Raw genomic sequence first — 71,502 nt, forward strand, 5'->3', positions numbered from 1 at the left:
CCGTGAATCGGCCGTGGATGGACTAGGAGGGGCGCCGCGGGAATCTCGCGGCGCCCTTGCCTTGTTTGCCCCTCCGGAGGAGCCGGAGAGGATCGCCCACGCGATCCTCTGTTCCAGCTCCTTCCCCAAATGAATCGGGGCTGAAGTCGGCGAGGGCTGCCGACTTCAGCCCCGTGTCTCACATTCTTCCCCCCTAAAAAAAATTTCGTCCTCGAAATTTAACATACCTTAGCTTGCAAAAAGGTCCGGATATTTATCCTTCATCTCGTCCTCCAGCTCCCACGTGGCCTCTCGTTCTGAGTGATTGCTCCACTGGATCTTAATATAAGGAATCGTGCGCCTCCTCAACACTTGCTCTTTTCTATCAACCACACGTACAGGCTGCTCAGGATATGTCAAATCTTCTCTAAGCTGCAAGGGAGCCACTTCTACCACATGGCTCATATCTGGAATATACTTTCTTAGCATGGAAACATGAAAAACATTGTGAACTCCAGACAGTGAAGGTGGAAGTGCCAATTTGTAAGCCACTGCTCCTACTCTTTCCAGAATCTCAAAGGGGCCGACATAGCGTGGACTAAGTTTTCCGCGTATTCCAAATCGCATCACCCCTTTAGTAGGAGACACTTTCAGAAACACATGATCTTCGACCTGAAATTCTAATTCCCTTCTTCTATTATCTGCATAACTTTTCTGTCTGCTCTGAGCTATCCGGAGGCGTTCCCTGATCAGCTGGATCTTCTCTACTGTTTGTTGCACAATCTCGGGGCCCATAATTTTTCTTTCACCAACATCATCCCAACAGATAGGTGATCTACACTTTCTTCCATATAGAGCCTCATAAGGTGCCATTTGAATACTTGCCTGGTAACTGTTATTATATGCAAACTCAACCAAAGGCAAGCCCCAAATTACAAAATTATTTAAATTATTCAAAAGCAGACTTACAAAATTTCAAAATAGCATATGCCAACATAATTCAAATGTCCAAACTAAACTAACTAAAATGTCAATAACTGAAGAATCATCGGAAACTCTAACGCACTCCCCAATCCCGTGTGATCAAGCCTCTGGATCTGAAAAATGAAGAAAACAGAATAATGAGCTACACTAGCCCAGTAAACAACAAAATACCCCAGAGTGGGGTCAGAGCATATTAGATCAAAATACAGGATAATGTCTGGAATAAATCATAAATAACATCATTTGTTGTTTTCAAAACTTATTATCATTTTTCCAAAAACTCTTATACCAAAATCTCAACATAATAGGCTACGGCCACATAACCCAGTGGCATGGGTTGCACAAGGTGCCAAACACCACTATTATTATGCACCGGTGGTACGGTGTCCAAATACCACTATTCTAATCACCGGTGGTACGGTGTCCAAATACCACTATTCTAATCACCGGTGGTACGGTGTCGAAATCGGTTCCTCACAGATTACAAGTCGACAGGTCCAACGTATAATCCCCATTGGCGGGGCCAGAACAGAACAGAACAGATCATAGCCATGCTGAGAATGCATATATATATATATAAATATATTTCATGGATTTCAGAGCATATAACATGATTTTCAAATAAAATTTAACCTGTCTGACCCATTTTACTGAATGCAAAACATATATCAAAACATAATCAGTTTATTAAATAATTCAGAAAACACACTTGAAGTATTAAGTTACTTACCTCTTCTCGCTTAATTCCTACTTCAGGTAGGCGGATCAGGTTCACCTGTTAACATTTAATTAATTTCTTTGTAAATTTCAGAGCTAAGCAAAACCAAAAGTAATACTACTGGACACGGCTCAACAGGGCTCAGAGTTGGCCCACAGTGGGCATGGCCCGATAGGGCCCTCATCGGATATGGCCCGATGGGCCCTTATAGACTCGGCGTAATAGGGCCCTCCCAAAGTTGGCCTCTAATTTGTTCATTTATGTAATAAAATCCTTTGCAGGGACTAATATTTAATTACAGAATACTATTCTATAAAGCTTGAATGGACTAAATAAATATAGTTCGGGACCTTTATGTAATAAATCTTTCTTAGGGATCAAACATAAATTACAGAAGGCTCTTTTGTGCAATAATATACTATCAAGGGCTTAACTATAAAATTTTATTTATTGGCCAAATGGGTTCGGATTTCGGGTTCTGGGTTTCAAGTTTCGGATTCCGGATTTCGAATTTCGGGTCTGAACTGGGTTTCGGATTTCGGGTTCTGGGTTTCGGGTTCTGGGTTCGGATTTCGGGTTTCGGGTTCAGGTTCGGGTTCGGGCTCCGGGTTCGGGTTCAGAGTTGAACTGGGTTTCGAGTCGGATTTCGAATCTGAACTGGATTTTGAATTTCGGGTTTTGGGTCTGAACTGGGTTTCGGATTTTTTTTTTTTTTAACCGGGCCCAAGTTGGGCCCACAGTGAACCGGGCCCAGGTCGGGCCCACGGTGAACAGGGCCCATGCTTGGCCCTGTTCGGCCCGTAGGGCCTTCTTCCTCCCCAACCCCCCTACGGTAGGCGAAGACCGAGAGGGAGAGCGGAAGAGGAAGGGGGTGGCGGGCTGGCCGGAGGCCACTCCTCGGTCGACGGCCAGCCGACCGCAGTGGCGGCCGGCGGCCGTTGCGGTGGCCGGGGTCAAGATCAATCGAGAACGCTCTCGGTTGATGGGGCCAAAACAGAGGGAGGAAGACATTGCTTTCTATTTGGCATGGAATCAAGGGCAAAAGAGGAGGGCTTACCGGCGGTGGCAGAGGCAGTGGGATCTCGGTCGAGGCTGCTCAATCCGGCGATCAAGCGGTGGCGACGGCGACGCTTTCCGAAAGGGAAGTGGATCCCAAAATAGGGGAGGGCACGGGTGGTGATAGTGGTGGATCCGGCGGCCCGCCAGCCACTTGGGAGGCAAGAGCAGAGGAAGAAGAGGGAGGAGAAGGAGAAGAGAGGGCTCGGTGGTGCTCTAGGGCAAGAAAGGGGGGGGGGGGGGGGGTTTATAACCCTATTTCTACAGCTCGGTGGGGCGAAATCAACGGCCGCTCGTGCTGCCGTGGGGTGGTCGCGGAATGACCGCGGGGCTGCCGCGTAACGCCCGCGGTGCAGCTAAAAGAGAGATTGAATCATATGCCCAATTTCCAGTTCTTCCTTCTAGTTATCTTACATGGGAACAGCAACATAAATATCATCATGTAACGATGCAGAGTCATGAATTATTACATGTTTATTATAATTGAAGATTTTAGTTTCTCTAGGCCAGTTGAACTGTTGATTTGTTGTGTTTGAAGAGTATGGGATTAACATATTTTTTGATGTTATAACAGGTTTCAGATCAGAGTTTATGCGTGCACTGCCTGCAAACTCATCATCTATAGGCATGTTTATAGACTCGTGTTATTCCCACTGCCAATCAGGGGCTCAGGAGACATGGTTAAGAAGTGATTCTCCTGTTATAGATAAGATGGTAAACTCTACTATATTCTACTTAATTCCAAATATTCAGTGGTGGTAGTTGACACGTGTGGATCGCTACTTTCTGATTTTTTTTTTTTACAGAAAAAAAAAGAAGATATCATTGCTCCTTCTGTCATAACTTGCAGTGCTTAGTCTGAAATATGTTGATTAGAAGTATATATTGTTTTAGCGCCATTGCAGGCTACTGATGCATTTAGTTGTTTTTTTTTTTCTTTTTCAACTTTTCACCGTCATTATGATCTATTATATAGTTGCATGTTGTTGGTTGTTATGTTGCATTTGAACCAAGATTTTTGTATCAAAATAAAAATTACTTAATATTAGGCTTGTGCGATGGAATTTATGATCATTCCAAGTGCACAACTTTTATAGGCTGTCTTATCTTTATAGTTTTCTTTTTGCAGCCAATTGCAAAAGCAGTTGGAGACTGGTATTTTGGCCGGACTTCCATGCGGAAGATTGACTGCCCCTACCCATGCAACCCAACATGTCACAACCGCGAAATTGATTAAGTATAAAATTAGCTACCTTGGCTTGTGCATTGATGTGCTATACTGTCACTATATTGTTTATCTTTCATGTAAACCATTCCTAAAATCAAGTGGCACTTCTTTTGTGCTCTCTGTAGGCATGTCTTTGGTCTTCTGTCAGCAGAAGCCAGTTTGATTAATTTAAAGATCAGTTTGTTTTACTTAAATATTATCAAGTGCTAGTTGGGACTTATTCGCCCTATGAATGCTCAAAAATGATATGTCAATTTAGCCATTCAAACTATTGCGAAATTGAATGCGCATTAAATGGAGTTTACTCCTTCCAGCTATTGCTCGCATTTATTTCTGGAACCAAATGCATTTAAAGTGGATCTCGAATTCAAAAAAGTAAAAAATAAAAAAAGAATAATAGTGGATCCTGAACTGAGCATCATACAAAATTAAAATATTTATAATTATTTATTAACTCTCCGCGGCAGCAGAGTCTTAATTGAGACTTTTCAAAAAATTAATTTTGGATCTTACGCTTGTTATATCCAACATGCGTCGGCATCATGTTTGTTCAAGGCAATGCCCCACAAAATTGATGAAGGTAATGAGGTCATGTTTGTTAGATTTGGATGTTTCTACCTGTCATATAGATCAAAATCTTCCTTAAGGCAAGCCCTAATTCAGTGCAAGCCGATGCAGCTTGATCGAGAAAAAAATGCAAATCAAAAGAAAAAAGAAAAAAAAAAGAAAGTGAAATAATCAACGAACATTATTTTGATAATTAACATATTAAGCACTCAAAGAACATTTTTACTATCTCTGAAAAAAAAAATCTGAGTTCAAAGAACACCATTCTAACATTGTCCTACTAAAACATGTCTACTTCCACAACAAAGCTACTCGTTATTTATTAGTTTTTGATGGACCAAACAATATTAGTATCCATCTTGAAATGCTTCTAAATTGGGATGAAGGTTTAAATCAATGTTTCATATCTAAATTACAACCATCAAAAGACTTTATTATCAAACTAGAGAGATCTATGGATAACATGGCCATGATTGTTAGAACATGGAACTTCCAAGCAGATAAAGGAAACCACCGAGCAAGAACCATCAAGGAACAGTTGGTGCAAGCTGTAAAGTATATATATATATATATATATATATATATATATATATATATATATATATATATATATATATATATATATATATATATATATATATATATATATATATATATATATAGGTATAAAGAAATTAATGAAACACGAAAAGGAGTCCATACGTTGATCGAGAGCAACATCCGGCCCATGCTCATCTCGGGAAGGACGTTAACGTCCATTCCTTTTCTCGCACTAACCTACTCCGCGGAGTGTCGTATCCTACGTTTCGCACCAATCGTAAAGGATGGCACAAAAATTTAACAACAGTGATGAAGAAACAGAATGAGATTCTAGTGCAAAATATTACAACTTACGCTGTTCTGGTGGAGTAGCTTAATTCGTCCCTATTCTGAGGTTGGAACGTGGAGAGACTCTCTCTTCCTCTCTCTCTCTCTCTCTCTCTTTTTTTCTTTCTTTATTTATAGACGGATGTTTTAAATTAAATAAGGAAAAATATATTGCGATCAATCGATAATTAGGCCGTTAGATTATGTATGAATATATAAAATTATTTTTTAAAATATATCTTAAATATTTTTTTTTGATGGTGATGTTTGAAACCTGGACTTGAAAGGTCAAAAAGTGTGCGCTCGAGTCATGTGGCGATAATCTTCATGGGCCCACCAACCATTAAAAGCCGTTCGGCTATTCTTTTCAGAGTGCCGTTCTTTGGTCTATCTTTTTGTGTGCTACTTTCGGTTTCTGAGGCACTTTATCTATTTTTTTTTTTTTGAATAACTTTTTAAGTGCAGAGCATGGCAGCCGAAATTATTCTTTTTGACTATGAATTTTAATCTTATCAGCAACAGCATTTTTTTTTTTTTTTGTGGGTCATCTTCATCCTTTTGAAATGCTAGGTTCCTTGTCAAAATCACTTTGTTGGTGTCCTGTTAACTAACTTGGAATGTTGTTTCCATGGATTTGCTCTCCATGTCGCATTCAGTGTGAAGGTGAAATCAAATCCATCCTCATGCAATTTGTACCTCACAGATTAAGCTTGATAACCTTTTGAAATAGCTTTGCATGTTTTGGCATCATCATCACGTCTTCTATCAGCAAAGTTACAAAAGAATAGTTAAAGATACACTTTAAACATTGTTGCAGCTGGGTGTCATGCATTACTGAGTTTACTTTACTTATTTACGTGATGCTGTTCAATTATATGTAAGAGATGAACAAAACAAAACAAAAAAAGCTCCGTGAGAATTGAAATATATTTTTCAAATTATATAAACTTAATTATTGTAGCCTTGCTCTAACCCGATTTTTTCGACCAACTTTATTGCCATTCTTTTTTTTTTTAATGTACGAAGACATACTATATATAATAACTCTCACGTACATTTCATCTTGTTGGGTTGTGGAGCCTGATCCATTCCCTTTTCCTAGACCCCTATGTGCACTATGGTGGTGGAGGATCAAGGGAAGACAAGCTGGAAAGAGTTTCGAGAAGATTCGGAGTTGAATCAGCAAAGAAAGAAATATTCAGCAAGGTCCGGAGTCGACTCCAGCAGACTTGGAGTCGACTCTGGCACGCAGGAAGTCTTGGCACAGCTTTTGGAGTCGACTCCAGCAGAACGGGAGTCGACTCCCCAGTGTTGGAGTCGACTCGAGAACTCTAGGAGTCGACTCCCACAGGCAGACAGAGAGGCATTTTTCTGTGGACTGTTTGCCGAGTCGACTCGCAGAATTGCGGGAGTCGACTCGAGCACGGGTTTCACGCGAGGCTGAGTTATGAACCGGGTCCAAGCCAAGGTTTTTGGTAGCCCTAATCAAAGTAAGAGATTGGGAGGTATATATAGACTTCTTAAGGGACACGAGAATAGAGGTTGCAACCCAGAGAAACCCTAGAACTCATCAACGAGAGGTTCCAAAAGGAAGATCCTTTGTGTGCATCAGCAAGACGTCGTGTTACTCGTCTTGAGAGAGATTGTTTGCTGTGAGAAAGAGAGTTTGTTTCTCTTCTCTTGAATCTCTGTAACTTCCTTTGATCATATAGTGAATTATTGATCTGTGCGGCTGTGGACGTAGGAGCAAGAGACTCCGAACCACATAAACTTGCTTGTCTTGTGCGTTTTGCTATTGTTTTTGCCGTGTTATTCATCTCTCCTACTATCCTTTATATTCCGCATTTGCTGTTTGATTCCTAACAACTGGTATCAGAGCCATCTGGTTCGAAGGAATAAGTGGGAGCAATGGCGGCTGAAGAAGGCAAGGTCAAGATTGACAGATTCGACGGCAAAGACTTTGGTTTCTGGAAGATGCAGATCGAAGATTATTTATATCAGAAGAAACTTCATCTACCTCTTGAAGGTATGAAACCGACAGGTATGTCACAGGCCGACTGGGATTTAATGGATCGTCAGGCTTTGGGAGTTGTTCGCTTGACGTTGGCTCGAAACGTTGCGTTCAACGTTTTGGAAGAGAAGATAACAGCAGGTTTGCTGAGAGCATTGTCTAATATGTATGAAAAACCCTCGGCCTCTAACAAGGTGTACCTGATGCGCCGTTTATTCAATCTGAAGATGAGTGAAGGTTCCTCAGTTACGGATCACATCAATGAGTTCAATCTGATTACGAGCCAGTTGAGTTCGGTGGCAATCAGCTTTGAGGATGAAGTTCGTGCTCTAATACCCCTATCCTCCTTGCCAGAAAGTTGGGGTGCAACGGTGACAGCTGTAAGCAGTTCCTGCGGCTCAAACAAACTGAAGTTTGAGGAGGTCCGAAATCTGATACTCAGTGAAGATATCAGAAGGAGGGAGTCTGGCGTGAAATCCGGTTCGATTCTGAACACATCTGAAGGCAGAGGAAGAACTGTGCAACGCAGCGAAAATCGTGGCAGATCGAAGTCTAAGAGGAGGAGCAAGTCTAGATCGAAAGGCGATGGCTGCTGGCATTGTGGCAAGATGGGCCACACGAGGAAGAATTGTTGGCTCAGAAAGAAAAATCCAAGCAAGGGGCAGAATGAGGAGTCCGTGAATGCAACCACAGATGAAGCCAACGATGCTTTGATCCTCAGCGTGGACAGTCCTATGGAATCATGGATACTAGACTCTGGAGCTTCGTTTCATTCTACCTCACGGAAGGAGTGTATGCTGAATTACACTGCAGGAGACTTCGGAAAGGTTTATCTCGCTGATGATGAGCCTTTAGATATTGTGGGGAAAGGTGAAGTTCATATCAGGATGCTGAATCAGTCAGTGTGGAAACTGAAGAATGTGAGGCATGTCCCAGGCTTGAAGAGAAACTTGATTTCTGTTGGGCAGCTTGACAGTGAAGGGTATGTTACTACCTTCGTAGGTGGTTCATGGAAAATTACCAAAGGAGCTCTAGTGATAGCTCGTGGGAACAAGTTGGGAACTCTTTACATGACCAATGACACCAAGGATACGGTGGCATTAGCAGAAAGAGGTGCAGATAGTTGTCTTTGGCATCGCAGACTCGGACATATGAGCGAGAAAGGTATGAAGATAATGGTGAAAAAGAACAAGCTAGCAGATCTGAAAACTGTTGATGTAGGTCTCTGTGAAGACTGCATATTTGGGAAGCAGAAAAGAGTTAGTTTCTCAAAGGGTGGAAGAACACCGAAGACAGAAAAGCTAGAGCTTGTACACACAGATGTGTGGGGGCCTTCACCGGTTGCATCTCTTGGAGGCTCACACTATTATGTCACGTTCATCGACGACTCTACCAGAAAGGTTTGGATTTACTTCATGAAGCACAAATCAGAGGTATTTGCCATCTTTAAGAAGTGGAAAAGTCTTGTGGAGAATGAATCTGGGGTAAAGATAAAACGACTAAGGTCTGATAATGGCGGTGAGTATGACAGCAGCGAATTCAAGAAATTCTGCGCAGAGAATGGAATCCGAATGGAGAAGACAATACCGAGTACACCGCAGCAAAATGGGGTGGCTGAGCGAATGAACAGAACCCTAAATGAGAGAGCCAACAGTATGAGGATCCATGCTGGTTTGCCCAAGATGTTTTGGGCTGAGGCAGTCAACACCGCAGCGTATCTGATAAACAGAGGCCCATCGGTTCCCCTAGATTGCAAATTGCCTGAAGAAGAGTGGACAGGTAAAATAGTAAATTTGTCACACTTGAGGGTCTTTGGGTGTGTCTCCTTTGTGCACATCAATGCAGAGAAAAGGGACAAGTTAGATGCAAAGTCCAGAAAATGTTTCTTCATTGGATACGGTACAGATGATTTTGGTTACAAGTTCTGGGATGCGCAGAACCAGAAGGTCATCAGAAGCAAGGATGTGGTATTCAATGAGCGAGTTCTCTATAAGGACAAGAATACTTCAGATCTTGAGAATGTAGGGGAGCAAAGCAGGGAAAAACAGCAAGTTGAGTTGCAAGAGATTACAGAAGAAGACGTTGCCAAAAGAGTTCAGAGAAATTCTGAAAATTCAGAAACTGTTGCGGCACAACCTCAACCAATTATACCGCAGCTGAGAAGATCTACAAGAATCTCCAGACAACCGGATAGATATTCATCCTCTTTACATTATCTGCTATTGACAGATGGAGGTGAACCCGAGTGTTATGAAGAAGCCATGGAAAGCAAAGATTCGGTGAAGTGGGAGTTAGCCATGAAGGACGAGATGAAGTCCTTGGATAGAAATCAAACTTGGGAGCTCAGTTCACTACCAGAAGGCAAGAAGGCTTTACAGAACAAGTGGGTCTACAAAGTTAAAGAGGAACATGATGGCAGCAAGAGGTATAAAGCAAGGTTGGTTGTGAAAGGCTTCCAACAGAAGGAAGATATCGACTACACTGAGATTTTCTCTCTGGTAGTCAAATATTCAACAATCAGAGTGATTCTGAGTATTGTGGCAGCAGAAAATCTGTATTTGGAGCAGTTGGATGTTACAACTGCATTTCTCCATGGAGAGATTGATGAAGACATCTACATGCAGCAACCTATCGGCTTTGCAGTCCCTAACAAGGAGAACCTTGTATGCAAACTGAAGAGAAGTTTGTATGGTTTGAAACAGGCCCCGAGGTTGTGGTACAAAAAGTTCGATGGATTCATGATCAACAATGGTTTTGCAAGATGCCAAGAAGATCATTGCTGTTATCATAAGGTACTTGATGGCGGTTTTATCATCTTACTCTTGTAGGTTGACGACATGTTGATAGCCGGACCGAACCTACGAGAGATTGAAAGATGGAAGAAAGAGCTATCAAGAAAGTTTGCAATGAAAGACATGGGTGCAGCAAAACAGATGCTTGGGCTAAGGATTGAAAGGGATAAGGTGGCTGGAACACTGAAGCTTTCTCAAGCTAACTACATTGATAAGGTGCTGAATAGATTCAATATGACAGATGCAGATCCTGTGAAGACACCTTTGGCAAGCCACTTCAAACTTTCAAAAGAGCAATCACCCAAGGATGATGAGGAGCTGAAGAAGATGTCAAGGGTACCATATGCTTCAGCTGTAGGCAGCTTGATGTATGCTATGATATGCACGAGACCCGACATTGCACATGCAGTGGGAGTTGTGAGCAGATACATGGCCAATCCGGGTAGACAACATTGGGAGGCTGTCAAGTGGATCCTAAGATATTTGAAAGGCACCAGAAATGTAGGCTTGTGTTATAGAAAAGGCAGTCAAACACTATAAGGTTTTGTGGATGCAGACCTAGGAGGTGATACTGACACTAGAAGAAGCACCACAGGGTATGTTTATACCGTAGGCGGGACAGCAGTGAGCTGGTTCTCACAACTGCAAAAGATCGTTGCTCTTTCGACAACTGAGGCAGAATATGTTGCCATTACAGAAGCCAGCAAGGAGATGATTTGGCTACAAAACCTTCTGAAAGAGCTGGGCAGAGAACAGAACTGTAGTGTACTATTCTGCGATAGTCAAAGTGCTATTCACTTAGCTAAGAACCCAATGTTTCATGCAAGAACGAAGCACATACAGCTGAGATATCACTTCATCAGAAAGTTGCTAGAAGATGGCACTTTGTTACTTGAGAAGATTCAAGGAGAAAAGAATTCAGCTGATATGTTGACTAAGACAGTCACTACAGAGAAATTGAGGCTATGCATGGCCTCAATTGGCCTCCAAAGATAGTTGAATGGAGGTGCCGCACAGAGAATACATATCAAGATATGGAAGTTTGTTTTATTTTCAAGATAGATGCACAACTGGATGTATCAGTCTCCAAGTGGGAGAGTTGTTGGGTTGTGGAGCCTGATCCATTCCCTTTTCCTAGACCCCTATGTGCACTATGGTGGTGGAGGATCAAGGGAAGACAAGCTGGAAAGAGTTTCGAGAAGATTCGGAGTTGAATCAGCAAAGAAAGAAACATTCAGCAAGGTCCGGAGTCGACTCCAGCAGACTTGGAGTCGACTCTGGCACGCAGGAAGTCTTGGCACAGCTTTTGGAGTCGACTCCAGCAGAACGGGAGTCGACTCCCCAGTGTTGGAGTCGACTCGAGAACTCTAGGAGTCGACTCCCACAGGCAGACAGAGAGGCATTTTTCTGTGGACTGTTTGCCGAGTCGACTCGCAGAATTGCGGGAGTCGACTCGAGCACGGGTTTCACGCGAGGCTGAGTTATGAACCGGGTCCAAGCCAAGGTTTTTGGTAGCCCTAATCAAAGTAAGAGATTGGGAGGTATATATAGACTTCTTAAGGGACACGAGAATAGAGGTTGCATCCCAGAGAAACCCTAGAACTCATCAACGAGAGGTTCCAAAAGGAAGATCCTTTGTGTGCATCAGCAAGACGTCGTGTTGCTCGTCTTGAGAGAGATTGTTTGCTGTGAGAAAGAGAGTTTGTTTCTCTTCTCTTGAATCTCTGTAACTTCCTTTGATCATATAGTGAATTATTGATCTGTGCGGCTGTGGACGTAGGAGCAAGAGACTCCGAACCACATAAACTTGCTTGTCTTGTGCGTTTTGCTATTGTTTTTGCCGTGTTATTCATCTCTCCTACTATCCTTTATATTCCGCATTTGCTGTTTGATTCCTAACACATCTGTCTGGCTTCGATTTCATTTTATGTTAAAAACATACCTTGAAGGTTGCACATGTATATTTTAAGGAACATCATTGCTCTTTGCATGGTGAAAAGCAATATGGAACTTGATAGAATTATAAAAGATTTTTTTTTTCTTAATAAGTGATAAAAAGTTAAAGAATGCAATCTAAGGGAAAACCTCACATCGTAATTATGGACTATGGCTGGTTAATTAACATGTTAGTTAAAATATATGATTGCCATGCGCTCCTTGATTAGTTCTCGATGATTTAATACATAGCTCATCAATGGATAATTTGGATGGACTTGTTTGAACACATACGTATGGTCATCGCAAGGTTTGGACAAGAAAAGCCGGCCAAATTGATTGAGAAGGAACAAGATTAACATAATTCTAGGATGTCTTTATCTTTCAATTATGTTTTTGCAGATGATTATTTCCTTTGCTATTATTTTGTAACGATAGTCATAGAATTATGGAAATATAGTTATTTTTGACACTTTCATCCTTCATCAATATAAGATAACATTTTCATCCTTTGTCAATTAATTTTTACTTTCATTCAGGTAACTACGACTCCATCTAAAAATTAAAAAAAAAAAAGAAAACCATTGTCCATCCATTATTATTTGCCATTTTAATTTATTCCCAACTTAGCCCACCTTTGGGTTGAGCTGGACAAATAATAATTACTGTTCATGTTTCAAGAGAAAATAATAATTTTATGGGGCAGCTTAATTTTTGATGGTAACGGTGTTATTGCATGCAGCCCAAGATCCCATTACGTACCCAATTTAACGGTGCACTGTCGGCTACTGAAAAGGAAACTGAAGCCATCTTTAACTGTAATTCTGGTTTAGCTCATAGATTCTTGTGATTGGTTCAGAACCCACAGCTTTTACCATGTTTGTTGAATCATGCCCGCTTTGACTTTGTTTCAGATGCAAGTCATGAGACATTGTTATGATTTATGATCATAAGATTAGGTAGTGTAGGCCATTTTGTAGAAACTTGCAAGCTAAGCAAGTCCGGTGCTTCAAATCACACGCAAGAAATTATCTAATGCACTGCATGCACCAACATGGCCATGAACAATGCTAATTGTCTCATCTCGTTTGTGCGGACCAATCACCAAGACGAGCATGTCAAAGTATTTACTAAAAAAGAAAAAAAAGGAAGAGAGAGAGAAATGACTTTATATTTCTGCTGTATTGCATTTTGTATATCTCAAAAATTATATATACTCGTATATTGCTCTATATAAAAAAAAATTATAAGCTAATATAAATTGTTACATAATCTTTAAGATTATTCTAATCAGATTATGCTAATAAAAAAATAAAAAAAAATATTATGAAATGATATAGAGTATTATGCCATTTTTAAAATTATATGGGTAGAATCTACGAAGCAAGAGGAGGTGGTTGGTATGGTAGGTTGGTGGGCATGGTGCAGGATATTTAAATAAGCCTTGGCAAAATAGTTTTTAGGACACGTGGCAAGCTTCTATTGTCTTGGTTTCACGTGACAGAGCACCGTGCAGGTCTACCTCGGCCTCGGGTCCTGCATGTCACGGGGCTCAGGAGGCAATGCCGGTTCGGTCAATCAATAGAGATAGTAATATCTCCGCCACCATTAACGCAGTGAATGAGAGAATCCAACCTCCCTGTTCCGTTATACTTACCTCCGCCGTTACTTGAGCGCTGAATAAGGCTCTGTTTGGGGGAGCTTTTCCAAAAGTACTTTTAGATGAAAAATTGTGTTTGGTAAATTTTTCAAAAAGCTGTTTCAGCTTTTGCGGGAAGCTGAAAACAGCTTTTGGGAGGAAGCTCCAATTTGGAGCTTTTGGGAGGAAGCTGTTTCAGCTTTTTTGGAAAGCTGTATTTTTGACAAAAATGTCCATATTAAAATAACATAATTGCATAGTTTGTCCCTTTATAAACCTAAAAATCTGCTGGAGCTAAGAACCCTAGCCGTCAGACTCCCTTTCGTAAGAAAATGTATTTTTTTTTTCAATTTTTGTATGCATCTCTTCAACCACATTTTAGAAGAAAAAAATTTTAATCCTTTTCCATACCTTCCAAAATCAATCTATTGTTTTTTTTTTTATCATCAACCTCGCGGCCCACGCTGAGGTCCTCCTCGAGCGTGGACCACGAAGAAGAGCCTCTGGACCGCAGAAAATTATTTTATGAGAAATTATGGAAAATTATTATGGAAAATTATTTTATACTAATAATTATAATATTTTATACCTTTATTTTTGTGTGATACTATAAATATAATATCATATTATATTATATCATAATACATTAATATGCTATGTTAAATAATTTAATATTATGTTATATTATGAAAAATTAATTTATACTAATAATTATAATATTTTATACCTTTATTTTTGTATTATACTATAAATATAATATCATATTATATTATATCATAATACATTAATATGTTATGTTAAATAATTTAATATTATGTTATATTATGGAAAATTAATTTATACTAATAATTATAATATTTTATAACTTTTATTATTGTATTATACTATAAATATTATATTATATTACATTACATTATAATACATTAATATGTTATTTTAAATAATTTAATATTATGTTATATTATGAAAAATTAATTTATAATAATAATTATAATTTTTTATACCTTTATTATTGTATTATACTATAAATATTGTATTATATTACATTACATTATAATACATTAATATGTTATTTTAAATAATTTAATATTATGTTATATTATGAGAAATTAATTTATACTAACAATTATAATATTTTATACTTTTATTATTGTATTATACTATAAATATAATATATATTACATTATATCATAATACATTAATATGTTATGTTAAATAATTTAATATTATGTTAAATTACCAAATATTAATTTACTCTAATAATTATATTACTATTATGCTATATTAACATAATATTATTTTATATTACAATAATATTATACTATATCGTATATTTATGTATTAATTTATGTTATGTTTTATTATGTTCTGTTGTATAATACTATGCAATGTCCTTTATGGTAATTTTGTCATACAAAAGTACTTTCTCAGTTTGTTTACCAAACACAAAACAAAGTACCACAGCACTTTACGAATGTAGTTACCAAACAGCAAACAGCTTTTTATAACAGCTCTACTTCAGACAGCTCTACTTCCAACAGCTCTACTTCTAACAGCTCTACTTCCAACAGCTCCCCCAAACAGGGCCTAAGGGTCCCGGAGGAAGGTAATGCTTTGTTTGTGCCGAAAAGAAAATTGAAACGGGCCAATTCTGAGTTGGGCCCGGCTGTGGGGAAGCCCAGCGCTGGAGGTGGGCTATGTTCGGGCGGACCGAGCCCGAGTCCGTCGAAACGGGCGAGGAGCCCATCCAAACCGGCGGGCCTAGAGGTGGGAGGCCCGTCCGTGGGAGGGACGGCTCTCTCCGCGGCGAGACCAGGGCGGCCGGGGACTCCATTCCGCCGGAGGTCCAAGAGTTCCCCTCCGCCTCTTGCGGCGGCGCGGGGACGACCTCCCCGGAGGGAAAAGGTACACAGGGCCGGCAGCCATAACCCGCAGGCGTCCGGTGGGGCGGGGTCGGCTGGGAGAAGTTTGGCTCCGGCCCTATCCACGGCGGCAAGATCGCCTGAGGAGGAGGCGACGGGACTGTTTGGTGCCGGCAACGGTCCGATGGTGAAGTGCCAAGGCGGAGCAGCCAGGGGTGATGGCTTGGATGCTGGTGCGGGTGCAGGAGAGGCAACTGGTCCGAGGGACTTCCCAACATTCAGTGGGTGCCATACTATGGCACGGGGGCATAGCTGTGAATCCTCTGAGATGGGAATGGGGAGGAAGGCGGCGGGTGAGTCCAGCTTTCTCAACTCTGGTGGTGGTGCTAACCTTGAGGTAAGAGGGGGGATGACAGAGGGATGTGTGGCGAGGGAGATAGTCACAGGAGATGGTGCGTGCCATTTGGCACAAGCCGGTGATGGAAGGGATCACCAGCGACTTTTTGTTCAGATGATGGAAGCAGCAAAGGGGGTAAAGCCGGTAGGCCCGGGGGGTGGAGGGGCTATTGAAGAAGTGGTGTTTCATGATTGCAGCCCCGGGGTTGGGGGTTGTGAGGTATCATTGGGTGACCAATGAAGGTCACCTTATGGAATTGTCGTGGCGCGGGGAAGCCCTCTTTTGCGCCGGCCTTCCGCAGGATTGTGCAGCTGCACTGTCCGGATATATGTGTGTTGTTTGAGACCCGGCTTTCCGGAAGGAGTCTTCAGAAGGCTAGGAGAGCGGTTCCTCGGTCGTGGGGATTTTATGCAGTTGAGTCCCAGGGGTTGTCGGGTGGTATTATAGTCACCTGGGCGCAGGGCTCTTGCAGGGTGGATGTATTTCATGTATGTACACAGGAGGTGGTTATAGTGATTTCGGAGGGTAGTGGTGTTTCTTGGGTGCTTGCTGCAGTGTATGCCAGTACTGACTTCAGGGAGAGGCGGACATTGTGGGAGGAGGCGTCTCAGCTGATTAGTCAGGGGTGCCCTATGATGGTGGCTGGTGATTTCAACTGCATCGTTGATCCTCAGGAGAAGATGGGGGGAAAACCTTTCTCATATGAGAGGAAGGTTAGGGAATTCCAAGATTTTTTGACATCGAATGGTTTGATAGATCTGGGGTTTTCCGGCTCCAGATTTACATGGTGTAATAATCAGCAGGGCCAGGCTAGAGTATGGGAGCGACTTGACAGGGCCTGTGCGACTGCTGGGTGGGTTCAGTGCTTCCCGGATCACCGTGTGAGCCATTTGCCCAGGATTGCGTCGGATCACTGTCCATTACTGGTGAGTACAGACACTTTTATTCCAGTTCGGCCTCCATTTAGATTTGAGAAAATATGGCTTTGTTATCCGAGATCATGGGAGATGGTGAGGGAGGCTTGGAGTGCTCCGGTTAGAGGAGATGCTATGTATCGGGTGTCTCGTAGACTGGAGCTGACGAGGAGACGATTGAGGAGGTGGAACCGTGAGGAGGTGGGAGATATTTTCAGGAGGATTGAGGAATCTGAGGAGGCAATTGCTAGGTTACAGGCTCAGGAGGACCAGAGGGGAGGTCTAGCAGATGGGGAGATGGGGGAGCTCAGATCACTATTGACACTGCATGATGGCCTTCTTAGACAGCAGGAGATATTTTGGAGACAGAAATCGAGGGTACAGTGGATTGTGGAGGGGGACAGAAATACTAGATTTTTCCACCAGGCGACAATTATCAGAAGGCATCAGAACAGAATCAGAGTTATCAGGGATGAGAGGGGGCAGTTGTCAGAGGATCCGGAGAGGATTCAGAGGGTTATGGAGTATTTCTTCAGGGCTAGGTGGACAGAGCAGCCTACAGGTGGGAGCATAGTGGATATCTATTCGCCTGAGGTTGGGGTGTCAGAGGGGGAGACAGCTGTATTGACCAGACCAGTTTCGGAGGAGGAGATCAGAGAGGCAGTGAGGTCCCTCGCGGGGGACAAGGCCCCAGGGCCGGATGGTTTCCCACCCTTATTTTTTCAGAGATATTGGATGATAGTGGGTCGAGATGTGATGGCGGCTATACAGCAGTTTTTCAGTACAGCAGTGATGGCGGCAGATTGGCAGAGGACTTTTATCACCCTGATACCGAGGCGGCAGGATGCCACGGAGCCGAGTCATTTTCGGCCGATTAGCCTTTGTACGACCCTGTACAAGGTGACGGCGAAGATTCTCGCCGCCCGTTTGCGGTGTGTCCTTCCTAGGCTTATTAGCCCAGAGCAGGGAGCTTTCTTGGAGGGGCGGAGTATATCTGATAATGTACTTATTGCCCAGGAGTTTATGTTTGATCTCGGCAGGGCCCCGGTGAGGAGGAGCTTGATGGGGATCAAGCTAGATATGGAGAGGGCCTACGATAGGGTGAGATGGGACTTCTTGCAGCAGTCTTTGCAGGGGTTTGGATTTCCTGAGACTTGGATCAGATGGGTGATGGGCTGTGTACGTGCCCCTTCCTTTGCTATCTTGATGAACGGGACACCATCCCGTTTCTTTGTGTCGACAGGGGGGTTGCGTCAGGGGTGCCCCCTTTCTCCCCTATTATTCATTATGTGCTCAGATGCATTGTCTAGAGCTCTACGACGAGCAGTGACTTCTCAGGAGCTGGAGGTTTATAGACCGGTGGTGAGGGCCCCTCCGATTTCCCACTTGTTGTTTGCTGATGACTGTCTGCTCTTGGCCAGGTCGTCGGTGCAGTCGGCTCGGATCATCTGTGGGATTATTCGGGACTACTGTGCAGCATCAGGACAGCGGGTCAATCAGTCCAAGTCATCTATTATTTTCATCCCAAAGACCAAAGTTGCTGTGAGGCGTTCGATAGTGGAGATCCTGGGGGTGGGAGAGCAGGAGGGCATGATGACATATCTAGGGGTCCCACTCTCTGGTCAGCGGTTGCGGCCGAGGGATTGTGCAGCTCTGGAGCTCAGTATCAGACGGAGACTCGAGGGGTGGCAGATGCATACACTTTCGATGATGGGTAGGATCACTTTGGTTCGCTCAGTTCTTACCTCGGTCCCTATCTATCTACTTTCCAATACTATCATTCCAGTTACAGTCCTGAGATCCCTTGAGCAGCTGTTTAGGGACTTTATTTGGGGGAGGTGCAGTGGCAGAGGGGGAGTCCACTTGGTGGCTTGGGATGTTGTGTGCCAGCCGGCTAGCTATGGAGGATTGGGGGTGCAGTCTCTGGTGGCCACGCGGGAGGCACTAGTTGCTAGACATGCAGTTAGATTTATGCTTGAGCCTGAGGGTATGTGGTCTTCACTGATGAGGGCCAAATATGGAGCTCTGGTTCCTGGGGTGCGAGCTGACCGTCACCATTATCCGATTTGGAGGGAGATTTGCACTAGAGCTGGGGTGGTGCTTCCAGAGATTAGATGGATCATAAGCGATGGACGGTCTATTGATGTGCTGGAGGACAGTTGGGTGACCGAGATACCGATCTGCCGTATGCCGACCATGGTTGATGCGACGAGATTAGCTGGCTGCAGGGTTAGTGAGCTGATGACACTAGAGGGGGCTCGATGGAGGGAGGAGATGGTCCGGGAGGTCTTTGGAGAGCGATTGGCGGAGTCGGTTCTGTCTATTCCGATTCCCACTGGTGGGGGGGGGGGGCGACAGGCTAATATGGGTTCCGACGGGACGGACGCGGGTACGGGTCAGAGATCTCCGAGCATTGATTGGTAGGGAGCCAGATCGTCAGATTGAGGGTGGCTGGATATAGAGGTTGCGGATTCATCCGCGAGTGGCTTTATTCATCTGGAAGGTGGCCTGGGGCTGCCTTCCTACGAGGAGCTTGTTAGCCCGGCATGGCATGGCGGTCTCTCAGTGCTGTGAGGAGTGTGCAGATAGCGAGGAGACGATCGAGCATGTCCTCCTGCAGTGCCCCAGAGCCAGAGAGATATGGAGGAGATCACCGGTCCTACTACCCGACTCGATAGTCTCTGCACAGGATATGATTCAGATGTTGAGAGCCTCCACGCTGAGTCCCCGATCTGTGGAGGTAGGGATTCTGGTGGCATACCTGTCCTATCACATCTGGTTGGATAGGAATGCCGGCCTGTTTGAGGGGAGGAGGTCGCCCCCGAGGAGGGTGGTGGATAGAGCGACGCTATCTGCGAGGGAGGTTCTTGTGGCTACTATGCGATTTTCTTCTGGGATAGCCAGGGACATCTGGGGTACTCTCCACGCTACTTCAGCGCCCCGGTTTGCCCTTGTTTCTTGGGTACCCCCACCCCTTGGCTATCTTAAAGTAAATTTCGATGGCAGTCGGTCAGTGGATGGTGTGGTTGGAGGGGTTGGATTTGTGGTTAGGGACCACCATGGCAGGATGATAGCGGCAGGAGGGCGGCGTACGCTTGGACTCTCTGTGGTCGGAGCAGAGCTGCGGGCGGCTTGGGAGGGTATATCCTATGTGTGGCAGGTTCTTGGTGTGGAGCGGGTCTGCCTTGAGGGGGATTCATCTGTGGTTGTCGAGTGGCTCCGAGGGGCGGATCGGTTTGGGGATGGCCATCCCCTCATTAGAGAGGTACGTAGGATGGTATGGTTGATGGGCGACGTTCAGATAGGACATGTGTTCAGAGAGGCGAACAGGGCTGCAGACTGGGTCGCCTCCCATGCTGCCCGGCATTCCGGAGATTTTACTTGGACGTCTGATGATGATGTTCATCCTTACTTGTATCTTTTACTTTCCCACGATTTAGCAGGTTGTACTCACGTTAGAGTTATATGAAATGAATAGCCGTTTTACCAAAAAAAAAAAAAAAAAAAAAAAAAAAAAAAGAAAAAAAAAAAAAAAAAAAAAAAAAAAAAAAAAAAAAAAGAAGAAGAAGAAGAAGAAGAGAACATGGCCACCGTCTTTTTTTTTTTATATTTTTTATATACGGGAGAACCTTTTCCTTCGGACAAGGTATTGTTTTATATATGTGAACAGGGGTCTTTTGTCTCTTTGCCGTCATATACCAAGGGAAATTGTTTCAGATTTCCGGCGGGAAAGAGTTCATTGCCGGACTTGGCGGGGAACCTTCGAGTTTCGGGTAGGATCTCCAGACTCCCTCAGTTTCAATCCTTTGCTCTCTCCTTTCTTCTTGAAAGGCGCTCTTATAGAAAAAAATGTGTTTTTTTCTTAAAAAACAGATCTGTTTGGGCAAGATACTGGTAGAGATCATTTTTGTCTCACTCTTTTTTTTTTTTTTTGAAGTGTTAGAAATCGATGAATTTAGTATTAAAATTGTATGTTATGAACTCACAATGGATCTTTTCCCTTCGTTTTTGTTTTTTTTTGGATGTATGGGATCAGACGAGGTCGTTTTTTAATTTCTTTCTAGGAAAAATCGTGGGGCAAGTCAACGCGATTTGGTTTTGAGTCATTTGGAAGTGTCAAAAATCAAAGAGTTTAGTAATACGAGCTCAAAGATGGACCTTTTGCTATATCTTTTCTTGAATTGTTGGATTGGAAGAGTTTTTCTTTTATTTTTTAAAGCTTCCTCTTTTGCCTTCTTTTTATATAATTTCTTGTTTGGATTTTTTTTTTTTTTTTTGGCCAGTGAATGATCTTGGTTTTCCCCTATTAGAGGTTTTTTGGGTGTATTCTTTTCAGTGAGCCTGTAATGAGATCTGGGAATTTTGATGGGAAACTCTGTTTTCGAAGTTTTGAGAAAACGAAGCATGGCTTTGGTCATGATTATTTAAACATGAAAAGGCATGGATTTTCCCAGGGTAGGTGAATTATATGGTGAAAGTTGGTCGAACTTTTTTTAATAACTTTATCTGATAATTCTTTAACGAATGAATGAGGAATGTACTAGATTTCTGAAAGAAAGATGGTATGAATATTTTTAATACTTCATCCTTCACAGGCACACACATATATCAATCAGACAAGGTCCTGCAAACATATCGAATTTGTCTTACTTTTATCATTGCATTTAATCTCGCCAATACAATTCACTGCTAGATTTTCATTTTAGCAATTTAAGTGTTTTAGTTCCATTGAATCTTCAGTAGTTTCTCTGTCAGCCTTCTTCTTTTTTTTTTCAAGGATTCTTTTCCTTCTAGGTAGAAGATTCTTTTTCTGCTTGGTGTTTTACATTAGAAGGCTTTTGTTTTCCAATTTGCGCTTCAGGGCTCATTTCTAGCAAACAATCTAAAGACGGCTGCATTTTTTAAGTATCTTCTGAAAGGTGACCTGATATTTAAATTTTTAGCCAAGGAAAGCTAGGCAATGGGATCCAAAGGGAAAAAAAAATAAGAGGAAAAAAAAAAGAATTGTTTTGGCTTTTGGATCATGAACATCGAATGACTTAAGTTAATAAAATTTTGTGGCTTTGAGCCTATGCAAAATTCGATCACCTGGTAAAATTTCGTTGGGTAAATTTTTTTAAGCATTTAGAGAGGAAGAAGAATTTCTTAATAAGGTTGGAATATATTTCTCCCACAATCTAGAGCTGTATACTGAAAGTTAGATCCATTGTGTTTTCCCTCCCCTTTTCTCAAGAAAAGAAAGTTAGATCAATTCTTGCTTCTGACTATTCTGGATCTACTTATGCAATTCCATGATTAAAAATTCTTAAATTAAAACTGCTAAATTCTGAATTTACTGCTTCCAATTTCAAAATAATAGTGTAGCTCATGATTAGTACTTTAAAGCTTTTTTTATAACTTTTTTTATTCATAAAAGTCTTGGAGTACTAACTATGGGTAAACTAAATCAACCGAATGTTGAAGAATTATTCGAGGCATCCAACTTGTTTCTGTATACAAGAGTTATTGGAGCTAGAGCATCTAATCTCCACTATACTTCTAGTGTCAATACATCAATTCATACTGCACCAATTTTAAAGAGTCTACAGACTTTGTCTTATTATAAATATATATTTCTTTGATTCTGCAGAATGGTAGATGCTAAATTGCGTACATGGATTTATGCTCTGATTTGTTTGCTGATATTTCTGAAAGCAGAAGGGTACTTTGTGGACATCACGTATGTTGAAAGTGCCGTGGCCAAAGGAGCAGGTGAGAATAAGTCATCATTACTCAGGATTCTCCTCCCATCTTGATTGGCTTCATTGATTTAAACAAAATAGTCAAGCACCAAACAAGCATCCTTGAGTATTTTCTGAAATAATCTTCCTTTTCTAATTTGTCTCCTCTTTTAGTGGTTGGATTTTAACATGGAGCCACTGATCTCTTACCTACGTGATGCATCATGCAGTTTGTTTGGATGGAAGCCCCCCAGCTTATCATCTGTCTCCAGGTTTTGGATCAGGGGTGAACAATTGGTTGGTACATATCGAGGTCAGACTATATTTGAACTGTTGATCAAATATACTAGCCAATGTCTATTCCCCTTTCATGCCTGTTCATAGCATCCGTTCTTCGTCAAAAGAGCGATTGGTTGTTGCTATCTCATGCAAATGTTCAGTTCCCACTATTGAGATTTATCTTCATCCGTTTCTGAATTCATTGTACTCAAGATTTTTTTTCTAATATAACAAGAATGGCTGTCACTTCAGTATTTTCATTTGAATATCAGGGAGGTGGATGGTGCAACAATGTAACAACTTGTTTAGCCCGCAAAAGCACCCGTTTAGGCTCTTCCAGACAAATGGTGAAACAGATTGCCTTTTCTGGGATTTTAAACAACAGGCAAACATTTAATCCAGGTATGGCATTTAACAACTCTCTGTTGTTTGTTAAATCGGCCATTGCATCGCTTTAATTTCTTTTGATTTTTCTAAACCAGTCTCAGATTGGGATATATTGCAAGACTTTAGTATTTGTGGTGATAAAATATTTGCAACCTATATTTCAACTAAAAATTCAAAAGTTAGAAACTTTACCTGCATCAGATGATATTGCTTCATGTTAGTTCCAAAATAGTATTGATTCAACTATACCATTAAGTAAAAAAAAAACTTTATCCAATCTGTCTCTTTCTTCATGTACACTGCACCTAAGATAGATTGATAATTCTTTTGTTTCAAGCTATGTAGATCTACAAGCCAAGCTTCATGTCAGTAAATTTGGATGCTGTGGGAAATTATAATGATTGAACACCTTAATGGCCCATGCTTTCATTTCAATTTGCTTAAAAAATCTGCACCATGATCCCTGTTCTCCACTCCTAAGTCAAATCAGTCGGTGACAACAATGAACATCTTTGTCTGCATTAGGCCAAAGCAAAAATCCATTAGCTGTTTTGTCCATGGATCTTCATAAAAGGCCAGTCAGTTAGTGTTAGTGAAAGGTACAACAATGAGGAATATCTACAATTGGTCCTTACCTTGAAAGTTGCTGAATTGAATTGCAATGAATTCTTCTTGTTGTAACACACTGGGATATACACCAAGTTGTCTTCAACTATATAGAAATGTGATATTGGTAAAAACTGACATTTCAAGGCCATAAGATTGTTTTTTTCTTAAGCAAAACAATGTTGAGACAGGCAAAGAAAATATTCTTATATTTCTAGCACACATTATTGTCTTCTCCAAGCACATCAACATAAAGAGCACTCCCCTATTCTGGTATTAATGCTACAAAACCAATATGCATTCGGTGAGTAGTTTTTGGTCTCAAATTATTTCCTGGCAACTTCAGTTGATTGGAATGTGATTTCCAGACTTCTACAATTGGAACAAGGTCAAGGTTCGCTACTGTGATGGTTCATCATTTACGGGAGATGTAAAGAGAGTAAATCCTGTAAGTTCAATCTAGTGTGCTCTCTCTTGCTGCAATATTATCTATATTGTTAAATGTGAGAATAGAGAGGTTTGCTCATGAAATAGGCTTAAGATCATGTACAGAATTTGGAACATATGTAAATTAACTTTGTTTCCATGCATGCATCTGATTAGACCACCAACCTTCATTATAGAGGAGCAAGGGTATGGCTTGCTGTTATGGAAGATCTACTTGCAAGGGGAATGAGCAAGGCTGAAAATGTAAGCTTCTCTCAAGGCCTAGTTTGTTGTGTTCACTATGAATTTCCTTTATGACACTAATAGTGATTACAGGCTTTTCTCTCAGGCTGTTCCGCCGGTGGATTGACATCCATTCTACACTGTGACAACTTCCGTGCCCTTTTACCATTGGGTACCAGAGTTAAATGTCTTTCAGATGCTGGTTATTTTATCAATTTGTAAGTTATTCGTCCTTTGCGTACTTGATATTTTAATCGGAGTGTTTGACTCACACCTCTAATCAGCTCCAAAAATACATTAATAAAAGACCAGCTTCAAAAATATGGATAAAGATTGCTAATCATGGTTACAATATGATGTCAAGTTTTTACTTACCATTCTATTTGATGACATCTTGCAAATAACAGGAAGGATATTACTGGAACAGAACACATTAAGGCCTTCTTCAATGATGTGGTGACGACACATGTATGCCCCTAATAGTTTCATAACATACAATAAGTGTTTACTTAATATATTTTCGAGGCTTCTACAGTTTCTCCTTAGAGATAAACATTTAGGAAGTGAAATTGTCATAATTGATGCAACCTATCTTCTCTGGTGTTCATTGTAACTATTATTTACCCCAGTTGACTGGTTTATGCATGTCTTTTAGGGATCAGCCCAGAATTTGCCATCTTCATGCACTTCGAGACTGACACCAAGCATGGTTTGTATGTCTAACATCAACAAATATTCCACCAACCCTATTGTGCTATCTTACCAACACTTTCAATGAAAATGCAGTGTTTTTTCCCTCAAAACATGGTGCAGAAGATACGCACACCACTTTTCATATTAAATGCTGCATATGATTCATGGCAGGTATGAAATTAGTCTTGCACCAAGTGTGTTTTATTGCGCAGTTTGATTTGTAAGTCAATTTACTAAACCAGGAAAAGATTTTGAAGAACAAGCAACTATATGCATGTGCCAGACAGAATATAGTCAATGTAAATATTCCCTGAATGACATATTAAATTCCTTTTCTTACACTCAAATTATGTATGTTCATATAATGTTCACGTAGATAGCTTTTAGATGATATTTTGATCTAAAATGATAATAAAAAAATCTCTGATCTTTCTTTCTTTATTCATCTTCCCTTCAGGGTGAATGAGCCACTGCTTGATGATGCAAACTACATGTCACTGAAATCTAGGCCTCCCCATTGCAGATAAAAAATATTTTGGTACCAGGTGTTGCTGATCCTCATGGTACGTGGCATGACTGCAAGCTTGATATACAGCAGTGCTCTTCATCTCAACTTCAAATCATGCAGGGTTAGTACTTAACACTCAACTTAGTGAAAAATCTAGTCCCTTTTTGCAGTGAAAAAAAAAAAATCTAGTGAATAGCTCAAGTTTAAGCATCTGAGAAAGGCATATATCTGCTTTTAGCAATTAAACTTTTGGATAGAATGTGTTCCAATCTACAAAAGATGTCTGTTCTGATTTGATTCATTGATTGCATTCAGTCATTTGCAACCAGTTGTGAACCAGCTTTGTTTAAGTATATCATATTGCAGTGAGATAGAGTTGTAAAGTGTCAGACAACTGTTCTGAAGTTTATGCAATCAGTTGCTCAGTTGAATGATGTTATTGACAAAATCATTTGCTATAATAGGTTTCAGGACACAATTTCTAAATGCACTGGCTGGATTTGGGAGCTCTTCTTCTACAGGCATGTTCATAAATTCTTGTTATGCCCACTGCCAGTCAGAAATGCAAGAGACATGGCTAAGTTCTAATTCTCCTGTGCTTGAGAAGATTGTAAGATCCATTACCATATGCTATAGATTGTTAGATAACAGTACAAATTAGTGCCTGCATGGCACTCACCCTCATGTCTCTTTTAATTTTAGCATTACCCTCTTTCTCTGATTGACCAAATATATCATGTTAGATTTGAACTTTGGGTTCTTGAGGTAGTTGATATCCCTCTAGGTGGAGTATACAAAGTTCTGGTTAGGTTATTTATTCTCCGAGTGCTAAAAGTTATAGAAATTAGTTGTCCTCCAAATTTCCTAGTTTACTATATATGTTAATGTTCGATAACCTTTTTTTTTTTTTTGCAGCCAATTGCAAAGGCAGTTGGAGACTGGTTTTATGATAGGATTGCCTTCCAAAAGATCGACTGTCCTTACCCTTGTGACTCAACATGTCACAACCGCATCTTTGAGGACAATTCGGAAGCATAGCAATTACAGTATTCTCCATTATTATTCTCATTCATCATAGTACATTTTTTGCAATAATTAAAAGCTCAAAATTAGAGGAAATAACAAACAATTATGTTTCCTAGAATAAGGCAAGGCACATCAGCACCAAATTTTCGCTTGTGTCTTGCTTCATGACTCATGCATTTGACATTATTCTTTTAAGGAGAATGGAGGGGCCAGATCCCAACTGGTGTTTTCATTAAGGGAATGTATGGAACAATATATCTAAATATCAATCAAGTTCTTTATTGCAAAGTATCGTATTGGCAAAAGAATCAGCAGATTATGCAATTGTTTTCCTGGCTCCTAACTTCTTCAAAATTCAAGCTAGATATTTTGTCAACTTCTCGAGAAGAGATGTTGCTTCCAGAACTTTGAGCTTACCAAGCATCATAATTTTATGTTTTATTTTCCAGATCAGGTGAAAAGTGCTAAAGTACCTTAATTAAGTTTGTGCTGGTCTTAAATTTTGATATTCTGGAGCATCTAGGAGACTAGAAAAAAATCACTTTAAATTTTGAGTCATGGATTTAATTGAATTTTGTTATTTTATGCAGAGAACAATGAGCGTTAAGATAATTCTTGTTAGTCTTTGATATCCATGATAACACTATATGCTGGAAGATATCATGGACTCAAGTTCCTCTTATTACCATAATTCTCCTATCACAATAATAATTCTCTTCTAAATTATCATAATTGTTGGGTTTTTCTTTTGATCTGGTAAATTACCATGAACATCATAGAAGGAATGTGTCTTGCTCATTCAGAGGTTATTTTACATCCTGTATCATAGAGTTTGATCCATAGGAATCGATTGTCAGACTGCAAAACTTGCTGGTAATGCTGTCAAATCTTTCAAAAGCTGCTTGTTTCTTCATCTGTTGCTTTGCGAATTATCTAGTTGATGCTTCTTAAAGATTCAATATACCTTTTGCGATGCAAGTATTCTAACTTGCGCCGTGTAACTGACAAGTGACTTGAGTCAGAGTTGGTTTTGATTACAGCGAGCTTTTACATGAAGAATCACTCACATATCGATAACCAAACCTTGTAATTGTTCCTATTTGTGCGGTTTCCTCAATGGAAATACTGAAACAAATTTTTCTTTTATTTTCCACAAAAATAATCTTTTGATATATTCTTTCCTGCAATTCTAAGGATTCCTAACCCTTAAATTCTCTTTATTAATGCAGATTCTTTACTTAAATCAACTCAACCTTTCAAATACTGAGGTTCTTCAAAATTTGTTCTTAAAACTCATCCTTTCAAGGTATATTAGCATTCTTTTGGGTATTCAGTGTTGCCCCACTCTAAGAAAGCTTATCTAATGATACCTCCCTTTGCTTAGTTTGGCATGGACGGTTACAAAGGATCCATGTGGCACCCACGTTACTGGATCAACTATAAATCTTTTATTGCTACCACAGTCATGTATAAATATAGCAGTAAAACATGAGACACCCACTTAGCATGACTTTGCAAAAGAAAATCAGTGAAGCAAATGCATCAAAGGAAAGCAAAATCCGGATCCTATATAGAGTGACACATCTTTAGCTAAAAATTGACGAATCGATTAAATGATACAATCTGTAATAAGTGGTGCTGCTGATCTACTTCTTGGTCTGCACAACATCATCTTAACTTCTTGGACTTCATTCTTTTTGTTTTTAGAGATTCCGTAGGGAATAAAATAACAGATATAAGGTTGTTGGGCTATTTTCAGCCTTTCCTCACACACACCAAAAAAAAAAAAACACAGAGGGATTGAAGTGGAACCAAAATCCAATAACTTGCTACATATCCTTCTTCTTATTATTTTTTAGCATTGAGTCCAGATTTTCTGCCCATGTGGTGGGGATAATGCATGAGGCAAACCCAGTCACCAAAGTTATGAGATCATGTTTGGTAGTAGTAAATACTTGTGATATTGGTACTTGCCTTTTTTCTAGCCAAAATACTTATGCTTCTCCCATTGTTGATTCTTGTCTAGCAGCACAAAAGATAGCAAGAAGAGAGGAGTTATAGCGCCCGATCATTGGTAGGGAGGACCTAGGAAAGAAGCCTATCTAGCCTAAACTTATGAGGGCTTTCATGATAGTTCTTTGGGCCCCATTCTTTTGTGTCACAAATAGGTCATACCCTTGAAACCCTTTGTGGGCACAGTAACCACCTGGGTCTTTGCAGCCTATAGTCCTGTGGATTTCAAGGGCAGGCTTTGCCTTTCTGCGCAAACTTTTTGGCAAGATCATTCCATCGTCTCAAGTCGCAATGGTACCCTACTATTTTATGGATTAAGCCACCATGTTCTTGAACCAAATTGGATCACAATTTGTGAGATCATTCATCCCCTACTGTTTTAGGGCAGAATTGCGCAAAGATCTCCGAATATATATCATTCTGAAATTTTTTAAGAAAATAACTTGTTTTAGAGATATCTTAGTACCTTCCGCCAACCCCTTTATGCCAAACGCTGTTCTAGGCCTTCCATGTGTGCAGGTCACATTCTAGACTTCTAGTCACACACCTCCATGAGCGCGGCCGGTGCTCGATCTTAGCATGTCTCTCTCGATGGTCCATTGAGTTCATCACATCTCCTACCATCAGGTTCTACGTGAAATGAACCAACGGCTAATGTTCTTTCGAATTACACCCGAGCCAGCCTGTATCCGATCCAGGGGCGGCCCAATACATTTGGAGGTCTAAAGCGAATCCAATGAATAAGGCCTCTTTTTTTTAATAATATTTGTTTTGATAAGTATAAAATATTTTAAAAAATGATATGGAAATAGATAGCTATCCTTTTCAGTTTAATATAATTTTTGAATGGAAGCACAGAAAAATAATTGAAAGCCCGTGAAACTGATTAAATAACTGAGATAATGCTCGGCAATACTGTTTACCATGTCAAGCAAGAGCAGAATAGGACAATGTCATCAAGGTAAAGAAAAGAATTTGTACAGAAAAGATCTCTCTATAAGAGAAAGTAGGGGCATTATGGAAAATTCACTTCATCTAATTGATAAAAGTCTCATCCCACCATCTCATCTCCCGTTCAAGTGAGTACCCCTAAGCAGCAACTGCAACATCACATATTCACAGCACGGCAGCCATTCAATCCCCCTGGCCCCCTCCCTCCTTTTCTCTCTCTACCAACCAAGGGGGGAGAAGAAGCCGAGAGGAGAAAATTGAAAGAATCTCCACCCTCCAAGAAGTCGATCTCCAATCCCCCTATCTTTCTTCCTGATGGCCCAGCTGGATCAGGAGTAATGTGAGGGAAGGAAAAGCAAGACCCAAACCAAAAAAGAGAAGGGATGAAATATAAGAGTGGCTTCAGACGTGCATCAAGCCAACCAAATCCCTCCTCTCTCTCCTTCTCTCCACCCAAAACAAAACTACTGTCCCCAGCCTGCCACTTTTCCAACGGCTAGTCGGCCCATCAGACCCGACGGCGACGCCCTGCCTTTTCTTTTTGAAATCAAGTGACCGTTGTGAATGGAGCGCAGCCAAGTATTTAAACAAAAACCCAGTCTACAGTTGGGATTTCCCTCTAGCTCTAGCTCTATCCGTGCGGCCCATCAGACCCCACGCCCTGCCTTTCCTTTTTGAAATCAAGTGACCGTTGTGAATGGAGCGCAGCCAAGTATTTAAACAAAAACAGTTGGGATTTCCCTCTAGCTCTAGCTCTATCCGTGCGGCCCCCGGCCCCAAAGAAGGCCCCCGCTGCCGCCGCGCCGTTCTACGTCGCTGCCCAAAGAAGGCCCCGCTACGTCCCGAGCGGCCGCAGCGGCGGCGATCGAATCCACCCTTCGCCCCTTCGGAGAGAAGCCGATTGATCAACGATTCAACAGATCAAGTACTCCTCTCCTCGGCTTCTCCGCTCTAATCAATCCTCCATTCCTCCTCTCGATCAGTCGATCTTGTCGCTTGTCTCCGGCTCTAAGAAGGCAAGAACCTGCCGTCCCACCCGCGGAAGAGTGAAGACCTTCACCTTCAGTTCGTTCTGGTTCTGCCGTTTTAATTCTGGACCTTGACGGCGGCCACCTCCGGGCTCCCGGTCGACCGGACCACAACCACAGGACCACTAAGCCGGTAAGCCCTAACTCCTAAATCCTAAGGCCCCCTTCTCCCCGGAAGCCGGAAGAGTGAACTCAGTGAAGACCTTCTTGACTTCTTCGGTTCTTCCCCGGTTGATTTAGTCCTGCATTTTGAACCAATTTTTTTTAAATCAACTGATCTTTTTTAATTACATATGAAAGGGTACATGTAACTAGAGATATTAATTTTACCTGAATAGGGAACTTGGTAATTATCATTTTTTTGAGGGTATTTTGGGTAAAAATTGGAATAGATGGAATCCTACTGAGAATACTTCAATGTTCAAATCATATGTTGTAGATTTGTGAGAGCAATTCTTTTGTGAACTTGCCAACACCATACACTGATTACTGATACACATGATGTCATCCACAAAACAGCCAGTTTGAAGCTTGAACATAAACCTGTAAGCCTTCTCCTCCCAGCCATTTGTACCCCTTTTTTTGGAACATAAATTCTTCTATTTCATCCCGCAATGGCAAACAGCCAACAATTCCCACAGCATCTCTTTTTTTTCTTTATTGAAACAATTCCCACAGGCCACAGCATCTCAAAATTCAAGATATCAGTCACACCAGGTTTTCTGTGATTGTAGATAACTGTCCAAATTCAAGAAGACAAATATTGGCGATACAGCACCGTTGTCTGCCCTCTGGAACAGTAAGATTGTAGAATTAGAACCACAGGTATGAGCCCTTCATTGGTTTCTCTTTCTTTTTATGTGCTTAACTCTGCTTTCACTAATTATATGCTCATACTCAAAATAAGCAGCTAGAGAAAATTTCTAACACCTAGGAAAAAAAAAACTTCACGCAAGGGAAAAAGAGCAGTGAGACTAGACTTCTTCAAGAAGCAATATCCTAGACACAAGCTTTAGAGTAGGGCAAAAAGCCTTTGAAAAGATGGCTGATTTTATCAGTGAAAAGAACTGCTTGGTTCATAACGTAAAGATAGCTGTTGATATTTAAATCATGTACATCATGGTCCGATATTTAATTCAGCTTTAGACAAAGAGTTACTAATTTTATCAGTGAACTGTACATTTATGTGTGGATTTTGATAAACTGAATGATGATTCACAGTGAATCCTTTTCATTGAAACTAAGAAAATTCATAATGAACAGTGCTTCAAAAATTTCTCCAGCTTACCAGCTAATAGATCAATTTGTTGCCATGCTTGCCATTTTTGCTGGTTGCTAGACCCACTAATTGTTGATGTGCCTGACACTTGTTCTATTTGTTGGATGAAGTTATCAACTTTTCTGCTTATTTGCTTTATGATAGTAGAGATTATTGATATAGTTCCCCTGTCATGACATTTCGTTGTTGAGCAACTAAAACTCTTTGGTTCAAAGGGAAGTTGGAGGATGGAGGAACAGGATAAGGGAACCAGCTCATTTCTGGTTTCTTTGGCTCCTCTCCTCTCCTCCCCTCCCTCCTTTTCCACTTATGGTATCAGAGCCAAGTTCGGGCATTGCTTATTTCATATAGGCACAGGATAAGGGGAGGCTACCGGTAGTATTGAGATGCCAACTGTAATCCTATAGGATCATAGGCGAGGTCTAATATATTGAGAGCTCTTGAGCCAACTACAGGGTTATTAGGAACTGGCATAGCCAGAATGTCTGGCTATATGCATTGAGGTATAATACAATACATACTTAATATCCTCCTGGACACGGTTACTAGAATATGTAAATACTTAATATAACACTGTACATATTTAATATGCCATGGTACATAGTTAGTATACCATAATACACTTAATGTACCATAATACATAATATATCATGATATACACTAAATATACTATGGTACATATTTTTTTTAATAAAAAAAATCCTCACACGAAAATAATATCCTTGCCATTGGTCAAGCAATTTCTCACAAGGAGCAGCACAAGAAAGTTCGGTTTGAATTTTGATTTATGATGTAAAACATAAATAGGTTTCTTATTCCATCTTCTCAAGTCGCATTGATGATTGCTTGGTATGGATTCCACACAGAATATAAGTCCGTCTGACCTCTACCCACAGACAAAGACAGAATATTAAGGTTATATTCTTGTCTGTTGGTGATTGAGTTTTCAAAGGAGGAGAAAAGATACTCAAATTATGAAAAAAAGAAAAAGAAAATTCATTTTGACTGGTAAAGCCTCATTCTACTAAACTGGCCCCCCAATTTAACTTATAGAGCACTCATACCTGTTAAAATAGTAAATTGAGCACTCATCCTTGCTAAGACCAACTCTTTTCTTTTTTCCATAGTTATATAGGGGTAAGCTTTGAGTTTTTCAATATTTCTCATCAAATAATTATACTGTTAGGGTTTCATTGCCTGCTCAATTGCACATTTCTTTTTTTATCTTTAACTTTGTCCATGCATTAGAGCAGCTAGCCACTAAATCTATTAACATTGATTCAGCAGTCTTCTTAGAAGCTTAAAGGAAAGTGGCTGCTCGAATATGGTGCAACTGGGGGTTGCTTTGGATAACATAGCTATGCCTAGAGGCTAGTGTTATATGTTTTTATTTATGATTTATTTAGTCTGATGCTAACTGCTGGAAGTACTCCTAGCTAACGCATGTCGGTTTATATCTTTGCCATGTTGGTCCACTTCTCTGTGTGGGATCTGTGTGATAACCTTGTCATAAACTTGGTGATTGCTAGAGTTGTGCATCCGCCAAGTCGGGCCAGGTTCAACCCAGCCCAGCCCTAATTAATCTGATCTAATCCTTAAAGAGATCAAATAAAGCATTTATTTTTCTTTCTTTTGGGTCTTTTGCATATATATTCTTGTAAATATATAGTATATTTACCTTCTGAAAAATTCTATTTGCGTACATACTTGAAAATTATTCTGTCTTTACAATAATATCCATTCTGCGAGATTTTTAATCAAGGGTGTTGATATAAAAACTTTCATTTTAAGCGTAAAATGCCAATATTATTTTTTTACATTAAGATCTGTAAAATTTTTAACATTCAATTACATTGTAAGGAGGTATTATTTTTGCGTATTGTTTTCAAGAATCTGAATGCAAGAAGGAAAATTAAATCCATTTTATACTGAAAATAATTATTTATCGGTACCATCAACAAAAAAAATTTAACTAGAAGGTACCGTCATAAAAGCAAAATAGTTTAAGGGTTATATATGTAAATAGAAATAAAAATAAATATGCAATAATCTGTATTTTCAAGGGTGTGTGATTTTTTTTTTGTTGGGGGGAGCTGGTATAGGAGGCACACTGAGAGAGTTAGGGAGAAAGGAGAGCAATTCTTGGCTTCAATGTTTGTGCTAGCCGCATGAAGTTGCTTCAATTACACTCATTATATATATGTAGATAGGAAGTGATTCTCAGTAGTAGTGCTCCACCCATTATTCACATACATAAAATGAGGTAGGGTGGCGAGTAGAGCAGAGTCAATGGGCTGCAGCCAATGGAGATTGGAACCTCAGGAATAAGGATGCACCTGATAGAGTTTTCGTTGATAAAGTTTTCGTTGTGATAATTAGAGACCTTGCGTAATTTTTTTAAATGTTATAGAAGTTTGTTGCCATATCGGTCTCATAGAAAAGAAAACTAATAAATATGATCAAATTACAAAGTTCAAAGAATAATCTGATGAACATCTGCTTAGAAAAGTAGAGAGCATCTATAGCGTACAAAATGATGGGGAGTCAAAAGGCCCACAAATATCTGTATGGATAATTTCAAGAAGTTCTTCACTTCTTGTGGCAACTTTTTTTGTGTGTTTGGTATGCTTTTCCTTAATGCAGTCCACACACATACCGAGATCAGTAAAGTCTAAGTTTGACAAAATCCCATCCTTTACTAATCTCCCTAACCTTTCTTTGGATATATGACCCAATCTTTTATGCCACAAGTTAGAAGATCTTTCATTTATCAGGTTTCGATTAATTCCAATATTACGATGCAAGGTTATAAGAGTTTCAGCAAAGTGATTATCAAGATTTACTTTATATAAGCCATCACATAAGACACCAGAACCAAGAAAGACATTGTCTTTGAAAAGACGCAAACTACCATTCCCAATTTTAAAGAAATATCCTTCAACATCAAGTTAAGAAACAGAAATTAAATTTCTAGAAATAGAAGGAACATAAAGAGTCTAAAGCAAATCTGAATGACAACCAGTGTTTAAAAACAAACGGTAGGTTCCAACAGTTGTTACAGGAACTCTAACTCCATTCCCCAAAACGATAAAACTCTCATTTGGATCTTGCATCTGGGTTGTAAGAAATTCCTACATCGTATTGAAAACATGAACATTAGAACCTGAGTCAAACCACCAAGTATTAGAAGGAACTTCAGTAAGGTTTGATTCAAAACATACATAAGCCAAAGGCTCACCTTTCTTTTCAAACCATGCCTTGCGTTTATGGCAGTCCTTCTGATAGTGTCTCAATTTCTTGCAAAAATGACATCTATCTTTGTTTTTTTCTTCTTATGAACCTCGGTATCATGATGAGGCTCTTTACCCTTGGATGGTGGTCTCTTCATGCCCTTTCTTGGCTTCTTCCATTTCTTCTTGGCTCCATGACTTATAAGATTGACAGAATGATGTCCTTGTTGCTTAAGTCTTGTCTCCTCTTGAACAAGCATACTGGTCAATTCATTCACATTCCACTTATCCTTAATAGTGTTGTAGTGAATTTGAAATGATCCAAATTGAAGAGGCAAGGAGTTCAAAATAAATTGAACTAAAGAGGATTTATTCACATCCATCCCAAGAGCCTTCAGCTTAGCAGCTATATTTATCATTTCAAGGATATACTCATGCATCCCACAAGTACCATCAAATTTCATGGTGGTAAGCTTAGCCATTAATGTTCCAGCCAAAGACTTATCAGCAGATCGAAAACGTTCTTCCACAGTTTTCAATAATACTTAAGCACTGTCACATTCAGAAAGCGTTGACTTGATATTGTTCACTATACTCATCCGCATAAACATAATGCTCAGTCTGTTCGATCTTTTCCAAGTCTTATAAAAAGACCTTTCTTCCGAGCTGCTCAAATCAGTAATATCAGTCGGTTTCTCAAATCGAAGTGCTAAATCAAGATCCAGAACACCTAGATGGAATTGAAATTGTTCATTCCACTTTGAGAAATTAGTTCTATTAAAGATGGTAACAGATGAAGCTTGCGAATGAAGCGAAACAGGAATAGATACTGCAATAAGAAAATCGACAATAAAAAAAATGCTTACAACATTAACACTTTGAGTTAGCAATAATGACGAATAACATAAACAGTGTTACCATAATACACCTTTGGGTAGTAATTATGAAACACTAAATTACTATTATGGTGATTCCCAATACACCTAGGAATAATTAATGATATAGGTCCAAAATTCAAATAGGTTTGTTGTCTTTGAGCATCCAATACCTATTAAATCAAGGATACTCATTAATTATCCTAACTCAGCAAATCAATCATTTGAAAGTGATGCACCTTTGGGCCAATCCATAATATCTCATGATTGAAAACAGTAAGTCATAATTTGCAAAGTCACTATCTTAATACCTGGGATTAGAGTATTTGATGACTTGATGTCTATTAAACATTCTAGTTGGTTTACTTTGGCAACTACCAAACTATTTCATAATATAGACATCAAATTAAAATAATGACATTGCACATAATTGACAATTCATAATATGACAAATTAAAATAAAACTTGTATCTAATATTTTACTAATCTACACAATCAGTATATGTGTCATATCATGCTATCAAGTATACAAAAATATAGAATAAATGACAGAAAATTTTATCACATCACCCTACAAGGACCTATGCATAAATAATATATTCTACAGGGACTAATTTAAAATATTTTGAGGATCTCTGCATAAATAATATGTTTTACAAGGACTAAATCAAAATAATTTTGATTTTTATAGCTATGGAAGTGAAAGTGGATCCTAGGTTCTTCGGTAAAGCATGCTGAATTTTTTTTTTTGAAAAACCATGGCTGAACCTGATCGAGTTGCCTACGTACCCCTTCATAAGGAGGATCAAGCCACACGTAGTTCTTTTTAAGTTTCAAAAATGCAGCGAAAAAATGAATCAAACAATTTAATTCATGCATGCTTACAAGATCAAATCTAGAAATCAGCACATTAAGAAAACATAGGATTATGCCGGAATCATTGAAACAATTATGCTAAAACTTTTATGCATGATTAGCTATCAGATCTGAAACTTAAGAACCCTATTCCAATTAATCTCCGAATATCCAACGAATGGATTCTGGAGATGTCTCCGTGAGGAGCCCCAAAAGAGGGTAAAACCTCGAGGAATCGGACCTAAATCTTGACACCATAATAAATGATTAATACTAAATTAATACCTTTTATGATAGATGAAAGTTGAGGATCTGATCCTTGACTTTGCAGCCACGCACACAAATAGCCTCTACGAGAAGTACATGCAAAGTCCTGAATGATCTTCTTTTGCAACAGTGCTAGCAGCTGTAGAACACTTGAAGGCTGAAATCTGCTCGCCGGGATTCAATCAACTCTTGATCAATCGTCTTGAAGCAGATGGAGATGAGATTTGTAAGGAATGTAGAGGACTCAGATCTGATCTTGAATCTTCGAGATATCCATCCTGAAAAACCTAACTAAAATGGAGAAGAAGAGGAAGGAGGCGTGTGAGAAAGAAGGCTGCAATGGATGCTTTGCCGGCGCCCATGTTTGACCCATTTTAATGGCCTCCGAATTTCATTCAAAATTCAAAAATTATCTTCAGAAAACCTCTTTTAGTTGGCGCATGCAATGGAATAGGAACAACCCAAATCAGATATCAGCCAAATCTGATTTAAATTCAAATTTTAAACACATGCGCAAGAGGGGAGGAATTTGAAATCCATGCGGCAGAATTTTCCTTCCTCTTGTTGCATATATTTCATTTGAAATTCGAATTTAAATGATTCAGAGGTTCACACGCCAGCTTGGAAAGTTATTTGATGTATGAAATTATTTAATATATTGCTTAATATTTGAATTCAAATTCAAACAACAAACAATGTTGCCATGTGTCAAGCAATGGGTCCATGCGCCATGCAATAATTTTGATTTATTTAAAATTCATGAAATCCAATTCCATGTCACCACTAATTGCCACATCATCTGAGCCTAATCCCCTTGGGTTGCACCTAATCAAATTTGATCAAACCCGGATTAAAACAAAGCATTTTGGTTGAACCCAATCTAATCAGGTCAGATCCTAATTAAGCCCAAATTGAATCCAATTCAATTTTTGGCTCATCCAAACTCAATCAAATTGAATTAATTACTTTGTGTTGGACCTAATCCAATTAGGTCAATCCCCAATCGCAAATTAATTTAAAATTAATTTGATCAGCTTAAGTCCTTTTTGGTTCTAACCTAATCCAATCAGGTCAAAACCCTGATTGAGCCCAAAGTTGAATCCAATTCAATTTGGCTCATCCTTAGCTCAATTACTCAATCAAATTGAGTTCATTAGCAATCTAATTATTAAATAATCCTCCAATAATTACTTTAATTATTTTATAAGATAATTTGCCAATCGAATTTACCAAATTACCTCTGAATGATTCTTAATCATTCATCAGCCTTCTTGATCAATCAGAAATCTTGTATGCGTGTGACCTCATAGGTTCGAACCTAAGCCGGTAGTATAGGAACGACTTTCTATACTAATCGATGTAACCATCTAGCAATGGTACCCGATGTCCGGATAGGCCGAATATATGTGAAGCAAATATTCTGAAACCCTAGACTATGGTTACTGTATAATTCAATCCCTTTGACTCCTAATGCCAGAATGACTTAAAGCTCACTGTCAACCCTAAAATTAGTACATCCATTATGTGATTAACTTTAGATATCCCGTGACTCCTCACTGAAATTACCCTGGCCAAAGTTTTGCTAAATTAATCACAAGGCATTATCTCCTGTTTTTCAGGAGGGGTCAATTCCATCTTGACTCACAACTGACTACGCAAGTACTTGACTGCACCCAGTGACCTTCCGTCACTGAATTAAAAATCTAGGTAGTCTGGTACCAAAGTACAGTGAGTTGCTTTCTAGTTACAGGTTGCGGTCTTAGGTCAGAGGGCCAAACTTATACCCATATCCACTCGGAACATCTCTCAACAGTAGAGCGTTCCGGAATTGGTCACGTTCAGTGAAATGTACTCCTACACTTCACCTATGTAGCATACCAGTGTCTCCACACTTCTTGGTTAAGAGGACAACCAACGTATATGTCACACAACGACCTAATCTCGATAATGTTGTCGTCCTTATAACATATCATTTGGTCGCGAACTAGTTTAAGGATTCAAAGATAAATCCTCGTTTATCATTAATAAATCCTAAGGAATTCATTATATAAGAGTTCATTTGAAGATGTAAAATGATAAATAATGCCAATAAATACTTTATTGATTTGTCAATTCATTTATAAAATTCAATCAACATGCTGACGATTGACATTTAGGATACAATTTCCAACAGGAAGGATGTCAACATAATAAAACGTTTCACAAGGGCTTAACAGAAACATTTTCTTCTTTTAACAGCCCTGGAAGGACTGATGCATAAGTGTACCATTTAACAGGGACTGAATTAAAATAATTTCTTCTTCTAACATCCCTGAAAGGACTATCTGCACAAATAAAATGTTTCAGAGGGGCTTAACTAAAAGTTCCCCTTTTATTGGCCAAACGAATTCAGGTTTCGGATCGAAACCCAAAAACCCAAACCCATTATGCCCCTTTTTTTTAAATGCAGACGGGTTAACGATTATGGGTTCGGGTCGAAACCCAAAATCCGGATCCGTTATGCCATAAATTAGTTTTTTTTAAAAAAAAGAACCGAAGACGGGTCGGGCCCCCGACCCGTCTTCCGACCCAGCCCGCCTGCCTCCGATCTCCGGGCGGCGAGCACCTGCCTCCGGTGGACTCGCCGCCAGATGGCGAGCCCTCCGGCGATCGCACGCCACCAGGGGCAACGCCGGCGGGCTGAGATTCTGCCGGCGAGCGCGTTCATGTCGTTTGCTGCCGGATGCAATGCCGCCCGACGGCGACTACTCGGGCAGAAATCCGCCGCCCGACAGCGATCATCCTGTAAGTTTTTTTTTTATAATCTACGAAGTGTGTGATGGCGGCCATGGCCAGCAGCTACGCCGGATCCTTTGATGGCTCTTGGCGCCATATGCCGGCCAGATCCGACATTGGGATGGGATGAAAGCCATGGCCGAGAGTCGATGCCGGACCCGTGTCGGCTCTCAGTGCCATATGCCGGCCAGATCCGGCATTGTGATGGTCCAACCCTGTGATGGCCGGCCAAGCAACCATTGCCTTGTCCCTGCTGTCGTGGAGGACTGTCCATGGCTTGATGGACTATCAAATAATAGGCCTTTTACCGTGATCTAGTTCTACCCTTTTACTATGATCTAGTTCTAGAATGAATCTGGCTCTGATACCACATGTAAACATGTGTAAATAGGATCATAAATAGAACCATGAAGGGTAGCGTACCTGGATCCATGGATTTGCTGAACGATCAACGGTTCTTTTCTCCCTCATGACCCCTGTTTAAACACCCGGTGATGGAGACCAATTTTGTGTTCTCGTTATAGGCAGAGGGTGAGACCCCTTTGTATATCCTACCATCAAGGATATTATGCTTCCACTTCTCTAGAAGTCAGTTACGATAATCGTTGTGGTCATATGGGTCAAAACTAACAGTAATTATCAGTCTAGTTTGATCTAGGTTGCCCTAAACCCTATGTGGTGGTCGTGGTTCTTGCTCGGCTTCCGCTATAATTAGTGGTTCATGTGGTGGTGGTGGTACTGGTTCTTTTATGACTGCTACTATATATTATTAGAACAGAGGTGTTTTTTTATGCTTTGTTATTTTTATTAGAGTAAAAAAGCAAATTTCATAGCTTATCAACATGAGAGGTTATCGAAAAACTTCTTAATGAGCACGATAAACGATATAGTTAAACAAAAGATTACCAATAATCTTGTAGTAATTTCTCGAAGAAAACACACAATATATATCTACTTTTGCCCACAAATGGGAAAAAAGAAAGATCACTCCCTATATTGATTTGAGTATGTGGTGCTTCACAACATATACAGATGCCGGTCCGTTCTTCGGACTGCAAGATTTTCCTTTTATGTACAGATGATTCTTATATGCAGGTTCTCAAGAACAATGTTTCGATCCCATCGGACAACCTCCTGTCAACAGCGCAGAGGGATATTGGTGCTTCACACGTCTCTTTTATTATAGAAAAGGAAAGCCGATACGGAAAGTGCCGGTGGGCAAAGGCAGCTGGAATCTGCGCCTCACAGATTCCATGAAGAAAGGAGATGGAAAAAAATGGTGCAAGCGAAAATTGAAGTATGACAATAATGAAGTTGACACACTCAAGTTCAAGATAACACAATATTCGCTTGGAGAAAAAGATGATAAGGTGAGAAATAAGAAAAGCTCAGAGGGAAGTTTAGCTCTCGACCATTTTCTGCTTTTTCTGGTAAAATCTTTAAGTTTGGCTTGAAAGTAATTGCCAGTTTGCCCAGACTTACTCATTGATCCCAAGTGACGCATCTAATAAGATTGATGGTCTCTCTTGCCATCGCTATTGCAGCCCAACTATGCTATCTGTCAGATTTCTCGGATCACTAACATGGCGGCTGGATTTCAGGACGCCGCAGGGGACTCTCGTCCTCCAGGCACAGGTTAGAGAGATCTCCCCCAAAACGACGTTGTACCACCAGGTATAGGGAGAAAAAAAAATAGATTGGTCAAGGTTTTTAATTTGATAAGTAAAGTACCACATGCATGCAAGTAAGAGAGAAAATTTAATATTACCTAGAAATAACAGTCACTTGAGCAAGATATATTCCACTCGAGAATAAATCAAAATGCTTGCATTCTATGTGCCTTACTTTTTTCCAATTCATGCATCTGAATTTTCTTTTCCAGTTCGTTGTTGCTATAAGCAAGCTAATTTGTTTCATTAATTGTGCGGCATACTATGGAACACATGTTTCATGCATACAAAAAGATATTAAGATATATATATATAGTTTATTAGGAAGTTTGTTGAGAAATATGTATATAACATTTTATATTTTTAATACATAAATTTAAAAATAATATTTAAAAGTATAAATTAGTTAAAATTAAATTTATCCTATAGTCTTTGTATCTCTTTCTTTGCACCAGGGCCGGCCCGAGCCCTAGGCGACCGAGGCAGTCGCTTAAGGCCTCGGGCCAATGGAAGGGCTCCGGGAGGCTGACCAGAAGGAAGCAAAGCCCCCATATAAAACGGGAACAGGAGCTGGCTACGAGTCTTCTCTCTTGATGGAAGGGCCCATAAAACTGATTAAATAACTGAGATAATGCTTGGCAGTACTGTTTACCATGTCAAGCAAGAGAAGAGTAGGAAAAGGTTATCCCATGGCACTTCATGGTCAAGGTAAAGGAAAGAATTTGTCTAGAAAGGAACCTCTCTGTGAGAGAAAGTAGGGGCATTATGGGAAATTCACTCCATCTAATTAATAAAAGTCCCATCCCACCATCTCCCCTTCAAGTGAGTACCCAAGCAGCCAACTCTCTTTCAAGTTTTGAAAATGGCAACTAAAAATATTTCAAACATCCAAGCATCTCAATAATTAGAAACATATTAATCAAAGGAGCGACAAATCATGAAACTAGCGATCCTCCTAAAACTTAAAACATAATTAATTAAAGAAAAATTTTTGGGGGTGCCTTTTAGTGCAAGCTCACAAAGTTCACCGGGTGTATGAGATGCGGGCCTGGCAACTCATCATCGAACCACGCTTATTAAAAAACAAGTCATCACCTAAACGTCCATTTATTCCACTAATTTTCACAAGTCACAGAAAATGCTCACATTACGAGAACTTTTTGTATGCATGAAACATGTGTTCCATAGTATGCCGCACAATTAATGAAACAAATTAGCTTGCTTATAGCAACAACGAACTGGAAAAGAAAATTCAGATGCATGAATTGGAAAAAAGTAAGGCACATAGAATGCAAGCATTTTGATTTATTCTCGAGTGGAATATATCTTGCTCAAGTGACTGTTATTTCTAGGTAATATTAAATTTTCTCTCTTACTTGCATGCATGTGGTATTTTACTTATCAAATTAAAAATCTTGACCAATCTATTTTTTTTTCTCCCTATACCTGGTGGTACAATGTCGTTTTGGGGGAGATCTCTCTAACCTGTGCCTGGAGGACGAGAGTCCCCTGCGGCGCCCTGAAATCCAGCCGCCGTGTTAGTGATCCGAGAAATCTGACAGATAGCATAGTTGGGCTGCAATAGCGATGGCAAGAGAGACCATCAATCTTATTAGATGCGTCACTTGGGATCAATGAGTAAGTCTGGGCAAACTGGCAATTACTTTCAAGCCAAACTTAAAGATTTTACCAGAAAAAGCAGAAAATGGTCGAGAGCTAAACTTCCCTCTGAGCTTTTCTTAGTTCTCACCTTATCATCTTTTCCTCCAAGCGAATATTGTGTCATCTTGAACTTGAGTGTGTCAACTTCATTCTTGTCATACTTCAATTTTTGCTTGCACCATTTTTGTCCATCTCCTTTCTTCATGGACTCTGTGAGGCGCAGATTCCAGCTGCCTTTGCCCACCGGCACTTTCCGTATCGGCTTTCCTTTTCTATAATAAAAGAGACGTGTGAAGCACCAATATCCCTCTGCGCTGTTGACAGGAGGCTGTCCGATGGGATCGAAACATTGTTCTTGAGAACCTGCATATAAGAATCATCTGTACATAAAAGGAAAATCTTGCAGTCCGAAGAACGGACCGGCATCTGTATATGTTGTGAAGCACCACATACTCAAATCAATATAGGGAGTGATCTTTCTTTTTTCCCATTTGTGGGCAAAAGTAGATATATATTGTGTGTTTTCTTCGAGAAATTACTACAAGATTATTGGTAATCTCTTGTTTAACTATATCGTTTATCGTGCTCATTAAGAAGTTTTCCGATAACCTCTCATGTTGATAAGCTATGAAATTTGCTTTTTTACTCTAATAAAAATAAAAAAGCACAAAAAAACACCTCTGTTCTAATAATATATAGTAGCAGTCATAAAAGAACTAGTACCACCACCACCACATGAACCGCTAATTATAGCGGAAGCCGAGCAAGAACCACGACCACCACATAGGGTTTAGGGCAACCTAGATCAAACTAGACTGATAATTACTGTTAGTTTTGACCCATATGACCACAACGATTATCGTAACTGACTTCTAGAGAAGTGGAAGCATAATATCCTTGATGGTAGGATATACAAAGGGGTCTCACCCTCTGCCTATAACGAGAACACAAAATCGGTCTCCATCATCGGGTGTTTAAACAAATGTTGATCGTTCAGCAAATCCATGGATCCAGGTATGCTACCCTTCATAGTTCTGTTTATGATCCTATTTACACATGTTTACATGTGGTATCAGAGCCAGATTCATTCTAGAACTAGATCATAGTAAAAGGGTAGAACTAGATCATGGTAAAAGGCCTATTATTTGATAGTCCATCAAGCCATGGACAGTCCTCCACGACAGCAGGGACAAGGCAATGGCTTGGCCGGCCATCACAGGGTTGGACCATCACAATGCCGGATCTGGCCGGCATATGGCATTGAGAACCGACACGGGATCCGGCATCGTCTCTCGGCCATGGCTTTCATCCCATCCCAATGTCGGATCTGGCCGGCATATGGCGCCAAGAGCCATCAAAGGATCCGACGTAGCTGCTGGCCATGGCCTCCATCACACACTTCGTAGATTATAAAAAAAAACTTACAGGATGATTGCTGTCGGGCGGCGGATTTCTGTGGATGATTGCTGTCGGGCGTCGGGCGGCGTTGCATCCGGCAGCAGACGACATGAACGCCGATCGCCGCTCCTAAGGGCCGACGGGCTGGGTTCGGCGAAATCTCAGCCCGCCGGCGTTGCCCCTGGTGGCGTGCGATCGCCGGAGGGCTCGCCATCGGGCGGCGAGTCCACCGGAGGCAGGTGCTCGCTGCCCGGAGATCGGAGGCAGGCGGGCTGGGTTCGGCGGAACCCTAACCCGCCGCTGAAAGAGGAGGAAGATGGGTCGGGCTCCCGACCCGTCTTCGGTTCTTTTTTTAAAAAAAAACTAATTTATGGCATAACGGGTCCGGGTTTTGGGTTTCGACCCGAACTCGTAATCGTTAACCCGTCTGCATTTAAAAAAAAGGGGCATAACGGGTTTGGGTTTTTGGGTTTCGACCCGAAACCTAAATTCGTTTGGCCAATAAAAGGGGAACTTTTAGTTAAGCCCCTCTGAAACATTTTATTTGTGCAGATAGTCCTTTTAGGGATGTTAGAAGAAGGAATTATTTTAATTCAGTCCCTGTTAAATGGTACACTTATGCATCAGTCCTTCCAGGGCTGTTAAAAGAAGAAAATGTTTCTGTAAATGGGATCGAATAATTCTTCCTGAGAATCTGCATATAGGAATCATCTTTAAATGTGGGCTCACTAAAAGCAAAATCTTGCAGTCCAAAGAACGGGCAGGCACCTGGCTGTATATATATGTTGTGAAGCACTACATAATCAAACTAATGTGGGCAAAAGTAGATAATGTGTGTTTTTTTTTCCGCATCGAGAAATCACTACGAGATGATTGGTAATCTCTTGTTTAACTAAATCATTTATCCTGCTAAGAATATTTCCTATTACTTTTTAATGTAAGTACAAGTGGCCAATAATTTTAGTTGGGTGGATTGTGAGGCATCTTAATTACATTAGTCTCTCTGACATACAAAAATAAATTCCTATTTGTAAAGTATACCTGGTAGAAAATTTTAAAATAATATTCAATAAAAAAGATATAGTGTAAGGCCGGGCCCATTGCTAAAATAGGTCCAACAAAAAAAGTAGGGGGGAGCCTCCATTGCCTATAAGCCGAGGGGTCAGTGGTTCGTCGTTGTCAGAAAGAAGAAAAAAAAAGATTCGCTCTCGCTCAACCATCATTTTTCCTCGCTGTCATTCTTCTCAGGGCCTCGCCGGAGTTGTGCTACCACACCCCTACCTCTCCTGACCTCATCTTTCATCGAGCCATCGTTGCCAGCCGAGATCTCATCGTGAGATCATCGAACTTGGAAATGGGAGCAAATCCCCTATTTTTGTGATCTACCCCTTCTTACTTTGATATTTTTTATGATGGCCAGTCGGACCTTCGGCCAAGTCTTCATGGGACTCTCCTTGACCCGCATGGTGGAACTTCGACCGCTCAAAAGGAGTAAGGATCACCGAAGTAATGTCTAAACCCAATGATTTCACAAAGCAAAGATAAAGGATTCCGGAACAAGTAAACACTATTTTCAATTGTCTCAACAATTGAATCAGAATGAGGAATAAAAATAGATTCGAGATGAGACAAACAAAAGAGGTTAGAGACGGCTCAATAAATGTCTAAGGGTTTCCCTTCGAACTCTGTCAGAATTACCCAACTTGAGTTATGAGTACGAATGAGATTTCTTTTTTTCTGTAAGGAAGAATAGGCGAGTGATTCGAGCTGAGTGAGGCTCTGGTTCATGTTTTAGGCTGACCATTGTATTATTTTTCTATTCTCTTTCTTCCACCTTGTCATTACCGCTGTCTCTGCCGCCATCGCAGCCTCACTGGAGGCTGAGCCTGTGGCAGGGGCTAGTTGCCACTGATGCCGGCTCTCCTCCACCCTAGTTCAAGATACCAAACCTTCCCTATTTAGACTTCATTCACTGCTGACCAACACAGTCGTTGATGTTGTTGTGGTTGTCACCAGTGGCCAGACATTAGGCCAACGATGATGCAGCCGATCGCCAGTGTCGCCTCCATCTAGATCAACCTCTAACCTCCCTATTTTGAGAAAGAAGGAAAGAGTTTCCACTTTTCTTTCTCTTTTCTATCTCTTCCTTTCTCTCTTGTCTTCCTCTCTCTTTTGTTTGCTTCTAAGCGGATCCAGTAGAGAAGCCTTCTCCCTCTTTTGTTCCTCTCCATGTTCTTTGGTCAACCTCGTAGACGGTCTTAGAGCACCATTGTTGTGATTGCCTTGAGTAGCTATGCAGCATGGCAGCCCCCACCGCAGCACTTGCCAAGCACAGTTTAATTTCATCATCATTAATCTTTCTTGAGCTATCTATACTATAGTCTGACTCTAGGTTTATAATTGGACTAGTGAGATTACCTAGATCAGATCAACCGGCGCCGTCTGATGTTACTACCTAACTGGCCATGTCTTTCCTCCACTCCGACCTTCGTCGGTTATCTAAAAATATGACATGTTACATTTGCTTTGATCAGAGACCGATTTCTTGATACATTATGCTGACCGAATCTGACTACTCGCCACCGCCACCCGACCGGCCTCATTTTTCTTCATATGCATATCTACTTTATGGTCAGCCTTGGTGTATGGGGGTGCAGTCATTCAAACAAGAAGAAGAACAAAAGAATTTTATACTCTAGTTCTTCAATCAAGGTAGAACCCTAATTTCTTATTTATTTATTTAATCTCAAATTAGGTAGGAAAGAAAAATTAGATTTAAGAGTAATTTAGATATTAGAGCTCCGAAATAGGAAACTAACAATGATTGATTTATTTCTTATACTAATGTTTGGTCAAGGATGGGTTGGATTTATACTGATTGATTGGTTTGTATCGCTGGGTTTATATCGTGAGATTTGCATCAATAGATTTAGTTTTGTATGAGATATGTTTTATTTGATTTTCAGATATGAACATATTTATGTGTTATTATATATGGATATCAGCTATTGAAGTTATAACTATATAAATTCTAATTCATATTATTTTGAAATTATGAGAAATACATTATTTAATTAGAGTTGATTTGACAAGAATAACATATAAAATCAGATAGATAAGAAGCGGTTTGGATTAACTCGTCATGTGGATAGCCTTCACGGGGTTATGTGTGGGACGGCCTCAATGAGCTTATGCATGAGATGGCCTCCATAAGCTTATACGTAGAACAGCTTCCACAAGCTTATACGTGGGGTAGCCTCCACGAGCTTATGCATAAAAACTTTGTTTATCAGTCATGGACTCAGACATGATCTTGGTTAGTCCAAAGCTGAAAAGTAAATTATTATAGAACCTAGAATTGAGATAATAAGAAATGGATGATAAGACATATGAAACCAATGCTAAATAAAATGTTTTGGTTGTTGGTATTTGTAATATATATATCCTGATAAGCCAAATATTTGATGTATGTTTATGCAGATATTTGTCAGTTTAATTGAGTGATACTGAATGTTTGAAAAGAGGTACCATAATTTATGTTTTCATTTTGATATCGTTTATTACTATTCTCAAATTATAATATTATATTGGTACAGATGGGCAGAGAATCTTACTAGGCTGTAAAGCTCACACTAACTTTTTTCTTTTCTTTTTAGAGCTGCAGAATTCTTAGTACTTGGTTATGGTTAGGATCATGGTGAAATGATAAATAGGTTGATACCAGTTAGATGATTGAATTTTGAAATTGTACAAGTTTATTACTTGTTATGAATCGAGATCATTATTATTTACTAAGATTGAGGTTGCAATGAATCTTCAAGCTTTACATGTTCTGAAGAGCCTTGTCCTAAGGAGTATGCAAGTTGTGTCATGTGGTCGACCTGGATGATAGGTTTGGAGCATGATAGAAGTGGTGTCAGAGCATAGATTTAAGATCACTAGGGACTGTGACAAAAGTTGTATTAGAGCTTAAGGTTATGATCACTAGGGATATGACAAAAGTAACAGAATAGATTCAGAGCCTAGGTTTAAGATCGCTAGGTATTGTGATAACATTTATGCATGGGGTTTGGCAAACGATGAGTACTGAAGGGCTAGATGATATATGTTTCTAATTTCGATAAGTGGGTTGACCTAAGATGAGTGCAAGAGTATGCAAGTTGTGTCATGTGGTCGACCTGGATGATAGGTTTGGAGCATGATAGAAGTGGTGTCAGAGCATAGATTTAAGATCACTAGGGACTGTGACAAAAGTTGTATTAGAGCTTAAGGTTATGATCACTAGGGATATGACAAAAGTAACAGAATAGATTCAGAGCCTAGGTTTAAGATCGCTAGGTATTGTGTTAACATTTATGCATGGGTTTTGGCAAACGATGAGTACTGAAGGGCTAGATGATATATGTTTCTAATTTCAATAAGTGGGTTGACCTAAGATGAGTGCAAGAGGTTTTGGCTATGGATTATAGTGTTACATTAGTAGGTTAATTATGCCATATGTACTTATTCAATCGTCATTTAAGTGATTTGGAATCCCAAACTTGATGCGGGTGCAAACCATGATAACGTTCTTGTTCTATTATTAATTGTTTGGTTGCAAATTTTGGATTTATTAGCAAGAAGTTGTGAGGCAATAACCTCTAATGAAACTATATGTAGATCATGTATTCTAGTTTATCGCCTAAGAAAGAGTTTCATAGTATTAAAATGGAATTTGTATGTGGATCTTTCATAGTACTAAAGTGAACTAAGAAAGATTTTCAAAAAGGAGTGTACTTCTTGGTTGAATCTATATGTGGATTATATAGGTAATTGGCATTTTTGGATACTATAAATAGGTATATTTCTATTAATAGATTTTATTTTATTTTATTTTTAAGGTTATAGAGCATTCATATTTGTGGAAAACACTAGTAATTTGAATTTTTATGTTTGGATTGGGCTACTAAATCTTTTTCATAATTATTGGAGACAATTGAATGTGCTAAAGCAAACTCAAATCTAGGTTTATAATTCGATCAAGAATTTGTCATTGTTGATGAAGCCACTAGTAAAATATAATAATGAGTATAGACTTTGGTTATAAGCCGCTTAGATAAGTTATTACATATATCATTGCTACATTAATACTATTATAACTGTTGATGGTTCTGCTATTTGATGAATGGTTAGGAGGTTTCAAAGAAACATGATTTTTGGTTTCTTAATGTATATCATGATCAATGTTATGTATTCTTAATTTAGAATGTCCATTATCGACTTTGAGTTGGTAAAATAAAAGATCTTGATCCTTTCAAAAGGAGAGTAGACAAACACTCAATCTACAATTCTTCTTCTTCTTCTTCCATCTCTATCATCATGGTCTACAGTTCCATTGATTCTTTATAAATGTTCATTCTTCAAAGCATTCATTAGTTATAATAGTTCTGACATGTCTTGCTTCAAGCTAAAATAGGCTTGTTTTATGTACAAGTCATGATTAGACAAAATTGTTTAGACTCAATAAAATAATGAACTCATACTTTTGATTACAATATCTAACCAATTGAACTAAACCTACCAATAAAGAAGGATTCTAAATTTTGAATTTTTTTTATGAGTGGAATGACTTGATAAAGATGAGCTCTGTAGACATAATAAGTGGTCAGCAAATTCACTACATGTGGGGCTCTATCTAAATATGCATTATGTTTTGCCTTATAATCCAAGTTGATCAACCCAAGCCCAAGCATACATTTGAGGCTCGATAAACTATTTTTCGAGTTTAAAATGGTGAAGGAGATTTCTTCTTCGTTTTTTTGTTGGTTGGGGGGGGGGGTTGTGATGGTGTGAGGCAACATGCTTTTGTGGTAAGTTTTTATAATACATAGCAAAGCATGTTGAGAAACATGTATAATTCATTTGTTTTTGTTGTTGTGCCATCCACATTTAGTCATGCACAACATGCATAATTCATATGACTCGGTGTGCATGGATCTTAGAAAGCATCAAAAGAGCAATTATTTTATGTATGGGAAATGCCTCATTCACCCACCAAGTCATTACAATAATCCGATGTCGTGCTTTACTAATCCAACCATGGAATGTCGTACCGGCCCGTATCGGTCTGGTCCTAGACCGGTACCGGATTTCTTGTGCGAACCGGCCGGTACGGAGCCCGTACCGGTCGGTACCGGCCCGTACCGCCACCGGTACGCCGACCGGTACCGGTACGGCGGACCTTGAATCCAACACTTTTGACTTGCATGAAACTAGTACTCTTGCAATACCAAAGCATGCAATGTTGTCATGCCAATATACATGACCTTGATGTTCACAACTTTTTGCCAAACTTGGTGTCGCAGATAATAGTCATTGGCTTTACAACCTAATGCAATTCAATAACACAACTACAAATACTTACAATCCAATAGAACATAATGGATTGCCAAACCAAGTGACAACATGAGTCCTCTATTCCTTCTTCTAATCTAAAGTTGAAACCCTAATCATCTCAGAGTCCCATCTAAACTCCTGCAAGACTCAGCCCAAATGGAAAAGGACAAGGAGGCCTGCATCTCCATTCCAGTGGCCTGCATCTACCGTTTTGCTCTGGGCTCCACCTCTTTGGTAAAGTAAGGATTTTTTTTTTGGTGAAAAATTAAGGTAAGCCTGCCACCGGGATGCTCTATAAAGGAAACCGGATTCCCTCTTTCCGCTCCCCACCTCTTCATCTCCGAGCGCTGGAGAAATAGAGGGGGAGGATCGGGGAGGATCCGATTCCACCCCTTAAATCTGTCCATCGCTTTGAGTTCTCTACGGATCTTTCCTCGGTTGATCCATCCAGGTCCCTCTGCTGTTCGATTTGGGGTTCTCTCGATCGTAGAAGCCGTCGTTTCTTCGTTCTCTTCTCGATTTTCCCGATTGGAGTGGTTGTTCGGGGGATCCTCGGATGCGCCGCGGCTTCGGGCGATTCTGCTCTGGCGATAACGGTCTAGTGAGCTCGGATCCAATCTCTCCTCCTCCGGCTGAATCCCTTTGATCGAAGGGGTTTTTCTTTTCACGGAAGCCTCTCTCCTCTTGTAGCGGCCGGGGGCGTTCGGCGATCTTGGGGATTTATCTGCGGATCGTGGCTCTTTGCTGTTGGGATCGCTGTTCTATTCGTTCGGAATGTAAAGGGGTCGGCGGAGAACCCATCTCGAGCTCTTCCTCTTTTCCCTTTCGGAAAGATTGTTTCTTGATGGGATAATTGAGCGTTATCGACATCAAGGATTGCTTGTATCAGGCCTTAATATCAGGCCTGCTTTTTAATTTTCGGCCTTTTAAATTCAGTTTGCTGCTTTTTTCCGGGCAATTTGTTCATTGTGGTCGAGCTGGTCTGCAATTAGATCAGAGGAAGGCTGGAAAGGGAAAAAAATAATGGCTGTGTATTATAAGTTTAAAAGTGCAAAAGATTACGAATCTATTCTAATTGAGGGTCAATTCATATCTGTTGCCAATTTGAAAGAACGAATTTTTGAATCCAAGCATTTGGGAAGGGGTACCGATTTTGACCTCATGGTCTCCAATGCGCAGACTAATGAAGGTTGGTTCTTCTTCTAGATTAGGTTCTCTTGATTGGTTTATTCATGCAGTTTACTTGTAGGAGGATAGTTCAGTTCATTCAGAATTAATTGTCATTAGACTAAAAACTAATAAAAAAAGGGATTGATTGGAGTATTTTTAGATAATTGTGCTTGAAAAATTAAGAGATAAGGGGTAATGGAGTTGGGGTGAGATTGTGGCTACTGTTCGATTGATAGTGTGTCTGTTGAGTTACTTTGCTGGGAGCACTGTGGGTTGCTCTAATCTCACTTTGAATTTTTATGGACTCTGTGTTCTTCCATTTTCGATTTCAGAATATGCAGACGAAGCTGCTATGATACCCAAAAATACTTCAGTATTGATTTGTCGCATCCCAGGACGGCCATGGAAGCCTATTGTTACAGAACGAGATGAGTACTATCTCACACTCTGAATCTTGAGCATTTGATGAGCTCTTCTATTTGCATTTACATTATGCTTTTGCTAATGATTTTTAGATTTGGTTATGTGGGAGGGATGTAGTGTTACTGAAATATTTTGAAACTTTATTAGGATCAAATTTTGTAAGATAAAATTGAGACAATGTTGATGACTTTCCTGACTGGATTTTGATTTTGAAAGTTTGCATTCCATCTGCAGGACAAAAGTTGTAGAGGATAAGATAGAAGATCTTCCACCAGCAAGTAACACTTTGGTTGGCGACCCATCTACCATGAAATATGTAAGACTAATAATTTTTGAATATGATTCTCTAGGTGCTTAAATTTTTTTTTTTTCATTCTGAATTGGTGCCAGCCACCATTATCTTAATTCTTGAGTGGATAATGGGTGTATCTTTCCTGACCGTTCTCATCTTTGATTGATGGCAAGGATATTGATAATACACATTCAATCACATTTTGCAGCCTGAAGAATCTGAATGGGATGAGTTTGGTAATGATTTGTATGCTATTCCAGAAGTCCTTCCTGCTCAGTCAAGCAGTTCAGTGGTAGATGTTTCTCCTGCAAATAAGGTTGATGAGGATAGCAAGATTAAGGCTTTAATTGACACACCTGCCCTTGACTGGAATCAGTGAGACATTTAATTGGATCATTGATATTTCTTATATTTCAGTGGTTTTATTTTTTAGAAATTAAAAAGTTTAGAGAAGTTCGAGAGAATGGAGTAGCAATAGCAGTCACATTTTGTTTACCAATGAGGAATCATTTATAACATAATGTTTTTCACTGGGTCAAATGTAACTTTGCAGTCAAACACAAGAAGGTTATGGTGCTGGAAGAGGCTTTGGTAGGGGAATGGGTGGGAGGATGATGGCTGGTCGTGGTTTTGGTAAGCCCTTGAACACTTGTAGAACTCTTCATGCTTGTCTCTTTTCCCGTCTTTGTATAGCTTTTTATTCTTGTGTCATTTTCCTTCTTTGACTGTCTTACACTCAGAGCCTCACAATAACATTAACTTTTTAAATTGAACTAGGATTTGGTTAATTGCATCTTTATATATGTATATTCCTCTAAAAGTAGCATATACTCTCTTGGTTCCTGTATATGTTTGTGATGATAGGGATTCCACAAATGCATTTTAGGATTAAAACATTTGCTATCCATTCTTTTGTAGACTTTTTGTTGCAAGAGCAGTCAAATTCTTAGTTTTATGATATATGTTGCATGTATCACTTTATTTTATCTTCCCATTTTCCTGGATACTGACATTTTCATTTTTCTCATTAAATTAAGGCCGAGGTGGGCTGGAGCGAAGGACACCTCCAGCAGGCTATGTTTGTCATAGATGCAAAGTGCCAGGTACGTTTATAATATGTTGACTAATGAGGTCATTGTAATTAATTGTTTTCAGCATTTGCGAGCGCCAGTTAATGTATGTTAAGAGTTTTTTTTAATTTTATTCAGGTAATTTTATCCAGCACTGCCCCACAAATGGTGATCCAAATTATGACGTTAAAAGGGTGAGACCCCCAACTGGCATTCCTAAATCAATGTTAATGGCAACTCCTGATGGTTCCTATGCATTGCCTGGTGGTGCTGTTGCTGTTCTTAAGCCAAATGAGTAAGTTGATGACTTCATGCAATGTTCCTTGTTATTACAGAATTGTGATAGATATGACAGCTGATGACCAACTCTTTTTTTTTGTCATAGTTCTCTTGATTTTATATGCATAGTTCACTTATAGCATATGGGAAAGCTGCATAAATTGAAAAAAATATACATTTTGCAGGGATCTGTCCGATTTAGGCATCGTGGGTATGAACCAGGGGCATGGATATTTGACCAGGTAAGAATTTGAGGCTAAGAAAGCTGATCTAAGATGGAAGCGTGACAAGGTAGAAGGGTTTTTGCCCTCTTCCTTCTGAAGGTCCTTCATCGGTTGAAGAAACCCGGGTCCGGCTGCTGGCAATGGAAAACGGAGAAGACAGAGACAAGTTATTAGAGCTTTACGAGATCCTTCACCTTCATCTGGCGAATGTCCGGCTGGTAGATGCTGACAAAATCTATGAGGCGTTCCTCTACAAGAAAAATAGAGCAGAAACAGTAATTATCTGTTTCTGCTCTGTTTTTCTTGTAGAGGAATGCCTCATAGATTTTGTCAGCATCTATCAGCCGGACATTCGCCAGATGAAGGTGAAGGATCTCGTAAAGCTCTAATAATTTGTCTCTATCTTCTCCGTTTTTCATTGTCAGCAGTCGGATCCGGATTTCTTCAACCGATAAAGGATCTTCATGTTCAAAGAGCAAAAGTACAATTGAAGCGAACGCGAGACGAGGGGCGGAGACGCGTGATGGCTCGGATCACACGCGGACGAAGGATGGAGAGCCAGAGGGGCTTCGGAGTGGTCGTGGGGAAATGGGAGCGATGTGTGATGGCCCGTAGTCCGCGTCGACGTGGGGGAAAAGGGCACTGATGGATTCCGAAGCAGAGGGGGGACGTGATAGGGTGTGATGGACGATGGCTCGCCTTGTACGGGAGTAATTAAGTGGAAGGGGGAGTGAGGGGAGTTTTTGTCTTTGTTCTGTTGGTTAACTTGTATTGGGTTTCTCTCACCCGAAGAGGGAACTGTATCTTTGCTATTTTGCATGGCTTCTCCTCTTTGGGAAGAGCCACTGAATATCATTTCCTTTCCCCTATCTTTGTTGGTTTCTTCTCTGGTTGGGACCTACCACCCTTTTCTTGACATTTTTAATAATGAGTTAAAACTGCAAGAGCTTCAGAGTTCAGTGATGTCCAGATTCAGAATGGGCAAATGGCCTTGGTACATACATCATGTATTTGCCTCCCATACATCATGTATTTGCCTCCCATACTGAAGTAGCCAGGTATTTGTATTTATTGCCAGGAAAATATGAGAGCACGTCACGAATAGCTCATGAGTAAGAAAACTTAACTAGAGTAAGAAAAAGGAATAACTTTACCATTAAGCTCATGAGTGCCAGCCAAAACTAAACATTTTTATTATATTGTGCATACCATTGTCACTGGGTTCATTCTTTGACTTTAATTCAATAACTTAACGGTAGAATTTTATTTGTACTAGCTTGTCACTGGGTTTCATTCTTTGACTTTAATTCAATAACTTAACTGTAGAATTTTATTTGTACTAGCTATGCATTCCCACATGCTGTCATCTTTCAATACAATTATGGGAAAGCCCACGTCCACAAAAAGAAATAAGACATCACCTTTCAGCTAATTAAGAATGGAGTTCCATACGGGGTTCATTGCTAGGGCTCAAGAATGGATGAAAAAAGGACTCAGCAAGCCACAATAGCTCTAACTTTGGGGGTTCAAGAAGTGCTATAAAATAGCATAAGCTTTGCAATACATTTATCTGGCTATTGTAATTTTATTTTCTTTTGAAGATCTTTCCATTTTCTTGCCGGTGTCATTATAAGGGTGTCATTTTTTGAAATAATGAAAATTCCTACTGCACTGTTATACAATAGTCATATAATGATTACTATGAATTGAAATCCCAGAGAAATTGTAAAGGTATTATGATGACATTTATGTATCTTAGAGATTATAATCATATGAAACAGAGGTTAGTACTTCATATATTTAGAAACCAGACTATTTATTTTTTTGGAAAAAACAAAAAATTAGGCTGTTTAAATACTAGCTAAAGAGTCAGAGAGTTTTAACATAAGTCATGAAAAGTTGAGATCAAATTCACAAAGGTCCACTGGATGTACTACTTTCGGGCTAAAGAATCCTCAATATTAATTTTCATTATCTAAGAAGTATATAGGTAGGTCAAACAAAGATAGAAACTATCGGAACTGATTTAAAGACAACTCATTTTTGCCATGCTATAACTTGGACAACCTATGCAAGTCCCATTTTTGTTGCAATATTATTGACTGTTTCAAACAAAAGAACTACACAACCAGGATAACATTAACCTGATTATTACAAAAAAGAACATTGATTGTCCAAATTAAAACATGATCACCGGTGAGAAGAGAAAAATACAATACAAATTTCACCATCCAAAACATAAGCTCTAGTTATCTGATAATGTAAGCAAGTGAGACGATATAATTATCAAAAAGAAAATGAAAATCTCTAGTAAAACTCGAATAAAACCAAAATTTAATCATTGTTAATCAGAGAGGAAGAGCGGTGAGGGACAGAGCCTCTAATTATTATTAATCAGAGGGAGTCTCTATTTTCTGAGAAACACAGGGTGGATTTAATTCTACCCACAGCCTACAGGCAACCGGCTAAGCTCTTAAAACAACAGCAGCAGCAAGCCAACAACAACAACAAATACCTACAGGGAACCTGGCCCTCAACAGATTAAAAAAATAAATCCCAACCCATACTGTTTGCTGTGTGGGGAAGCTCTCATTAACAGAGCATTTCATGCGCCACATCAAAGCCATTCAACTTTCTCCGCGGCAAGCCCCATCAAGATTCAAACCCCACAACAAAGCCCCATCAAACTCGAATAAAAATGGGGAAATGGTGGTTCAACAACCACAGCCCCTAAATTCCAGATCGACTGAAATCCCCAAACTTTATGAAAAATGAATTGAAACAAAAACCCATCCAAATCCATCCAATACAAAACCCAAGCTAGGAAAAACAAAACCATCGCCAACAGAGATCACGAGAGCAAAGCAAGCCAGAACCAATTAGAAATCTACGGCCACATAGAGAGCCCGGATCGAAAAAAGAAAACCAAGAGACAGGGTCGGATCAAGAACTGATCGACGATGATACCTGAAGGAAATGAGGTCTGACTTCCGAGGAGGAAAAAGGAATAGTCGTGCTGCCTTGCTGGGATTTGGGAACTGGAAAGTGGGAATTGGGACCAAGGAGGCAAGGAGACGTCAAGGACAAGGGGAATAGCCCGTAGCCGCATGCCATAGGTGATAGGTTTACGGCTTACCAGCTTTACAGCCATGGCGATGGGATTGGGACAAGCTACAGTTGACAGCTATTTCTCAGCGATGCAGGGCCTTTCTTCGGGCCTAGGCCTTAGGTGACCGCCTCGGTCGCCTAACGGACGGGCCGGCCCTGAGCACGTGCCAATAATAGCTCCTCCTTTTCACGGATTGGAAATCTTATGTACTTCCACCAATTGCCTTCAAGAATTTTAATATAAAGCATGTGGCGTTGAAGATTTTTGCTACAAGATTCGGCTTGAAGGCAATTTTCATATAACAAATTCATAAGGTCATCTTAGTCAAGAGAGTGAATTTAATAAATAGAAGCATATTGTTTCTCCCATCTAATTTTATTTGAACGTATAATGCACGGCAGGAAAAGATTTGAGTATTATTTTGGACTCCGTGAGGGTTCTATTTTTTTTAATAAAAATTACTTCAAAATGATCCACCAGGTATTCTTTACTGCAGGGTTTATTTCTCTTTGAGAGAGATACTAATATTTGGGGAGCAGGCACATGCATCTATACTCCGTGTAAATAAAAAAAGGCTACACGCATTGCAATTAAGATGCTTCCTAATCCACCTAGCTAAAATTATTGGCCATTTGTAATTATATTAAGAATATTAGGAAAAATTGCTCAGCAACTATTTATCTAGGAAAAAAATCAGCTGACATAAAAATTAGAGATTAAAAAAGATATCTTACTCTAATGAGCATTGAAAATGTTAACTAATATTTTTTTATAAAAAGCGAAGAGCCAAAAGGCCCTTTTTTTTATATATTTTCTCCCTCCTTAACTAACAAGCTCCATATCTTACTGATAATACTAATATTTCCTCATTTGCCCACTAAAATAGAATTTTATATTATTTGTTTTAGTTTTCTTGTCTATATCAATTTTGCTCTAAGCTTGATTTTGTTTTTCTTGTTGTAATTGGCATTCCATATATTGCAAGTGAGCCTATATTCCACATAGTTTGTTTGGATTTTCCAAAAATTTTTGCTCCTTAAAACTTCCTTGATAATTCCAAACTAACACTTCGTTCTGTTATCCTCTATTAGCAATCTAAGATCTTCAAAGCGTGCAAAGTCAGGCCATTTCGACCCTATAACCAAAGCATATAATTTAATTTTCACAAACCTACCATAAACGGTTATGCCAAACTTCAAAGGTAAAAGACCACATTGCCTCATTATATGCGATAACATCAAGCCAAACGATTTCCATCCAAACCACCTCCTGCTCTGTCCTTTGATGCTTGGCAAATCTCATGGGATTGGCCGGCCTCGACGTTTGGTGCTCAACGAAGCAACCCTTGACTGCAAGTGAGACAAGGAAATAAATAAATGTTAGATAAACATAAAACAGGATAAAATAAAGGAGGATGGGCAATATTTTATAGCTTGTGTCCAATGTAATTTCTCTTTTGGCTGACCTGAAGAAGTTTTATAATTTCATCTTTCGTCTTCTGATCAGGTGCAGACTTGTACTTTTTGAGTAGATCGACTACAATCTTGTCATCGATTATCCATTTAGTTCCATTTGACAGATCGACGATATGAAGCTCCTTTGTTGTAGTTGAACATTTACCTTTGTCGTTCGATTTTATATCTAACTTAAGCATCTTATCTCCAAGTTATACTTTAGGAAGAGGCAAGTGGCTTGGCTCATGCTTGCTAGGGGTTTCTTTAGCAGATCCTTGAAGAATTTTGTCACCGGAACTAGGAGCATCTCCTCGAAGATTGGATTTTTCTAATATATTGTAGAAATACATATCTTAATATGAATTCAATGATGTAGCAGCATGAAACGGAAAATGCTTGAGGATACTTGATGGTACATTGTAGAAATACATATCTTAATATGAATTTAATGATGTAGCAATGTGAAATGGAAAGTGCTGGAGGAATCGTGACATGTTGTGCATCATGGCTTCTTATGTTACATGTGGATGTGTTTGTGGATCGGGCTGGGCTTGGCTTTGCCCGCATATCAACATAATTTATATAGATTCAGGCTTATCTTCCAAGTCCAAGTCAAATCCTTACTCGAGCTTCAGGCCTTAAGTTGGATCTCGGGTTTTCTGGCTGAAGTATGAATGATTAAATATTGCTGACAATCTAAACATGTTTATTGTTCTATTAAGTTCATGTATCAGCAACAATTGTCAAATAAGTAAATAAATAGATCAAATAGAAACAAACAATACAAGAAAAATAAAAAATATTCAGGCCAAGCTGGCTTTAATCCTGATGTCCGAGCCTGGTCTATTTATTAAACAGGTTTGTTTTCCGGGCATGGCTCAGCCCACAGAGTCTGGAACTTGTCCTAAGGATTTCGGGCTTTAGCAAGCCGAGCGGACTGACAAATAATGAACAGGTAACGTTAAAAAGGAACTTTAACAAATGCTCATACTCAAGAAGAGATCAAATGGCAATAAAAATACATATGACCACAATGAGGACTCTCCAATGTGGATCAAAAGTTCCTGAATGAACTTCACTCACCTTTCCTCTGAGCCATGCTGATCTCCCTCAAGCTGAGCTTCTGCCTAAGAACTCTTCTAATCGGGCTTTCTCTAATGCTTGTGCATGTGGAAGGTGATTGCATGATGGCTTCCATTGCATAATGAGATTTTATCGGGCTTTCCCTTCCCCATTCCCTCTCCCTGGGGAGAGGGAAAGAGGGGAGTACCCTCTCCCAGGGAGAGGGGAAGAATCAAAATTTTATTTATTTATTTTCTTGTCCCTGATCCGACGACAAGCAGCATAAGAACGTGATAATTTGGTATTCTTTATCAGTGCAAGGGACATATGGCCAAGTGAAGCTTATCTCACTCAGCACCCACTTGGAGGACAATTGGCCAAGTGACGGCACGTTCATAATTTTGATATTCTCCCAAGGAAAGGCCGTTCATTGAAAGATAAATTTTATATTATTTTTTATTCTTTATTGGGGTTTGACCTACAAAAGGATGGTTACATGATCTGCATCTTTCAACTCTGTATAGTTTTCAAATTACCGTTGTCCCCATCCAGCTATAGAAAAAGCATGATTTAGGAATTGAACAACTGTTTATTTAGATTGGGCTAGCCCAAAGCTCCAGTAACCGAGCTTGGACCTAGTAAGTAGGCCCAGAAGCCAGGCCCGGGCATGAGTGATTTTAGTTATTCCTTAAGGGTAAGCTCGACCTGAACCCTACATGGTTCGCCTGTTGAACAAGTCCATTTCCAACATAGACAGGATTTTACAAGATATCTATCTCCTTGCTTAATTTCTTCTCCTCCATCTTTTGTTTAACCTAAGAACCTTAAATGAAGTCAAATAAGTAAACTAAGCTTAGCCAAATTATTTAAATGAGGGGAAGCTGCTTGCACCAACCTAGAATAGACCTGAACCTAGATTGATTACGAATCCGTCCAGATTCTCGCTAAACAATTTTAACAACCTCACCACCTTAACCTTAATTTTCGCTAATGATTCAGCTCTATCATATTTGTGCCCGAACCAATCCACAGGTCTAATCTGAGTTGAACTTATATCCTCCGAAACAGCATCAAAATATTCATCCATTCTGTAACCCTTTCTAGGCTTATTCTATGATATCTTGACTTCGAAGCACTCTCAAAAATCATCAAATATTACTCCTCTTTACCATTAGGTCTGCTAGCTGTAGGCCACAGAATAGCAAATCTTAGTTTCTTTAATTCCTAAAATCACACAATAGACTTTGTTATAGGCTTTCTGCATCACCCAGTAATGAAGTCACGGAATAGCAAACAAAAAGAATTGTAGTATATATCTGACCTGTGCATAAACATAGGGGTCTACAACACACCAATAAAAGTTATGTCCCTTCTTGCAATATCTTTCGAGGAATGGATGATAAAAAAGACTCGAGCAGCTTGAACTTTATCATGGTGGAGAAATTATCGGAAGTGAGCGTACTAGTAAATGGTGCATTTGCATGCTAACTGAAATGGTAACATCAACTAGACATGATCACACAATTCACAACTTTGAAGATATGTGCAAGGTAGTGGAATGGGAAATCTATGTTCAGTTAATCATCCAGCGATGATGGAAACAACGTTTGAAGTTTTGTCTGCAACTTCGATATTAAAATCTACACTTTTAGCCAAAACTAAAACTGAATCTGGGGTCAGTTTTGAAGTTTTGATAGAAAATAACTTATGGAACCTAATTTTGAACAAAAATGGCCACTTTAATTTCTTCTTTGTTCATGTAGGTACTTTTGGATGATAAAGAGTAAGCCCCTAGAATGCAATATTTGCAAGATTGAACTCAAAACTTGTAGTTTTGAATCGCTTGTAAGCAGTCAGGTGTTTAGTTGCAAAACATTTGGTGGAAACATGAATTTTTCTAAAACAAAAATGTTATTGATTTAAATTTGACTCAAACTAGACAGAGTTTTGTAAACCTTATCTACATTTTGTCATGTATCACAAAAAGGCCAAAAATTCACAAATATGGATATATTTTTATAAAAGTTAAAAAATTTATAAATTGATGCCCACACACACATTTTGGGATAAGATTCTAAGTAGCGTCTTATAACATTAAAATGGTATCTGATTTAATTTTCAAACTTTGTGCTACAACTTTAATTTTTTAAACATTTTACACTTTTATTTCTGATAAATCTTATATTTTAAAAGCCATGAATCCATTGAGACTATATATAATACCGAGAAATTCCAGACTATAAAATACAAAGAAAAATGTTAAGTAAATACTTGCTTTATTTTTCCTTATTTTTTCTATTTTTGTTGATTTTCCATAATCTTTTTGGCTAAAGCTCCAAAACTCAACCCAACACTGATGGATTGTACAATTTGCTTGGTATTCAATATGAAATATGATTCCATTCAAGATTGCAAAATTTTAACCTTGCCCAACAATTGCTATCAATTCCCAAAGAAGTCCATGCCTGCAAAATTCAATATGAAAAACAAGACGAACTTGAGCTTCGTGGCATCCTTAGACCCAGTGCTGCTTTTAAATTATTTCTATGACGACCACTTCTTTTCAAAACACGCTCAAAGGACTGCCCTGACAAACTTTTTAGCCCCTAAGACCTTCATTCACAGTATTAGGCTATTTAATTAAATGTCTAAAAGTATTCAAATTCAATATATAATGAACCAAACTTTCTCCATGGCTCCGTTCTATTCTACTTGTTTCTTCACTTTAGTTTTTTCTATTTCTCATTTCATTCTTGACCGCAAATATATATTGACTTTGTACTTAAGATCCAGTAAAAACAAGAACAAAAGAATAAGCCATTTAATAAGGATATTGTGAGACCCTGAAACTGGGCCCGGTCCATTGACCGGCCCAGCCCAAGGATTTCGACCTCACGTGCGGCGCACGTGAGGGCGGGTGAGAGGGGGGGAGCCATCCCGAAGAAGCCGGCTCCCCTGTTCTTTTTTAGGGCTTCTCCTCTCATTGAAGAGATTGGAAGAGGAGCCGCTGCCGGCCGAGAGAGAGGGGGGGGAGAGAGAGAGAGAGAGAGAGAGAGAGAACCATTAAAAAGGTGGGTCTTCTTCGGCACGGGTCTTCCTCTTCCTCCATTACCGCCGAAGAGAAAGAGGATCGCCGGTCTTCGTCGGAGGCTAAGGTAAGGGCTTCTAACTTTCATCTCCTTCCTTCCGTGATATTTAGCCATGATTTACTGTGGTTTTGAGCCGGCCAAGCGCCGGACTTGGGTCCAAAACGGGGTTTCGGCCCGTAAGCTCGTCGCCGTTGCGCGTTCATCGCCGCCAGCCGCCGGGGGGTGGCCGGGCTTGCTCCGCCACCACCTGCCGCTGCCAAGGCCGGCTGCCGCGGCCGCCCTTGGGTTCGATCGAGAGCAAAGAGGAGGGGGCGGCAGGGGGTGATGAATCCCTGTTTCGCCGAAAGAGAGGAAGGGAGTCGAGAGAGAAAAGAAGAAAGAAGAAAGAGAAAAGAAGAAAGAAGAAAAAGAAAAGAAAAGAAAAGAAAAGAAAAAGAAAAGAAAAGAAAAGAAAGAGAGAAAGAAAAAAAAATAATGATAATAAAATAAAAGGAGGGTGGTCTATGGGTATGAATCTGAATCCGAACTCGAACCCGAGGTGCTAGACACTTCGGCAGGATCGGCCCTGGGAGCATGTTAAAATTTAAGTTTTTATATATATTGTGATTAGTTTTAAAAGAAAATATGATTTTTGGATATTAGGTCCTGCGAGGAATTTGTGAGATTAATTGGATTTGTTGTGGATCGCGTTCAAAGTAAGTAATGAACTGCCTTCGCTAGACTCTTATTTATATAATATTATTTTTGTATCGAATAAATTGTTAATAAATTTATATGTGATTTATGAATTTTACGAGATGATGCTTTGAATGAAAAATAGATATATAAATTGGAATAATATTTTTCAGACTATTATTATATTACTGTTCTTGCATTGTATATGCATATTTAGATCGGATTATGATATATCTATTATGTTACAAAAGAATTTTGATGTGCATTAGATTTAGAACTCTCAGCCTGGCTATGTTCTGGATCCTGCCAATAGGGGGTTATGCATTGGCAATTCTGGCCCCACCACAGGGTATAAGTGTGGTATTCTGGCCCACTCCGCAGGGTATAAGTGCAGTATTCTGGCCCACTCTGCAGGGTATAAGTGCGGTATTCTGGCCCACTCCGCAGGGTATAAGTGCGGCTCTGTTTCTGGCCTAGCCATAGGGTATAAGTGTGGTCGTAGCTAAAGGCTGATGAGATGAATATGATTTGTTTCGAATCAGATTTATGATTATGTATATAGATATTTGAAAAATACGAATTTTAAAGAATTTATGCTTGAAAAGGAATTGATTATGTTATTATGTTGATTCATCGTAATTTGTATTTATATTTTATGTTATTATATGAATTGACTAGTTAAGGTGTTTATTACTTACTGGGCTGTCTAGCTCATTATACAATTTCTTGTTGTTTTACAGATTCTGAGAACTAACCTATCGGGGATTTAAAATGGGAGAGCGACTAGAAGAACTGAAGCACAAGTTATCCTAGATTAGGCTTTATTTAAATTGATGTTTTATATTTATTGTTCCGCTGTGTATTTAGAACTGTGAGACTATATAAATTGTGTCAGTCAATGGAATAAGATTGCATTTATTTCAGCTGAATTATTTTATTTATATAACTAAGATGTTTGGTTAAGATGCCTTGCATGCTCGTGGGGAGAGTTTCCTACGGGTGTGCGGCGGTTGGCGTGGACCCCCGGCTCGCGATCTCGGGCCGGGGGCGTGAGATCGCGAGCCGGGGGCGTGACAACTTTTATGGTATGAGAGCATGAATGGATAAATTCTAAAAAAAAAAAAAACTCTGACATGACATGAGTGTAGGTGGGTAGACACTAGGGACATTGGGACGTTAGTTTATGATGATTGTAATAACCATTCTATGTACTTGTAATGAACTGGTAAGCTTATTATTGGTATGCTGCTATCTGATAGACATAGATCAGGATGCCTCCACGTCGGACGAGAAAGACTACTCGCAGAGCTACTAATAAGGCACCCAACCCGCAAAATGACAGTACACCCCAACAAGCTGGTAACACCCCTCAGCAGGAGAGAGTCGTCAATCCTGCTAGTGATACTCAGACAGGACAACAAGAGCCAGGCCTAGGCCAAGTTATGCAGACCAGAGTGGGCCTTATGCAGATGCAACAGCAAGTGCAACAGCAGTTGCTCCAACAACAAGCACAGTTGGCCCAGACACAACCACAGCAAGGACGAGGGGAACAATGTGAACAACGTAGCAGTATAGCTGAATTTAAGAGGCTGGCTCCTCCAGCTTTCAAGGGGACTACAGAACCGTTGGAAGCAGACAATTGGCTTATAGAGATGGAAAAAGCATTTGCTGTCTTGAGATGCCAGGATGATGAAAAGATTTTGTTTGCATCGTACATGATGCAAGGTGAGGCATTCAACTGGTGGCGGATGTTGGAACATAAATATGAGCAGGATAGGGAGCCACTCACTTGGGAAAAATTTCGAGGAGCATTTTATGATAAGTATTTTCCTCGGAGTGTAAGGATGCAAAAAGAGCAGGAGTTTATTCATCTAAAGCAAAGGAATATGACTGTTGCAGAATACGAAGCTAAATTTACCGAGCTAGCCAAATTTGTTCCAAAGTTAGTCGAGGATGAGCTAGATCGAGTGCATAAATTTGAGATGGGACTAAAGACTGAAAGTAGAAAATAAGTGATACCTTATGAATTGACTACCTATGCAGCTGTGGTAAATAAGACTTTAATAATTGAAAGGGAAGTTAATGATGAACGGTTGGAAAGGAAAAGAAATCAAAAGAAGAGGAACAAATCGAATGAATTTCAGGGGCAGAGCAATGAAAACGCCGAAAGTTCGAACAGGAAATCAACGAGTGACAACACTAAGCAGGTGAATATCAATAAATGTTCTAGATGTGGTAAGGCTCATGCTAACAAGGATTGCCATTGAAACACCGGTGCCTGTTTTAGATGTGGTAAGATAGGTCATAAAATTGCAGACTGCCCACAAAGAAACGAGAATAGATCTACTCAGGCAATGGAAGGAAGCCAGGGGCCAAAGACTCAAGGAAGAGTATTTGCACTTACACAACAAGATGCACAGGCTTCTGATGTGTTGACGATAGGTATTAATCTAGTCCCAATATTTATTTCTATTTATTGTTTTGCCATGCCCACTTCTCTTTGTTAGACAACTCATTATGCTACTAGAAAAGATTCAATAGTTACATAACATTTTTTTGATTAATTATCAAAAGAAGAATATGAACTTTTAAATTTTGAAAGTGTTCACCTAGATTAAGACATAGTAATGAATGTACCAACAAGCAAGTAATTCTAGGAAAAAAAAAATCTAGACTTGACACGGGTATGTTGAGGTTTAAATCAGAATGTGCAGAGAAAATGTAGTGAATAGAATTATTTGAAATTGGTCAGATAAGACGACTTTGATTTGAAGAGTGTTATGACTTAGTTTGGAAGAAGTATAATCTACTCTTGAACTGCATGTATGAAAATTTCGTGGACGAAATTTCTTTTAAGGGAGGAAGGATGTGAGACCCTGAAACTGGGCCCGGTCCATTGACCGGCCCAGCCCAAGGATTTCGACCTCACGTGCGGCGCACGTGAGGGCGGGTGAGAGGGGGGGGAGCCATCTCGAAGAAGCCGGCTCCCCTGTTCTTTTTTAGGGCTTCTCCTCTCATTAAAGAGATTGGAAGAGGAGTTGCTGCCGGCCGAGAGAGAGGGGGAGAGAGAGAGAGAGAGAGAGAGAAACATTAAAAAGGTGTGTCTTCTTCGGCACGGGTCTTCCTCTTCCTCCATTACCGCCGAAGAGAAAGAGGATCGCCGGTCTTCGTCGGAGGCTAAGGTAAGGGCTTCTAACTTTCATCTCCTTCCTTCCGTGATATTTAGCCATGATTTACTGTGGTTTTGAGCCGGCCTAGCGCCAGACTTGGGTCCAAAACGGGGTTTCGGCCCGTAAGCTCGTCGCCGTCGCGCGTTCATCGCCGCCAGCCGCCGGGGGGTGGCCGTGTTGGGAACCCGCACACGACGCTGATATTTCAAAAATTTTTCAGATGGCAGCGGAAGAGGCATGTGCGGGATCGACGTTCATCGCATGAACGTTGTTTCATGAACCGTTCGTAGTTAGATAAGAATTAAAACTTTTAAAACCTTTAGGAAGATCAGATCTTCACCTTGTGCGGGTAGATGATCACCGCAAACTGAAGTTCGTGGTTTTAGGATGAAGGTTCGCTTGAAGCCGTTCAAGTGTCCGGCCTCTACGGGTGTCCACACGAAGCAGGAACCGATCCAAGCTCTCTATCTCACCGGGGTGCTATCTCCCTTGCAGAGATAGCTTTTGATGGCTGATCTCCTCTCTTTCAATCAATCCTTGATTGTGCTTGAGAGGAGGAAGAAGAAGGATGAAGATGGGAAGAAGATCAAAAGCCCCTGCAGCCTTCTTCTCTTTTCATGCGTTGGAGCCAAGGAAGAAGACCAAGAGGAGGGAGACGCCTCCTCTTCTTTTCCCTTTGCTGATGGCGGCTGAACCAAGGAGAGAGGAGGCCACGGCTGGAAGGAGGTTATTCACCCACCTAGGGTTCCGCCAAGGCCTCTCCTTTTAAAGGTGTGGAGCTCCTAACTTTTAGGAGCTCCTTATTTTCTTCCAAAGAGGGGCGCCGGCCCCTCTCTTCATGCCGCACTAAGGAAGAGCAAAGGAGGGGCGTGATCCTTCTTTATTGTGTTGCCCTAATCCTCCTCTAAGGAGGATTAGGTGTCCCTCTTATGGCTAAGTCCTAATCCTATTAGGCTTTAACCAAATCATGAATCAATTGGGTTCAATCTATGCTAGTCCTAATCCAATTAGGACTTGAATGAACCATGACTCAATTGAACTCTTCAATCCTAATCCAATTAGGAGTCATGTTGATTCATTAGATTAATAATTAATTAGGACTTAAGGAATCCTAATCCAATTAGGATTTGTTTAATTTTAGTCCTAATCCAATTAGGACTCTATTTGAATCCGAAGTCCTATTCCGATTAGGACTCTAGGAATCCTATTCCAAGTAGGAATCCAATTTTGATTCAAAACTCCTAATCTCATTAGGATTGCAGGAATCCTATTCCAAGTAGGAATCCCAGTCCTACTCCAACTAGGATTTTCAGTCCTAATCTAATTAGGACTCTAGGAATCCTACTCGAAGTAAGACTCTTGTTTCAAGTCCAATTAATTAATTCCCTTTGTTCCTTCTTCAGCTTCTTATCAATCGAATTGATTATTTGTGATTCATAATCACTTTTCAACCATCGGATCGGTCAATACTTCTGGTGTGTGTGACCCCATAGGTTCTACTCTGACTGGTAGTGAGATATATTGGGATCTCTATCACAATATCATTGAAAACTCCTTTTAATGGGTTGGAACGATTCCAACTCAACTCATTAGGGTTTATTGATCATCGAGATAATCCCTGTGAGTCCCACCATCCACCAGTGACACCTACAGGATCAGGAACTACAGGATCAGGAGAGTCCTCTGGCGGGAGATCACCAGTCTTACCGCCCAGGGTGTCTCGACAGTTGTAGTTGGTGACTTCAATTGCATCTTGAGTTCGAGTGACAAGAGGGGGGGCAGCCTTCATGGATAGAGCGGACAGGAGGAAGTTTCGCGATTTTGTGTCACGTATTGGCCTGGTGGACTTAGGGTTCTCCGGACCTCAATTTACTTGGTGCAATAATTAGCTTGACAGTGCTAAGGTTTAGGAGCGTCTAGACAGGGCCTTTGCGTCCTCTGACTGGATCCTCTATTTTCCCACCTGCAGGGTTAGTCACTTACCTCGGATTGCTTCGGACCATTGTCCCCTGCTGATTTCCACATCATCGGGACCTAGTCATCACAGCCCCTTCCGTTTTGAGAAGGTTTGGCTATCGTACCCCGAGTCCTGGGATATTGTCCGTGATGCATGGCGCATCCTGGTGCGTGGGGATGCTATGCACAGGGTGTCGCGCAAACTAGAGTTGGCTAAGAGGCATCTCCGGCAATGGAACTGTGAGGTTGTGGATGATATTTTTCGGAGAGTTGAGGGGGTCGAGACTGTGATCGTTACGTTGCAGAGGAAAGAAGATCTAAAAGGTGCGCTCTTGGTGGATGACATGGGTGACCTCTGGGGGCTTCTAGCGACTCACCACTCACTACTATGGCAGCACGAGATCTTCTGGCGACCGAAATCCCGAATTCAGTGGGTACGTGAGGGTGACCGCAACACTAGTTTCTTCCACTGGACTACGGTTATCCGGAGGCAGCGGAGCACGATCCATTCGTTGCGAGATGGGTCTGGACATCGGGTGGCAGGGGAGCCTGCCATTCGACAGATCCTGTTGGATTTCTTTCGTGCCAGATGGACGGAGGATGCGGATTCCGGCGACAGAGACCACCCCCCGAGGGTGGATGCGGGAATCAAGGATGATGAGAATGTAGCCCTGGTCCGACTGATGTCGGCATAGGAGGTACAGAAGGTAGTCTGGGCTTTGGCTCCAGATAAGGCCCCAGGACTGGACGATTTCCCCCCGTTCTTTTTCCGACAGTATTGGGGTATCATTCAGACAGCGGTGGTAGAGGCTATTCAGTGCTTCTTCTCTCAGGCGGTGATGTCGGAGGATTGGAAGGCTACCTTCATCACGCTCATTTCGAAGCGTCAGGAGGCGGCTGAGCCTGGTCACTTTAGGCCCATAAGTTTGTGCACAACCTTGTATAAGGTTGTGGCAAGAATAATGGTCGGAAGGATGAAGCCCCTTCTGCCTGGCATCATCAGCCAGGAGCAGGGGTGTTTGTAGCTGGCAGAAATATTTCCTATAGTGTTCTGTTGGCCCAGAAGATGATGTGGGATCTTCAGCGAGTATCGAAGCGATGTAGCTTGATGGCTATTAAGCTGGATATGGAGAGAGCTTACGAAAGGATCAGATGGAGTTTTCTTCAGCAGGCACTGGAGACGTATGGGTTCCACATGTGATGGATCGGTTGGGTTCTGGGGTGTGTCAGGAGGCCAAAGTTTTCTATCTTGGTCAACGACACACCATCACCTTTCTTCGAGTCTACCATGGGGCTGCATCAGGGATGCCCTCTATCACCTTATTTGTTTATTATTTATGTTGACATTTTGTCTCGTTACTTGCAGAGAGTGTGTGCCCTTAGGGAGCTGGAGGCCTATGTCCCTGCCCCGGGGCTAGCCCTCTTTCTCACTTACTCTTCGCTGACAATTGTCTTCTTTTAGCCAGGGCGCGAGTTTCTGATGCACGGGTCCTTCGTAGGGTGGTGGCGGATTACTGCACGATGTCAGGTCAGAGAGTTAATTTCCAAAAGTCAGCTGTTCACTTCAGCCCGAGCACGGAGAGCAGGGTCATACAGGAGATCCGAGGGATTCTGCAGATACCTAAGCAGGAAGAGACATTGACCTACCTAGGAGTTTCCATCACAGGCTGCAGACTACAGGTGGCAGAGTGCTCTAGTCTGGTGCAGCGGATAGAGAGCAGGTTGGAGGGATGGAGAGCGGCTTTCTTGTCTATGATGGGGAGACTGACTTTGATCAGATCGATGTTGGGGTCCATGCCAGTATATCTCATGGCCAACACCGTGGTTCCGAAGACGACATTGCTGAGAGTCGAGCGACTGCGGTGATGCTTCCTATGGGGGTCACATGGCGGAGGCCGCGGGGTGCATTTGGTGGCCTGGGAGCATGTTTGCCGGCCTACCAGTGAGGGCGGTCTCGGGGTGCAGTCCCTACTGGAGCGGCACGAGGCTTTCATCGCTCGGCATGCAGCTCGGTTCCTGCTAGAGCCACATGGGCTGTGGAGTCAGGTGATGGCAGCCAGATATGGCCGCAAGGGCTCAGGGGTGGCATGGAGTGGGCAGCGAGTCTCCTTCATGTGGCATGAGATTGGAAGGTACTTGCCGATGGTGTCAGCAAACACCAGGTGGCTGATAGGCGATGGGCAGAATATTGATGTGACTGCGGACCCATGGGTGGATACCGCCCCGCTGAGGTGCTGGCCGACCATGGTCGATACGGAGGCAGTGGAGGGGTTGCTGGTTTTCGATCTTCTTGCCTCGGGAGAGTCTGCGTGGG

The 71,502-nt window shown here is 40.4% G+C and overlaps 3 protein-coding genes and 1 long non-coding RNA gene across 5 annotated transcripts in view; 3 read left to right on the forward strand and 1 right to left on the reverse strand.

Moving 5' to 3' along the window:
* Positions 1 to 4,153, forward strand: part of LOC120107228 (pectin acetylesterase 8-like) — a gene marked incomplete at its 5' end in the record, with an annotated part of 12,380 nt that extends 8,227 nt beyond the window's left edge. The window contains 2 exons of the mRNA XM_089928550.1: positions 3,312 to 3,451; positions 3,867 to 4,153. Coding sequence (XP_089784676.1) covers positions 3,312 to 3,451; positions 3,867 to 3,974 — 248 coding nt within the window. The remainder of the gene's footprint in view (positions 1 to 3,311; positions 3,452 to 3,866) is intronic.
* A 16,435-nt stretch (positions 4,154 to 20,588) lies between these two features.
* LOC120107229 (pectin acetylesterase 8-like) lies at positions 20,589 to 27,125 on the forward strand. 2 transcript variants are annotated; one of them, XM_039120415.3, is made up of 13 exons: positions 20,589 to 20,722; positions 22,579 to 22,700; positions 22,900 to 22,982; positions 23,221 to 23,350; positions 24,310 to 24,389; positions 24,545 to 24,631; positions 24,704 to 24,828; positions 25,018 to 25,078; positions 25,266 to 25,319; positions 25,397 to 25,474; positions 25,827 to 25,932; positions 26,276 to 26,421; positions 26,727 to 27,125. In XM_039120415.3, exons 2-13 carry the CDS (start codon positions 22,580 to 22,582, stop codon positions 26,847 to 26,849), a joined length of 1,194 nt encoding a protein of 397 aa, XP_038976343.1. In that variant the 5' UTR covers positions 20,589 to 20,722; position 22,579; the 3' UTR covers positions 26,850 to 27,125. The 2 variants fall into 2 exon arrangements, with proteins under 2 accessions (XP_038976343.1, XP_088570220.1); XM_088714094.2 differs by having other exon boundaries at positions 20,594 to 20,722; positions 22,647 to 22,700; positions 26,727 to 26,995.
* Positions 27,126 to 29,923: 2,798 nt separating this feature from the next.
* Positions 29,924 to 54,944, forward strand: LOC120107233 (E3 ubiquitin ligase PQT3-like). The gene is made up of 8 exons (XM_039120424.3): positions 29,924 to 30,962; positions 31,564 to 31,654; positions 52,718 to 53,124; positions 53,309 to 53,475; positions 53,654 to 53,733; positions 54,138 to 54,203; positions 54,309 to 54,465; positions 54,635 to 54,944. Exons 3-8 carry the CDS (start codon positions 53,116 to 53,118, stop codon positions 54,693 to 54,695), a joined length of 540 nt encoding a protein of 179 aa, XP_038976352.2. The 5' UTR covers positions 29,924 to 30,962; positions 31,564 to 31,654; positions 52,718 to 53,115; the 3' UTR covers positions 54,696 to 54,944.
* Positions 54,945 to 58,909: 3,965 nt separating this feature from the next.
* Positions 58,910 to 60,535, reverse strand: LOC120107227 (uncharacterized). Its single transcript, XR_005509129.2, has 3 exons — positions 60,320 to 60,535; positions 59,248 to 59,564; positions 58,910 to 59,131 (listed from the first exon to the last, which is right to left on the reverse strand). It is a non-coding gene; the product is annotated as an uncharacterized LOC120107227 (long non-coding RNA).
* Positions 60,536 to 71,502: the final 10,967 nt, after the last annotated feature.

Source organism: Phoenix dactylifera, chromosome 18 (assembly GCF_051530095.1).
Source record: "Phoenix dactylifera cultivar Ajwa chromosome 18, Ajwa_hap1_PhDact_Kaust_v1.1, whole genome shotgun sequence".
NCBI classification, from domain to species: Eukaryota; Viridiplantae; Streptophyta; class Magnoliopsida; order Arecales; family Arecaceae; genus Phoenix; species Phoenix dactylifera.

Bases quoted from the DNA above. Each gene is read 5' to 3' on its own strand.
- LOC120107229 (XM_039120415.3), top strand. From the start codon at position 22,580: ATGGTAGATGCTAAATTGCGTACATGGATTTATGCTCTGATTTGTTTG. The intron at 22,701-22,899 runs GTGAGAATAAGT...TGCATCATGCAG, and splicing joins TGCCGTGGCCAAAGGAGCAG to TTTGTTTGGATGGAAGCCCC. The intron at 23,351-24,309 runs GTATGGCATTTA...TGTGATTTCCAG, and splicing joins CAGGCAAACATTTAATCCAG to ACTTCTACAATTGGAACAAG.
- LOC120107233 (XM_039120424.3), top strand. The intron at 53,476-53,653 runs GTGAGACATTTA...GTAACTTTGCAG, and splicing joins CCTGCCCTTGACTGGAATCA to TCAAACACAAGAAGGTTATG. The intron at 54,466-54,634 runs GTAAGTTGATGA...TACATTTTGCAG, and splicing joins GCTGTTCTTAAGCCAAATGA to GGATCTGTCCGATTTAGGCA.